This window comes from Podarcis filfolensis, assembly GCF_964270895.1.
Source record: "Podarcis filfolensis genome assembly, chromosome: 6".
In the NCBI taxonomy this organism is placed as follows: Eukaryota; Metazoa; Chordata; class Lepidosauria; order Squamata; family Lacertidae; genus Podarcis; species Podarcis filfolensis.
In genome coordinates, this window is record NC_139609.1 from 87,530,070 (window position 1) to 87,593,986 (window position 63,917).

General features: G+C 42.6%; 2 long non-coding RNA genes across 4 annotated transcripts; one reads left to right on the forward strand and one right to left on the reverse strand.

Moving 5' to 3' along the window:
- Positions 1-18,861: 18,861 nt before the first annotated feature.
- On the reverse strand, positions 18,862-39,373 carry LOC310764839. 2 transcript variants are annotated; one of them, XR_014549257.1, is made up of 4 exons: positions 39,255-39,373; positions 22,563-22,747; positions 22,014-22,148; positions 18,862-19,031 (listed from the first exon to the last, which is right to left on the reverse strand). It is a non-coding gene; the product is annotated as an uncharacterized lncRNA (long non-coding RNA). The 2 variants fall into 2 exon arrangements; XR_014549258.1 differs by having other exon boundaries at positions 39,123-39,373.
- A 13-nt stretch (positions 39,374-39,386) lies between these two features.
- On the forward strand, positions 39,387-46,729 carry LOC310764879. 2 transcript variants are annotated; one of them, XR_014549312.1, is made up of 3 exons: positions 39,387-39,479; positions 40,344-40,466; positions 46,120-46,729. It is a non-coding gene; the product is annotated as an uncharacterized lncRNA (long non-coding RNA). The 2 variants fall into 2 exon arrangements; XR_014549313.1 differs by lacking the exon at positions 46,120-46,729 and adding an exon at positions 41,197-41,582.
- Positions 46,730-63,917: the final 17,188 nt, after the last annotated feature.

Consider the following 63,917-nt stretch of genomic DNA (forward strand, 5'->3'; position numbering starts at 1 on the left):
AATATCTAAAAGAGAGAGGACATTTCCTCAACTTACGGTGAAAATTATTGATTGGAAATGTATGTCATGGAAGAAGATAAAAGCTAGAATGGGGGAAAAATGTTTTGATCCAGTTTCAGTATTTATTTTATTATTAATTAATAATAACTAGCCATTTTGGTAGAGTAGGTTTTGACACCCCCATGTCTTTTTCACACCCAGCCTCACCCTGCTGTGGTGGTACTTTTGCTTCTTTCCATGAACAAATATCGCTGCTCCCCCTGATTCAGGGATCACATGGTAAATGGGAATACATCACCACACTAGTTAGCCAATCAGATTTAGGTATGTCACGAGTCAGCTGGAAGTAACTGAGGGAAATGAAAGGCTATTGATATGAATAAGTGACTATATTTTTTCCAAACAATGCCTGAAAAAGAAGTTCATTGTGGGCCACCCTCGCTATATTTTTAAAGTGGGATTGTATCATTTTAAACAGTTTTGGCTTCCCCCAAAGAATCCCAGGAGCTGCAGTTTGTAGATGGTGCTGGCAGTTGTTGAAAGATCCCTATGCCCCCAAAGAGATACAATTCCCAGAGTTCCCTGGAGAGAAGGATGGGTGGTTAAGAGCCAGTGTGGTGTAGTGGTTAAGAGTGGTAGTCTCATAATCTGGGGAACCGGGTTCGCGTCTCCGCTTCTCCACATGCAGCTGCTGGGTGACATTGGGCCAGTCACACTTCTCTGAAGTCTCTCAGCCCCACTCACCTCACAGAGTGTTTGTTGTGGGGGAGGAAGGGAAAAGAGAATGCTAGCCGCTTTGAGACTCCTTTAAGGGAGTGAAAGGCGGAATATCAAATCCAAACTCTTCTTCTTCTTCTTCTTAAGCCACTGTGAGAATCGTAGCTCTGCAAGGTGAACCCTCCTGTGGTTTTCAGCAACTGATATTCAAAAGCACACTGTTTCCAGCAGTGAAGGTAGAACATTGCTATCATGACTGGTGGCTGTTGACAGTCCTATGTTCCATGCATTTATCTAATCCACTTTTAATACCATCCAAGTTGGTGACCGTCACTGCCTATCCCGGAAAAGAATTCCAAAGTTTAGTGAAGAAGTACGTCAAAGTGCTAGTAGATAAATAGGTACTGCTCCGGCGGGAAGGTAAATGGTGTTTCCATGTGCTGCTCTGGTTCTCTAGAAGCGGCTTAGTCATGCTGGCCACATGACCTGGAAGCTGTACGCCGGCTCCCTCGACCAATAAAGCGAGATGAGCGCCGCAACCCCAGAGTTGATCACGACTGGACCTAATGGCCAGGGGTCCCTTTACCTTTACTTACTTTCTTTTGTCTCTCCTAGATTTTCCACTCTTCAGTAGATGTTCTAAAGCTCTAGTGTTATGAGGGAGGGAGAAACACATTTTTTTCCATAGTCTGATCATTTGGAGGGGGGAGTTTGCTACGCTCTCACTGCCCCAAATAAATTATTTCACAGTATACTCTTACTCATTCCCCTTTTCTCATTACCCCCCATTTTTCCTGGCCATGTCTGTCCTAAGAGTTTTCTATGCATTAAACTGAACTTGCATAATTTCTGTTGCCTGTCCTAAGAATCAGACAGGAATGGAAAGCTGTGAATAGTCTCAACTTTCTTGGCCTTTGGTGAAAATATCTCCACAAAATCTCCATTAGCAGGAAAGTACAGAAAAAGAATAATTCTACAGGTAGAGTTACCAGCATAAATAACCGAGCGAGATGGACCATGCATAATTCAGAGTAATTGAGTTACAGAATTAAAATATCATTTCCCCCCTGCTGTATAATGATATCATTCTCAGGAGATGTCACCTTAGCGAAAGGTGGCAAATCCCTTGGCAATTCTAGGTGAGAACAGATACATTCATTTAACAGAATGAAGGAAGAGGAGAAAAGAGGCAGGGTCAGGTGACATTTATGAAGTTGGGGGTTAAGCAAATGATGAGAGGTGGCCCTGAACAGTATGTTAACATTCAGGATATAATTTTTACTTGAGAACAAGTGAAGGTTAAACTTTGTTTAATAATGACGAATTCCAATCTGCAGAAAATGTCATTTCTACAAGTAAGCCTACATAAGAGAAAGGGATCAGACAGTTTAAAAGATTTGCAATTAGATGCTGAGTATTTTGAAACTGTTTCCCCAGTCAAAAGCATATCTACAGTATTTGGAAGTCTTCTTCTTCTTCTTCTTCTTCTTCTTCTTCTTCTTCTTCGGTGATCACTCATAGCCGAGTAAGACTGTCTTCCATAAACACAGTTTTAACAGAGAGTCTGTAAGTGACTGTGGAGGCCAATTCTGGATCCACATGCCCTTCCACAGTGTAGACATAGGTTTCCAGGCAGGAGTTGATCATGGTGAGGGTTTGCTAAACATGCCTTCCTCTTAGCATGTTTCTCCTTTTCGTCCTGAGTTTGAGTGTCTTCAAACTCCACGACATCTTTGGTAAAGCCTGTTCTCCAACTGGAGCGCTCACAGGCCAGTGTTTCCCTATTGCCGGTGTTTATACTACATTTTTTAAAAGATTTGCCTTGAGAGAGTCTTGAAACCTCTTTTGTTGACCACCAGCATTACACTTTCCATTTTAAAGTTCTGAATAGAGTAGTTGCTTTGGAAGACGATAAGCAGGCATCCGCACAACATGACCAGTCCAAGATTTATTGCAATATAACCACTCAGCCTCGGACGCCTATCTGCATGTCCATGACTTATGAATCAGTTGACCCTTCTGGGGAGTGATTCCAGGTACGGCAGAATATCCAGAACCTATGCCCTTTCTGTTTCCAGCTTTGTTTTCTATCTAAGACCTTTCCCATACATCTGCTCCTTGGATGAATTAACTTCCCTTCCGGTGTCGAACTGCTTTCCCTCCCGCCGTCTGACATTGCCTGTGTCATTTGAGAGAGTTGGTTGCTCTCTAGCACACTCTCTGCATTCCTGTCATTCTCACAGCAAGGGGGAGTTAATAAACTACCATTTGCAGCTGTCTGGGAAGAATGCAAGCCTCTCTCTTGTTGGCTGCTTCCCAACTCCTCTGGAGCTCTTATACCTTGGGCAGAAGTGTTCATGACACTTGGCCAATGGAAACACAGAGAGAGACTAGGTTGGTCGGTGCATATCTTCTGTGTGATATCTTTCTGCTTGGTGAGTGGCAGCTGACTGAGTGAAGAATAGGGATGGGGGAGAGACTTGATTCAGTTTGCATTTAAATGTGAACACCTAACTTTCACTTACTTAAATACTATGTGAACTGAAACACAGCAATCCCTACAAAATTCACACTTCCTGCATTTTGCAATGCAGTTCGCCGAGAAAATAATTTGTACAAAAATGCAAAAACTAAGGTAAAGTCCTCATTACAAAAGAAAAATGCACATATTGTTGAGAATAACATACACAAATTTATTTTGTTAGGGGAAATATAAACATTGGAGAAAATATGATTTGAAAAAATATTTATTTTATTTTATTTCATAAAATTTATACAGCACTCGGTTGTAAAAGAAACTGGTTTACAAAAAGATAAAACTGGAAAATCAAGGGGAAAGTGCAATACTTTACAACATGTGAATGACCTTGCTATGGACCAAATCGGCTGCCGCATTCTGGGCCAGGCAGAAATTTTTCCACTTGGCAAATTGGCACTGCCCATCTGGTTTTCGCCTACCTCATAGCAATAGTCACAACTTTGTAAGCCAGTTAGGCATTGGGTAAGGCTAGGCTTTGAATGGAACCCAACTTTTAGTGTCATTGGCCCATTCCTGTGGAACACCCTGCCAACAGATTCAGCAGGCGACTTCCGTGCCAACTTTTAAATATCCACTGAAAACTCTTCTATTCTGCCAGGCCTATGCAGGCAATTCAGAATACATCTTTTCACAACGATTAATGAATGTCTGTTTTTAACCCTTTTAACTTTTTATGCTTTGTTGGTTTTTTTATGACACAGCAGTATACAAATAGTTTTTAATAAATAAATAAATATTTGTATTGATTTTCAAATTTTAATTGCATGTTTTTTTTTTTATTTTTGCTTTTTTATTCTTTATATTTTACTTCATGGCATTACAATTTGAATCCACAGAATGAATGAAATTCAAATTGCAATACAATAAAGTACAATGTATATAGAAAACGAAGCAATAAAACCACAACTGGAAACCAAACAGCATGTAGCATCGCATATTACAATTGCTACAGCAGGCAAAGAAACGTCATTAAGTTGTCCAGCAATTTTCAAGCAGTTTGTAGGGCGAAAAGTTTGGGTTCCATTAACGTCACCATCTTAATGGTCAAACCATTAAGTTCTGAATCTAAAATCACCCAAATCTGCTTCTGTCAATAGGGAATCTCTGCCAATCTTTGTTCCTTGTTGAGCAGGAGTACTATATAGACAGTGGTTATAGTCACACAACATTTTAAGATGTACCCTTTAAAAATAAATATAATGTGTGAAACGGCTCTGTTAGGGGAAACTGGAGAGAGACCTGCTGGAATGTAATGTAAAAGTGCTGTCTAAAATGTATAAAATATTATTTGAATGGGAGACAAAGGATGAGCAAGTAAAATCCTCAATGATACGTTGGGCAATTGATATTGGTCATAATATAGACATGGAAGCATGGAAACGATTGCGGAATATGGATATAAAATTTACAGCATGTGAAGTGGGTGGCGCTATGGGTTAAACCACAGAGCCTAGGACTTGCCGATCAGAAGGTCGGTGGTTTGAATCCCCACGATGGGGTGAGCTCCCGTTGCTCGGTCCCTGCTCCTGCCTACCTAGCAGTTCGAAAGTGCAAGTAGATAAATAGGTACCGCTCTGGCAGGAAGGTAAATGGCGTTTCCGTGCGCTGCTCTGGTTTGCCAGAAGCGGCTTAGCCATGCTGGCCACATGACCCGGAAGCTGTATGCCGGCTCCCTCGGCCAATAAAGCGAGATGAGCGCCGCAACCCCAGAGTCGGCCACGACTGGACCTAATGGTCAGGGGTCCCTTTACCTTTACCTTTTATGGTCTAAGAGAAAATTATATGAAAATGATATATCGATGGTATCTAACACCGAGTAAATTGGCAAAAATGTATAAATCTAAATCAAATAAGTGTTGGAGGTGTAAAGAGAAAGAAGGTTCTTTTTATCGTATGCGGTGGTCTTGTAGTAAGGTTAAAGCTTAGTGGGAAATGATATATAACGAAATGAAAAGGATGTTTAAAGTAAGTCCCAGCAAAGGAAGAATGGATACAAAAACTTATGGAACATGCAGAAATGGAGAAACTTACTGGAAGAATAAGAAATCAAGATAACAATTTTTTATTTTTTTTATGTAAGAATGGAAATGGTTTATTGACTATTTACAGATAAATTGTAAGATAAAAATATTGGCAGGATTACTGTAATAACCTGCAGTTTCTTAAGAGTATATATTTAAAGAAGATAAATGGGCAGCTTAAGTTAATTTGGATATGCAGAAGATATTAAAAACAAATTTAAGGAACCACAGAAAGAGGGGGAAGGAAGTCAAGTTTTGAAATGTCAAAATGATTGTAAAATTAGTGAAATGTATAAACTTGAAAAGTACAAAATAAAAATACATTTTTTAAAAAAGAAAAGAAACGACTCTGTTAAATCAGACCCAAGGTGGTATTTGTTTGTTGTTGTTTAAAAGACACACACATTTCTGTGTGCATTATTGGGGGGGTGCAGTTTATTCAAAGAAGAAATGCCATCCACCTCATGCCACAAACCAAAACTCCCTTTGCAAATGCAAATATTTGTGGATATTAAACAATTCACAGAAACAACCTGCCACCTTTCGTCTCCATTGAAGGCTGAGGCAAATGAGATTTTCAGCTGGTTGGCGGCATTAATGGAAATGTTAGCTCCTTGTTACGTGTTGCCTAATAGCGGTGGATGTTTTCGTTTCTTTCACAGCCCTGGTACCAAATTCGAGAAATGATGATTTATGGACCACAAAAGGAACCACGGTGTAAGCTTTTCTGATCAGAGAATTCCCTGAGCTTGCCTCATAACTGCTATTCCACACCACCAAAGGATATTGATGGATGGTTTTATGACTCATTTGGCAAGATCTATGAAGGCAATTACTTCATAAGGTGGCATTTTATCACAGTTGCTTTCGACCTGCTGTAGCTGACTCATTGATCGGAGTTAGTCAGGGAGAGCAAACGTTATAGACTTAAAGGTGTAAAACTGCTGATATTTGTATCTAAATTTTGAGCCTCAACGTTTTTGACAATTTGCACCTGATCTTCTCCTCTATGCTTAATTACTCTTTCATTAGGTGAGGATTCGTAACATTTCCTGGCTGTTGACTCTAATATTAATAGAGGCTTCCAAATCTCGTTTACACTTTCAACCCTTTTTAAAGTGCCTGTTTGTCCATGCGTTTGGTTTTGCACATACATAAAATGAGTGGAAGTGAATTTTAAATTGATATAACTCGATGCTCCATTTCAACAGTCTATTCAATCAGAACTCACTGAACCTGTGCATATGTGTGTGTGTGTGTGGTGTCCACAGCTGCAAATAAAACATTTTAAATGTGTTGTGAAGCGCAATGTACAATTGTGGCACTAGATGGCAACAGTGAGCTATGAAAAATTCAGTGTATTTTTCTAAACATTTTTTTTTAAAAAAAAGCATTTCCACAGTTTTTAAAAAATATGTGTGTAGATTCCATCCATGTGTGTACATCGACCTTCCCACCATAAACAGTAAGGCATATATATTTGCCATCTCTCTGTGTGTGTATTTGGAACATTCCTCTTGGAGGCTGGAAGGGAGGAGTTGTTTAAAAGGGATGAACAGCTCTCTCTTCCTGCATTAGCAAGGGTAAGGACCATGCTAAAAAAAACTTCTCCTCTCTTGTAGTTGCATGATCCAAGCTTTGAACAGAGGTTGGAGTTTTCTTCCAATTGTAAAATTCAGTGATTCTTCCATCCCCATAGCATATCACAATTCCCCATGCTATAGTAGACTCCTTACAACAGTGGCCATGTAAGGAAGCTACTCTCTCTTGGTAGAAAACTAAGAAGAAGAATATCTGTTGGGTATATTAAACAAAATATATCACAGCACTGCACAGGGGAGGAAGGCGAGATAGGAAATTTGCATAGAAGCAGAGAATATATTTATGTTGTCAGGGTTCATAATTGCCTGGTTTGGAAAACAAATTTGTTTTCAAGCTTACAATGCTTGGGTGCATCCTATATTTTGATAAATTTTATGCCTACTGGTTTTTAAACTTTGATTTTATCGGTATTTTCATTATGAATCTTTTATGTCGTTTTACCGAAGCTGCTTAGAGGGGTTTCTTTCGTTAATTAAGTGGTATATAAATCTTGGGAAAGAAATGCATAAATAAATCCTGAGTAGAGCATTCTCCCAAAAGGTTTTTATCAGGGTCTGACCCTGCACCACAATTGGATAATTCTGTTCCCTATGGATATTTATTTATGGTAAATGGTAAAGGACCCCTGGATGGTTAAGTCGAGTCAAAGGTGACTATGGGGTTGTGGAGCTCATCTTGCTTTCAGGCCGAGGGAGCCGGTGTTTGTCCATAGACAGCTTTCTGGGTCATGTGGCCAGCATGACTAAGCCGCTTCTGGCGAACCAGAGCAGCGCATGGAAACGCTGTTTACCTTCCCGCCGGAGCGGTACCTATTTATCTACTTGCACTGTGACGTGCTTTTGAACTGCTAGGTTGGCAGAAGCTGGGACAGAGCAATGGGAGCTCACCCCGTCATGTGGATTTGAACTGTCAACATTATTATTATTATTATTATTATTATTATTATTATTATTATTATTATTCAGCCTAAGCTGACAGGAAGCCAAACTACAGCAAACTGCTATGGGTGTTTCCTCCAAGGTCACTGCTCAATGACAGCCTCTTCCAATATTGCCCAATCCCTCATGGACCACCATGGCTTGTCAGTCCCCTGGCCATTCATTGACTTACAACATAGCTCATGCAGCAGGTATATAAATAAAGCAAGTGTGTGATATCCCTGTTCATCGTGAAGGGATACTGCAAGTATTTGATAAAAGAACCAATTTGTCCTTTTCCCCAGTGGGTTTAGATTTGAGTTAACAAAAAGCCACAACAGAAGTAGTTGGTCATACATCAAAGAGTTTAGATCTAACGGGCCTTTGAATAGATAGTGTAAACATGTGGGAATAGAGGTTTAAAGCAGCTATGCTCTTTTGGAACAAGAGTTGCCTTTCATGAGTCTAGGCAGTGTTTAAATTTTAAATTGTTTATAAATCAATACTTTGAATGCAAGCTTCTCTGTTTGTTGATCCTCATTAGCCAGCAGATATACCCGGTGAATTTATATCTGCATGAGGACGGGGTGGTTTAGATCAATGAAAATTCAGCACATTGCAAAAGAAAGTTGGGACTTAAAATACCATCTTCGTGAAAATGCCTGCTGCAAGTCTTCTGCGAACTCCTTTCAACTTTATCCAAGGTAGCTAACTAAAAGTTTTCCGTGGTTAGAACAAGCGAGAAGAATGGATTTCTAAAGGTTCATTTTTCTATCCAGTGAAATAAAATGTCTGAAAGCAGCTTACAATATAATCTGCCATTTTGGAAGTACATTGCAAGAATGAGGGTGCTGTCCGACTTAGGCCCCATCTGCAATATACATTTAAAGCAGCAACAGACCACTTTGAAAACTCATGACTTCCCCGAGGAATGCTGGGTGCTGTAGTTTGCTAAGCGTGCTGAAATCTGTTGTTGTTTAGTCGTTTAGTCATGTTTGACTCTTCGTGACCCCATGGACCAGAGCATGCCAGGCACTCCTGTCTTCCACTGCCTCCCACAGTTTAGTCAAACGCATGCTGGTAGTCAAAACAAAAAAAAAAAATTCCTTCCAGTAGCACCTTAAAGACCAACTAAGTTAGTTCTTGGTATGAGCTTTCGTGTGCATGCACACTTCTTCAGATACTGATACTTCTTCATGCTGGTAGCTTTGAGAACACCATCCAAACAGCTCGTCCTCTGTCGTCCCCTTCTCCTTGTGCCCTCAATCTTTCCCAACACCAGGGTCTTTTCCAGGGAGTCTTCTCTTCTCATGAGGTGGCCAAAGTATTGGAGCCTCAGCTTCATGATGTGTCCTTCCAGTGAGCACTCAGGGTTGATTTACTTCAGAATGGAGAGGTTTGATCTTCTTGCAGTCCATGGGACTCTCAAGAGTCTCCTCCAGCACCATAATTCAAAAGCAACAATTCTTTGGTGATCAGCCTTCTTTAAGGTCCAGCTCTCACTTCCATACATCACTACTGGGAAAACCATAGCTTTAACTATACGGACCTTTGTTGGCAAGGTGATGTCTCTGCTGAAACATGTTAGGAGACCACTATTCCTGTCACAGAACTACATTTCCCTGAGTGCTTTAACAGTCAATCCCTCTTCCCAGGAAACTCTAGGAATTGCAGCTCTGTGGGGAAAATAGGGGTTGCCTAACAACTTTCAGTGCCTTTTTCATGCTACACTTCCCAGGCGTCTTACTGTTTAAAGCAGTAGGATACTGCTTGGAAGATATAGTACAGACAGGGGCAAATCATATTCATAGGGCTGGCCGTAGACATTTGGCAGCCTGAGGTGAAGGGAAACATGGTGCCCCGTTTCAGTTCTTGTACAAAAGCCAACTGGACCAGCAGCTCAATCTTATTCACCTGTGTTTAGAGATCTCATCTTCCACTGCACCTGACCTCAAGTTAGGAAGCGGGCAGGATAGCAAATTGCACAAAGGACTGTCCTCCAAGAGACAGGAATGACTGAGCAGGCTGTGGTGGCATAGTCATGGGGGCTGCTGCTGCTGTTAACTCAAATAATCTGGTACCTAACTTTGCCTAATAGTAGAACAAACTCTCCTTTTAGGCCAACTGAAGTCAGAGGACTTTTGCTAGCCCGATACCACCTACAGCATTGTGGCATCTTAAAGTCAAGCAGATTTATTGAGGCACAAGTGTCTCTAGATTAGAGCTGACTGTATCAGATCCATGAAGTGATATCTGCCTTTGGCATGTAGATGTACCTTACACACAGGTATAGAGAGGAGAAATATAAATCATGGGGCCAAACTGCCATAGAGTGCAAGTCCTGTCTATGCTGGCCTTGCCAACCTATTGCTCTCCAGATATTTTGGACCACAACACCCATCAGCCCCAACCAGCACAGCCAAAACATCTGGAGGGTACCAGACTACTGAGTAATGGCCCAGCTCCAACTCTATGTAAACGCTGTAACAGGAAAAGCAAAGTTACCCTTCATGATAGCACTGCTTGATGATAACCTATTTGTTAATTTGGCTATGTTAATAAACACCTGTTAATTTGGCTATGTTAATAAACACATGTCATGGAACAGGATAATAGTTTCCTTCCAGTCTCACTCCAGCCCTCTTCGGTTAGAATCAGAGAATCGTAGAGTTGGAAGGTACCCAGGGGTCATCTAGTCCAACCCCTGCAATTCAGGAATCTCAACTAAAGCATCCATGACAGATGGCCAGCCAACTTCTGCTTTAAAACCTCCAAGGAAGGAGAGCCTAACACCTCCGGAGGGAGTCCGTTCCACTGTTGAACGGACAGTAGTACTGAGCTCAAAAGGACATAAGGAGAACCCTGTTGGAGTAAATGGACCAGCATCCTGTTCTCACCATGGTCCCCAACCATGTGCCCATGGGAAGCTCTCAAGCAGAACCAGCAACTGGTATTCAGAGGAATACTACCTCAACAGTGGTAGTAGCTATCAATAACATGTAGTGATCAGAGTGCTGGGTTGGGACCTGGGAGACTAGGGGTCAAACCCTACTCAACGATGAAACTCACTGGGTGACCTTGGAACAGTCAATGCCTCTCAGTCAAACCTACTTCACAGTGTTGTGGGGATTAAATGAGGAGGGGGGAGAACAATGTGTGACACCTTGAGCTATACCTGAAGGAGCGTCTCCATCCCCATCATTCAATCCAGACACTAAGGTCCATCGCCGAGGGCCTTCTGGTGGTTCCCTCACTGCGAGAAGCAAAGTTACAGGGAACCAGCAGAGGGCCTTCTCAGTAGTGGCACCCGCCCTGTGGAATGCCCTCCCATCAGATGTCAAAGAAATAAACAACTATCTGACATTTAGAAGACATCTGAAGGCAGGCCTGTTTAGGGACGTTTTTAATGACTGATGTTTTAATGTACTTTTATTCTTTTGTTGGAAGCCGCCCAGAGTGGCTGGGTAAACCCAGCCAGATGGGCGGGGTATAAATAATAAATAAATAAATTATTATTATTATTATTGTTGTTGTTGTTGTTGTTGTTGTTGTTGTTGTTGTTGTTATTGTTATTAAATAAAAGCAGCTCTCTGGAATGGGCTGGATTTACCAATACATGTACCATTCAACATTACATCAGTAGCTTATGTAAACAGAACCCTGGGATATATGGAACTTGCTTCTGGTCAAGCAGGGCTCTTTTGAGTGTCAACTAGGAGAAAATACCTTTTACGTTCTTAAGCAGCAGAGCAGAGGGATGTTTTGTGCCCATTGTCCCGAGAGAACCAGCCCTTTAATTTCCCCATTTATTCGCTTTTATTTCTTTTTGTGCCACCTTTAACAATACTCTCTCCTTTCTGTTTAATGCACTCTGTGGAAGTCTATTTGCATATTGCTTGACTTTCTTGAAATGCATCATACCTGCCTGGCTCTAGAGACGATTAGTCACAGAGAAGGGAAGGAGAAACAGATTACATGCCTGAGTGTAGGGTGGGGAACTTGCTATGCAGAGAGGAAGAAGGGGGTGGGGAACATCATATCTGAGCCCTTTTAAATTACAAACTTTAATTTCAGGGAGCAAATTCAGTGTGAGATATTTTTAAAGTGAAATGCATAATTACACACAATACCTGAACTGACAGGGAGGGTTGAGAATTTGGCTAATGTCATCACAAATTGTTCTTTTCCTTTATATTCCCAATGAGGAGAGTTTTCTGTGCTGGAGTCTTGTGAGCTAAGGGCAGAGTCAGCGAGAAAGAGCTATCTCTATAACCCTGTTCATGTACTCAGAAGACTGCAAGCAGGCATAAAGGTGAATATGGGGAGTGAGCACACTGCTCCTGCCCACAGGGTCTCCATTCCTGACCCCATAGAAGTGGGACCTCTAATGGGTCTGGCTGAATGCACTTCAAAGTCTCCTTGAGGCCAATAACTCCACCTTACTGGGTCCTGGAGGAGGCTGCTGAGTGCAATAATAGAATAATAGAAGCATAGATTTGTAAATGAATTATGGTGCTGGAGGAGACTCTTGAGAGTCCCATGGACTGCAAGAAGATCAAACCTCTCCATTCCGAAGGAAATCAGCCCTGAGTGCTCACTGGAAGGACAGATCCTGAAGCTGAGGCTCCAGTACTTTGGCCACCTCATGAGAAGAGAAGACTCCCTGGAAAAGACCCTGATGTTGGGAAAGATGGAGGGCACAAGGAGAAGGGGACGACAGAGGACGAGATGGTTGGACAGTGTTCTCAAAGCTACCAGCATGAGTTTGACCAAACTGCGGGAGGCAGTGGAAGACAGGAGTGCCTGGCGGGCTCTGGTCCATGGGGTCACGAAGAGTTGGACACGACTAAACGACTAAACAACAACAACAAGATTCGTAATGTTGGAAGGGACCCCACTGGGCATCGAGTCCAACCCCTGCAATCTAGGAATCTCAGCTAAAGCCTCCATGACAGATGGCCAGCCAATCTCTGCTTAAAAGCCTCCAAGGAAGGAGAGTCCACAAGCTCCCGAGGAATACTGTTCCACTGTTGAACAGCTCTTACTGTCAGAAAGAACCAAAAACCAAGATTTGTGCTGGGATGTCAGAGCTAAGGGGTTGTCAGGAACCAGAACAGAGGAGCAAAGTCTACAGGAAAACTAAGAACAAAGAGCCAGGATGTTCATCCTTGCTTAGGCAAAGGCCTAGTCAAAACTGCCAAATTCTTCAAAACTGCAGTTCTGATAGGTTTACCAAATGGGGCAAAAGATCCCTAGATCCATTCCTGATATTCTTCTGATAGTTATTCCCCCCTCTTCTCTGAACAAAAAGCTATATTCATCCCTCTTCTACGCCCAAAGAAGCTATGGGACATTAGTGTGCACACTGATAACAAATAAGGCAAATGAGTTACACCATATATATATGTATGTATATATATATATATATATATATATATATATATATATATATATGGCTGTGTATGAGTTACACTTTGTGTTTAAGTGATCACAGGAGAATGAATACTTCACAGGCATCAAATCCTGGGTTAACAGTAGGGAAGACCAGTGTACAAACAGACCAGATGTGGAACTGTCCAAAAGCTGAAAAATACAATCTTTTTTTTTAAAAAAAAAATCCTAGTGCAGGAATAGACTGTGATCTACTCCCAGTATAAAAAAACTGGCAGTGATCTACCTATTGTCATTGGAGGGAGGAGGAGCATGCATGGGGGGGATGGATTTCCCAGAGTTGTTGAGCTTTTAAGGGGGAGGATTGGACAGAGTTTTTTAGCTTTGCCTCCGTAACTTTTTGTACATGATAAGGATCCCACAATCTACCAGGATCAGCTGGCGATCTACTGTTAGATCATGATCTACTTGTTGGACATCCCTGGGGGATCTTCACACAGAAAAAAAAACATCAGGCTTTAAATAAGTCAGAAATTAAATTGATATAACAAAAGGGGGAAAAAACCACTATGGAAAATCACAAAGGCATATTTTTTTGCTCTCCAGCACCATCTGGTGTTGCATGTTTATAATGCATTCAGTGCACTGTTTTTTGACTGACAGTGGCATTACAATGGCATGTAGGAGTGTGAGCTTATTTTCACAACTGCAAGATAGAGTATACAGTTTGTGTGCATAAAATTCTGCACGTGCCAGTCTAGGTGCATCATTGCACCAGCTGTCTAGCAGGAACACCAAGAACTGCATTTTCTTTAATTGCTGTTCAGTGATGATGCCTTCAAAAAGTCCCTGTTGATTGGTGACAGGCACAAAGCACAGACTGCACCTTCTGCAGATGGTGCCGGTAATAGAAGATATCCTCCAAAGACTTTTCAGTTTACCTCTTTAGGTACCAATGTGACAACGAAACGACCATTTTCCTACTACTTGTTCTAAGTTATTGTTGGGCTGATTCATGAATTTATCTCGCAGGCATCATTTATATTACCAGTTCCTTTTGCAGTAGGCTTGGAAGTGCTGAAGCAGTCCTGCGAACATTTTTAGTTAGTACTTCATATTACAGCTGCAAAGCATGTCATTGCAAACCCTGGGTGGGGTGAGGGGAATCAAAACAAGGATGTAGTAAATAATGACCTGCCTCTGCAGTGAAACATTCACAAGACGGACTCAGCACATGAAAATCCACTGAGTAAATCAGCACCCATTGACTTTTAAATTTCACCAAATGTTTATATAAATCATCCCGGTCACTTTTCAGCAAATCTGTTTATTTCACCGAAGCCCGGCAAATTACTCGACTAACTTTTATTCAAATTATTCACACCACTTTGCTCGGTGAGGCTCCGCGGCCCTCCAGACTTGATCATGTTTGAAATAAAAACCTTTGCAATTTGTAAACTGTCAGGCTTAATATGGGCTCTTGGCATTAATAGGTTTTTATTGACTTCTAGCATCAGCAGAAGAAAAGGCTGATAGAGTGCCGTGAAGGAAATGAAGATACAATACTCATTTTGCTTATGTCTCCAGAGTCATATAAATTTGGTTGTTGAATCTGAAATACTCCAGCTTTATTGGCCTGCTCTTTCCTCCATGTACAGTGAAAAGAAGAAAAGATGGTGAGTGATTTTTACTGAAGCTATTAAACCAGGAGGTTCAAGGCAATTTTTGAGTGTGTAGATAGATTAAAGGTTTGGCGTCCAATTATATGTCTATATAGATATATAGCGATTGATATATATATACAGATATAAATTAAATCTGCAAGAATACACAATACACACCCCACCCTCCATCACTGTACTTCTGCCAGTTTAGACTTCCTCTGTTTCTGCCTACAGCTCCACTTGCCCAGGTGTTTTCTCTCCCTCCAGACAAGTGTTTCCTAAACCTGGGCCTCCAGCTGTTTTGGGACTACAACTCCCATCATCCCTAGCTAGCAGGACCAGTGGTCAGGGATGATGGGAATTGTAGTCCAAAAAGCAGCTGGTGGCCCAAGTTTGGGAAACACTGCTCTAAATGATGGTTGACTGAGAAGAATGAGTCAACAGAGTATTCAAGGAACATATTGAGAGCCAGTGTGGTACAGTGGTTAAGAGCGGTAGTCTCGTAATCTGGTGAACTGGGTTCGCATCTCCGCTCCTCCACATGCAGCTGCTGGGTGACCTTGGGCCAGTCACACTTCTCTGAAGTCTCCCAGCCCCACTCACCTCACAGAGTGTTTGTTGTGGGGGAGGAAGGGAAAGGAGAATGTTAGCCGCTTTGAGACTCCTTAAAGGGAGTGATAAAGCGTGATATCAAATCCAAACTCTTCTTTTTCTACCCTTGCAAACCATTTTTGAAAAACGTTTGCCAAGTAAACAAAAAGAAAACACACACACACACATAGATCACAACTCAAGAGCAGGTGGCTCATGAAGGAAAAGGGGGTTGAGCCCCACCAATAACCTCACAACACCCAATCCCTGGCTTAACCCTAGCTGTCCCTGTTCCATGCCTGTCTGCCTGCTTGGAGTCTACACTGCTGCTACCTGGCCCCATCCCCATAGAGTGAGTGAGGAGGGTGGGAATCAGCTTTCCCCAAGCAATTTCCAATAGAAAAACAATGTCCAGGCAGGGTGACGAGTCCCACTTGACTTCCAAATAGTCTTTCCCCCTTGAGATTGGAAACACCTAGCCCAGCCTTTCTCAACCTTGGGTCTCCAGATGTTGTTGAACTACAACTCCCATCACCCCTAGCTAGCAAGGCCAGAGCTCAGGGATGATGGGAGTTGTAGTCCAACAACATCTGGGGACCCACAGGTTGAGAACCGCTGACCTAGCCAATCAGAGCATGCTGATGTGCTGATGTAGGGTGGTTTGTTCCAGACCACGCACACAGAAACACAGCCTTCTCTGTTCTCCATCCAGACTACCAAGAATCACAATCAGAGCTCAAGGACACATTCAGCCAGGCCAAAACACCCAAGGAGGCAGCAAAACAGGCCCAGTAAGGAGTGTGGTCTTGGGGCTGATGTTCCCCAGCCCTATCATAAAAGGTTAGCAAGAAATAGTAACAATAACTGATCTAGCCCCAGAGAGAAGATTCCAAATAAAAGGCAGCTTGGTTGGATGGTGTAGTCATGTTGTTTACAGCGATCAATGATATTTTTCAGCGAGAGTAAGGGCTTCCCATTAAAGAAATTTTCCACCTGCACTTACAAAGGAGCTGTTTTGTAGTTCACATCATTTTGCAGCAATCAATGAGTGTTTCAGCAAGAGTCAGGGGTTTAAACATTAAAGTACTCTGCTGCATGGGTCTATAAGGCAGCTGACTTAGGGCACTCTGGGCTGCAAATTGCTGACCACGCATGGCCAGGACCAGTGCTTTGTTTGTAGAAAAAGAGGTGCAGGAACTCCCAACTTTTTGGGACGGGCAACCCTAAGTTGAGTTTTTTTTAGGGAGTGCCACATCCACAGGTGCACCATTGCCCTTCAATGCCACAGCAATCACAGCATTGTGCAGATCACAAAGCTATGAGTGCTGTTCCAGCAGCAATGCTACAAAGGTGATGGAACGCGTCAAAGAGGTGCTAGAACTCCGTTCCGGTGAGTCGCGGCTGAAAACCCCCCAACCCTGGACAGAACCTAGTTTTACACTCTCAGTAAGAGAAGTAAGGTAAAGGTAAAGGGACCCCTGACCATTAGGTCCAGTCGTGACCGACTCTGGGGTTGGGGCGCTCATATCGCTTTATTGGCCGAGGGAGCCGGCATACAGCTTCCAGGTCATGTGGCTAGCATGACTAAGCTGCTTCTGGTGAACCAGAGCAGTGCACGGAAACACCATTTACCTTCCCGCTGGAGCGGTACCTATTTATCTACCTGCACTGGCGTGCTTTTGAACTGCTAGGTTGGCAGGAGCAGGGACCGAGCAATGGGAGCTCACCCTGTTGTGGGGATTCGAACCGCTGACCTTCTGATCGGCAAGTCCTAGGCTCTGTGTTCAGGTCACAATATAGCTGAGCAGCATGAGCTGGTGAAAATCACGTGCCAAACTAGGAAATTATGAGCTTTAGTGACATGACTGTATTTGATCTTTCCAAATGGCTTTTGAAAATGTGGCACTTATCCACAGTTTTAGGGTTGATTCCCTGACTTCTTCTTCATCATCATCTTCTTCTTTGGCAATCACTCGTAGCCAAGTAAGAATGTCACTCAGAGGATGACCTCCAAACCATCCTAAATATCTTCACACAAGCTTACAGAAAGGCTCCCTGACACTGTAACAGCTGCAATTTCAATGCTTTTTTTTGCATGTGTGGATTATGGATTACAAAGATTTTGTTTGGCTCACTTTGTGCTGTGTACTGACCTGCTCTGATGTCTCCAAACTTGCTTTTGGACCCGAATGCAGTCAGATTGTGTATTTTTCCATTCCAAAATGTATACACAAAAAAATGCATATTTTACATTAACAATACATGCAAAATGCATATTTTAGTGGGGTAGGGGATACATTGAGAAGCAATGCAAGGCAGTGGAATATGTATTTGGCAGAAAGTGTATGTACAAAATGCATACAAAATGTGTTCAACTTACATGTGAATGTTTTGGATGTTCATCTTGGACATCCACCAGCACAAAATACTTGTGATTGAATGCTAGTTTAACTGGCATGGAACAGGCTTAGGCTGGTATGCCCACCCCCCTAGTGTGAATGAACCAGCACATATTAATCACCACGGACAGCAGAGCATTCAAATGCAATGTTTCACTTGCCCATAATTATGTCCATTTCATTTATGCTTCTCAGTCTTCAGCAACAAATTGTCAAGTGATAATGTGTGTGCGTGCATAAGTGCACTTCTGAGATAGCATCAGATATGGCCCAACACACAACTTCTTAAAATGGCAGCTTGGAGCTACTAAGAAAAATCTATTAGGGTGCAATCCTATACACATAAAGCTGGGTGAGAGACACTGATTGAACTCAATGGGCCTTACTTCTGACTAGACATGTGCAGCTTTCCACTGTCAGAAAATTTTAATGTTCACTGACTTAATCAAACAAGAAAGTTTCCTACAATTAGCCACATTGAATTGTAAAAGTAAAAGGTAAAAGGTAATGGAACCATGGATGGTTAAGTCCAGTCAAAGGCGACTATGGGGTGCGGCGCTCATCTCGCTTTCAGGCTGAGGGAACCAGCGTTCATCCACAGACAGCTTTCCGGGTCATGTGGCCAGCATGACTGAACTGCTTATGGCACAACGGAACACAGTGATGGAAACCAGAGCACATGGAAACACCGTTTACCTTCCCGCCGCAGCGATACCTATTTATTTACTTGCACTGGTATGCTTTCAAATTGCTAGGTTGGCAGGAGCTGGGACAGAGTGACAGGAGCTCACTCCATTGTGTGGATTCGAACTGCCAACCTTCTGACTGGCAAGACCAAGAGGCTAAGTGGTTTAGACCACAGCACCACCCACATCCACTGATTGTAAAAGTACCATTGAAGAGCACCATAGTGCTCTCATAGATATCTAATCATTTCAATTGAGTCATGCAGGATATATTCTCACTGGACTACACCCTTTCAGTACGAGAAAGTTGCTGAAACAAACACGTAAGCACACATCAGTGTCATATTTCAATATCGCATATCGAACAAGCTGCTGCAACTCTGAAGAACTTCAGAAAATGCACATACACACACTTTGCTGACAAGCTGGTTTTTCTCAAGTTCTAACAATAATCGTAATAATAATTTCCCATATTTATGAGACTTCCACTCCTGATCTCCAGTCCTGGTGAAAAGAAAACATATGTTACATAATTCATTAAACCCCAAAGGCTTTTTACATATATTACCATGCGGAAAAAAATGTGTTAACACTCAGGGCAAACGATTTTCAAGATAATTAAGAAAATGAATTGTGGCAACGTTACTGCAAGACTTGAATTACAAAAATACTTTCCAATGATATTTCCTCATATTGGTGTAGGGTGTTTTTCTCTTTCCTGTTTGACTCAGAATTTGTAATAAAGAGCAATGCGATAAAGGAAGCGCTATCAGAACATTAAAACTTTTCCATTTCAATCAAAGCTGTTCCTGGTTACCAAATTATTTAGAGGATACGCTTATTTTATAGCCCATCATAAAACCTTTGCAAATAAATACCATATATGTCTAGATAAAAGAGGTGCAAGAAGATTGTGAATGATGCGTGTGGAACTCCCAGCCCATATCTCATTAAGTTTTTGTGCTTGTAATCGTTTTGTGTGTGTTAAGGTATAAAGTCCACCAGCCAGGTAATATATGAAAATGGCTGCATATTTCATCTTAAAGGTAAAGGTACCCCTGCCCGTACGGGCCAGTCGTGTCCGACTCTAGGGTTGTGCGCTCATCTCACTTAAGAGGCCGGGAGCCAGCGCTGTCCGAAGACACTTCTGGGTCACATGGCCAGCGTGACGAAGCTGCTCTGGTGAGCCAGCACCAGCGCAGCACACGGAGACGCCATTTACCTTCCTGCTATAAAGCGGTACCTATTTATCTACTTGCACTTAGGGGTGCTTTCGAACTGCTAGGTGGGCAGTAGCTGGGACCAAAAGACGGGAGCTCACCCCGCCGTGGGGATTCGAACCGCCGACCATATGATCAGCAAGTCCTAGGCACTGAGGTTTTACCCACAGCGCCACCCGCGTCCCTCATTATTTCATCTTAAAAGTGACTAATTAAATTTATGGGGGGACAGGATCCAGAAAGTGCTACAATGAAGATTTGGAAAGAACCAGGGATAGAATATCTGTAGCTGATAAACAGCTTCCGTGATCAGCCAGTTTTATATAGCTATTGTGGACTTTTCTGGCAGGACTGCAGTGCCTCAAAAATTTAAAGCTTATGCCCTTAGAAACACACCTGGCTTCCTAGCAGTACATGTGAAAAGGATCTAGGGGTCTTGGTGGACCACAAGCATAACCTGAGTGAACAGTGTGATGCAGCCACTAATAATTAATTTTCATTCCCTTTTTTTAAAGGGAAACTGATGTGGACATGTGGAGAGCTGAATTCAAGACTGAAAAAAATGTGAAACCAAGAGAACATGAAATGGACAGATTCACTCATCCCTATACCCTATGTATTAATACATGTACAGTAGCTGACTCTTTTCAAAGAAATCTTTTCTGGCAAAGAAACATGGTTTGTCTTAGTCAAGCTAGAAGAGCTCACTCAGGATAGTTTCTCCAGGGAGTAGTGACATAATACATCAATCCCCTTAGGGTTTGGGGTTTTTGTCATCATCATTATTATTTAATCAGTGCTCATTAAGCAAATCTCATTTGGTCTTGCTGACCTTGGCAGCATTACAGAGTCTCATTTTCACATGGCTGAAATGGTGCTCTTAAAAAAACAAAATGAAATCTCCTCTGTATTAGTAACCAAGAAAATGATTCCATCCAAATTGTGTGCATTCTTCCCACTCTTCATTCTTTACCTGCTTTTATATCTCTTTTTGATATATTCTCCTTTTGATAGAGTTAAAACTTGGTATATTAGGGTGTTGTGGACATAGTGTATCTTGATTTCAGCAAGGCATTTGACAAAGTCCCCCGTAGTATTCTTGCAGAGAAGCTGGTAAAATGTGGACTGGATGAGATAACTGTTATGTGGATTTGTAGCTGGTTGACTGACCGAACCCAAAAAGTACTCATTAATGGTTCCTCCTCATCCTGGAAAAAAGTGACAAGTGGGGTGCCGCAGGTTTGTGTCCTGGGCCTGTGGTTGTTCAACGTCTTTATAAATGACTTGGACAAAAGAATCGAAGGGATGCTCATCAAATTTGTAGATGTCACCAAACCGGGAGAGGTAGCTAAGGTAAAGGTAAAGGGACCCCTGACCATTAGGTCCAGTCGTGACCAACTCTAGGGTTGCGGAGCTCATCTCGTTTTATTGGCCGAGGCAGCCAGCGTACAGCTTCCGGGTCATGTGGCCAGCATGACTAAGCTGCTTCTGACGAACCAGAGCAGCGCATGGAAATGCTGTTCACCTTCCCGCCGGAGTGGTACCTATTTATCTACTTGCACTTTGTGCTTTCGAACTGCTAGGTTGGCAGGAGCAGGGACTGAGCAATGGGAGCTCACCCCGTGGCGGGGATTCGAACCGCCGACCTTCTGATTGGGAAGTCCTAGGCTCTGTGGTTTAACCCACAGCACCACCCGTGTCCCAGGAGAGGTAGCTAATGCCACATAAAAAAGAATCAGCATTCAAAATGACCTTAACAGGTTGGAGACCTGGGCCCCATCTAAAAAAATGAATTTCAATAGGGACAAATGTAAGTTTCTGCATTTAGGCAGGAAGAGCCAGCTGCAGAAATATAAGATGTTGGGCACCTAGCTTGCCAGAAGAGAATGTTGCATAGTTTATTGAAACTCTCTTAGTTCTCTTCTTAGTTCCTTGGGAATTTATCCTGTGATTTCCTCCTGCCAGCTGAAGGCATAACACCTCCAGTTCGTGGGACGAATTAGGCCTCCCCATTTGACCTGTGAGGTCATTTCAGTCTAGTCAGATCCACCTTCCCTACATCTAACATCATAAAATAATGATAGCCTAACAACAGCAACAGCAACAACCAAGTTACTGCTCCCTGTATTGAGTATGGGTGTATTTGGTTTCGCATACAGCTACTGGAACTTTATATCAACTGTCCTGAAACTCTGGAACGAACTGAGTTGTGGAATTTCCCATGGTAAAACTGTACATTTAAAAAGGTTGGTAAAACCAGTCTTACCTGATAAGTCTTCATCCTAAGTGGGTGTAGTTTATTTGCTGAGTTCTGCTTATTGCATTTTCTTCACAGGGTTAGGTTCATATTTTATTTTGTAGCTGTTTCATTTGTTTTACTTCATGTGCTGCACATCTGATGCTGTTGGAAGAGACAGCGAACAAATGATTTTGATAAATACGTAGAAACTCTGGGTTTGTCTCTCTCTAAATATTTGTGCACCAACATGGCCACAACAGCCTGTACTGATTTATTAAGGAGGAGTGGTCTGGACTCTTGAGTTCTAAAGAAGTAAGGACCTCTGGCATGGTGGACTAATTCTTTCCATATGCTTTGAACTGTTTCAGCGAATGTGCCTGCCCCAGACGTTGTCGCATTGCGAGTAAGATCTGAGAGATGCCAGAGTGTGATCTTTTTTGTCAGCCACTTAGCTTTGGGGCCTTCATTTTATTCCAGTGTAACTTTGCTGATGTTACCTGCGTGTCTGAACTCGAGAACGGGCTTTTGCCACTTTAAACGGAAAGAAAGAATGCAAGAGACTATCAGAAAACTTACCGAATGTTTTATTCTCTCTGTAGTAGTCCCAACAGAATCAAAACAAGATCAGACAAATATATCCTTGTACTTTTAAGTGTTTCAAGGTTTGAGTTAGTCAGAGTCTGACGATCGCTGATGGTTGCAAAACTGGAAAGCTATGTTTTCCATGGACCCTCACTCCATTCCAGGCACTGTGACATCATCTGTCAGGGGCCAAAGTTATGGAGGGAAGCAAAAGAAGGAATCATGACCACCAGCTTGAATGGCAGTTGCTGGGAATTTCAGATGAGGAGAGTGATGTTGTTAGACCCTCCAAGTATCCCTATTTTCCAGGGACCATCCCAGTTCCTGATTTGATCCCAGAATGTCCCGCTTTCCCTTAGGACGTCCCTATTTTCATCAGAGAAATGTTGGCGGGTACAGTAGGACGTCCCTATTTTCATCAGAGGATATGGAGTTATGCGGAGCCAAGGAGATAAGTAACTACAGGGGTACCTCGGGTTACATACACTTCAGGTTACATACGCTTCAGGTTACAGACTCTGCTAACCCAGAAATATTACCCCGGGTTAAGAACTTTGCTTCAGGAAGAGAACAGAAATCGTGCAGCGGTGGCACAGTGGCAGCGGGAGGCCCCATTAGCTAAAGTGTTGCTTCAGGTTAAGAACAGTTTCAGGTTAAGAACGGACCTCCAGAATGAATTAAGTTCTTAACCCAAGGTACCACTGTATACAACTTTTAGAAGACATCTGAAGGCAGCTCTGCGTAGGGAAGGTTGTCTTTTTAACAAAAAAATGTTTAGTGGCTTATTATGTTACTATGTTGGAAGCCACTTATAGTCAGATGTAAAGGTAAAGGGAGCCCTGACCATTAGGTCCAGTCGTGGATGACTCTGGGGTTGCGGCGCTCATCTCGCTTTATTGACCGAGGGAACCGGCATACAGCTTCTGGGACATGTGGCCAGCATGACTAAGCCACTTCTGGCGAACCAGAGCAGCACACGGAAGCGCCATTTATCTTCCCGCTGAAGCGGTCCCTATTTATCTACTTGCACTGTGATGTGCTTTTGAACTGCTAGGTTGGCAGGAGCAGGGACCGAGCAACGGGAGCTCACCCTGTCGCCGGGATTCGAACCGCCGACCTTCTGATCGGCAAGCTCTAGGCTCTGTGGTTTAACCCACAGCGCCACCCGCGTCCTGTATAGTCCGATGGGTGTAGTATAAATAATAAAATTATTATTAACGACTAGGACGTCCCTATTTTCATCGGAAAAATGTTGGAGAGTATGTAGTTGTGCTCAGGTTCTGCTTGCAAACACCCCATAGGCATGTATGAGGACAGAGTGTTGGAATAGATGGACCTCTGGTCTGATCTAACCGGCCTCTTTTTATGCTCTTAGGTTTTTAGCTGCTGGGATCCCTCTCATTTACCACACTTAGATGGAAGAGCTGTATTTTCCTTTGCACTTGGACATTCTAAGGTAAGGATACTTAGAGAATTGTGGTACCTGCTAGGGATGGATATTTCCGTTACTTGGGAGCTTCACTGCATTCCATTATAAGTCCATTCCCTCCCATTTTCTGCAGATCACTTTTTAAAGCCACCCAGACACCCACCCACATAATATTTAAATTGTATGCATTTTTATACACTGTTCCCTTTTTTAAAAAAAGTCTTTTGTATTTCCAAGGTCTGGGAACTGTGAATTAGGTCAGTTAGCTTCAAAATATGTTCTGAATGAAATCCTCCTCCATCCCATTCCCGGCTTCTTACGACTATAAACTACACCATTTCAGATGGAAGGAAATCACATTCACCTTTGCAGCTATTTCTTCTTTCATTTTAGCCATGAGACGATAGTGCTCAAATAGAACAAAAGGACACTGGATTGTGGTTGTTTTTCCCCCCCATGCAACACAATTGTTTCAATGGTAATTTCCTGCTGCCCCCTCTAATTAGCTTTCGGTGGTAATTCATTCCACACAATGTGAATTTCTCCTTTTGCAAACTTTTCCTCCTAGCCAATGATGGCAGCAATTCCGAGCAGGTGGGTGTTTTGTGCATCCTGTACATTTGAACTCATGCCTAAGTCTATGTGAATTGCACCAAACATTTGAAGAGTTATTCATCGGAAATAATGTTCAGCGCGTGCACAACTCTTTTATTCCTTCCCCCCAACACCCCCGTGCAAATTCTGCACAGAATCATACTGAGTTTTGCTGATATATCTGTCATTTTTAAGTAGTGGCTATGTACTCTGGCTTAACAGCATTTACAAACATGCTTTGTGTTGCTCAAAGGATATGCTTACTGTATACCTAAGTGGTATTTATACCATTTAAAATAGCAGCCCATTTCACAATGCAAGTCTCGTTGTTCCAGCATCTCAGTTTTAAAGATGTGTAGGAAATCAGCCCTGAGTGCTCACTGACTGGAAAGACAGATCGTGAAGCTGAGGCTCCAATACTTTGGCCACCTCATGAGAAGAGAAGACTCCCTGGAAAAGAACCTGATGTTGGGAAAGATGGAGAGCACAAGGAGAAGGGGATGGCAGAGGACGAGATGGTTGGATAGTGTTCTCGAAACTACCAGCATAAGTTTGACCAAACTGCGGGAGGCAGTGGAAGACAGGAGTGCCTGGCATGCTCTGATCCCTCGGATCACGAAGAGTCGGGCACGACTAAATGACTAAACAACAACAACATAATATGGAATGTCAGAAAGGCTTAAAAGTGCCAGGGCCCTCATATACAGGAATAATTCTCCTCCTGCGAGCTTCAGTGTTTCATCTACTCTAGAAGGGTTTCCTTCTCCCTGCTCTTTTGAGTTTATGAACTGAAATGTCTCCCTCAATGATTAGGAACATTGGAAGCTGCTTGTATCAAAACACGTCTGTGTTGTTTGCACAGACTCACAGGAAGCCTCCAGAATTTCAGGTAGGAGTTTCGCCCAGCTCTACCTGGAAGTCATGAGAATTGCAGCTAGGACCTTCAGCTCCACCACAAAGGGCGGAATTAGGGCAGTGCAAGCGGTGTGATCACACTGGGCAGGCAGCCAAGAAAGGTGCCTTCTCAAAGCCTGACAAGTGCTTGCCCAGTTTCAGGAAGGAGGCATGAGGGCTCTGGCAGGCTCTTAGTATCATCCTCCTACTTCCCAAAGCAAAGCAAACACTTACTGGGATTTGGGAAGGAGGAAGGAGGGTTCTAGGACCCTGCCAGCGCCTCAAGCCTTGAGGGCTGGGAATATGGTATCAAAAAAGCTTTGCAGAGTGGCATATTAGCAGGTCTGCCCCTGGTACCACAGAGCTATGACCCTTCCCCTTATATTTTGAGTCCCTGCTATTGATTTTAAGGAACAGAGTTATAAATTGTACCATGGTTGTTCTTTCACAATACAGTGGCACCTTGGTTTATGAACTTAATCCGTTCCGGAAGTCTGTTCTTAAACCAAAGCGTTCTTAAACCAAGGCGTACTTTCCCATAGCAGCAGGGGACTCAGTTTACAAATGGAACACACACAACAGGAAGTGGAACATTTTCTTATTCCAAGGCAAAGTTCACAAACCAAAACACCTACTTCCTGGTGTTTTGTTCTTCCGGGTGCAGCGGTCTTAATCCAAGTTGTTCATAAACTAAGCGGTTCTTAAACCAAGTTACCACTGTATTGTTTTTTTGATCATATCTGTGAACTGCTCTGAGTAAAAAAATATTTATAGAAAGTTGTGTGTGTGTTTTTAATCAGCAGATCACAGGCCTCCTTGACTGGAGACTGGATTTGGGGATTGAGGCATGCTATGCATGTGAGCTCTTTCTCAATCTCTGACATCAGCACCGCAAAACCAAAGAAAACAACTCATCCTGCTATCTTAAGCAGGTTCTAAATTTCCCTTCCCAAACCCCTTTCAATAGAAAGCTGGCTGGAAGGTTAACAGCTTGATTTCATGAATCTATTGGACTTTACAAGTACTGAAGATTGTGCCACAGAAAGAGGCTGAGTTAGACCAATTCCTGAGGAAAAATGGATTACAAAAAATTTCTCAAGAAAAAAAGACAATGTTGAGTGACAAAATTACAGAACAGGAAGTGGAGGGTGCCATTCAGAATATGCAGTTGGGTAAATCTCCAGGACCAGACGGCTTAACCTCCAAATATTATAGAGTTTTGAAAGATTGGTTAATTCGGCCACTAATGGAGGTGTGCAATGAGATATTAGAGGGGAAAAAGGCGCCGGAGTCGTGGCAGGAAGCCTACATTACACTTATACCGAAAACTGAGTCTGAAAAGACGCAACTTAAGAACTACCGCCCCATATCCCTCCTTAATGTGGATTACAAAATATTTGCTGACATTTTGGCTAATAGGTTAAACAAAGTACTATTGGAAGAGATCCATAAGGACCAAGCTGGCTTCCTCCCGGGTAGACACTTGTCGGACAATACGAGGAACATAATTAACATTTTGGAGAAGTTGCAAGTGAATATAAATACTAAAGCAGTTTTAATTTTCATAGATGCGGAGAAAGCCTTTGACAACATTTCTTGGAGTTTTATGAAGAAAAATCTTCAGGGGATGGGGGTGGGCCAAGGGTTTGAAAATGGTATAAGTGCAATTTACTCAGAACAAAAGGCTAAATTAATTGTTAACAATGTGGTGACAGAGGGATTTAAGATAGAGAAAGGTACACGACAAGGCTGCCCAATTTCCCCATTGTTGTTCATTTCAGTCCTGGAGGTACTATTGAACATGATTAGAAGGGACCGTCTGATTAAAGGCATTCAGGTCGGAGCTAAGCAATATAAATTGAAAGCATTTGCAGACGACCTAGTTTTAACATTACAAGAGCCAGAATCTAGTTCGAAAAGAGTTTTGGAAGTGATTCAAGAATTTGGACAGGTGGCTGGTTTTAAGTTGAACAAGTCAAAAACCAAAGTTCTTGAGAAAAATTTAACACCATTTGAGAAAGAAAGGTTTCAGAAGGAGACAGGTTTAACAATAGTAAAGAAAGTTAAATATTTGGGGGTCAACATGACTGCTAAGAACTTAAATTTATTTAAAGATAATTATGAGAAATGTTGGTCAGAAGTGAAGAAAGATTTAGAGATATGGTCAAACCTGAGGCTTTCCTTGTTGGGCAGAATTGCGGCTATTAAGATGAATGTATTGCCAAAGATGTTATTTTTGTTTCAATCTCTGCAAATTTTGGACAGGATGGACTGCTTCAAGAAGTGGCAGAAAGATATCTCTAGATTTGTCTGGCAGGGCAAGAAGCCCAGAATAAAATTTAAAATACTAACTGATGCTAAAGAAAGAGGTGGATTTGCCCTGCCAGACCTGAAACTTTATTATGAATCGGCCGCATTTTGTTGGCTGAAAGAATGGCTGCTTCTTGAGAACACAGACATTTTGGATTTAGAAGGTTTTAATAACGTTTTTGGGTGGCATGCATATTTGTGGTACGACAAGGTTAAAGCTCATAAAGCATTCAAAAACCATATTGTCAGGAAAGCATTGTTTAATGTCTGGCTAAGATATAAAGACTTACTGGAGAATAAAACCCCAAGGTGGTTGTCACCAATGGAAGCAAAGGCACTGAAAAAGTCCAATATGGAGGCCAAATGGCCGAAATATTGGGAAATATTGGAACAAGAAGGAGATAAATTGAAATTGCAGAGTTTTGAGAAATTAAAAGACAAGGTGCGAGATTGGTTGCACTATTTTCAAATTAGAGAGGCCTATAATTTGGATAAAAAAATAGGTTTCCAGGTGGAAAAATCAAAATAGGAAACTGAATTGTTAGAACCCAAAACTAAAACACTTTCAAGAATGTATAACTTGCTGCTAAAATGGAACACGCAGGATGAAACAGTTAAATCTGCTATGATTAAATGGGCACAAGATGTTGGTCATAACATCATGTTTGCTGACTGGGAACAGTTGTGGACCACAGGTATGAAATTTACGGCATGTAATGCCCTAAGAGAGAATATTATGAAAATGATATACAGGTGGTACATGACACCAGTCAAGCTTGCAAAAATCTATCATTTGCCCGACAATAAATGTTGGAAGTGTAAAGAAAATGAAGGAACATTCTTTCACCTTTGGTGGACGTGCCCAAATATTAAGGCTTTCTGGGAAAAGATTTATAACGAAATGAAAAAAATATTTAAATATACATTCCTTAAGAAGCCAGAGGCCTTTCTCTTGGGCATGGTCGGCCAATTGGTGCCAAAGAAGGACAGAACTTTCTTTATGTATGCAACAACAGCAGCAAGAATCCTCATCGCAAAGTATTGGAAGACACAAGAGCTACCCACCCTGGAAGAGTGGCAGATGAAGCTGATGGACTATATGGAATTGGCGGAAATGACTGGCAGAATCCGAGACCTGGGAGAAGAGTTGGTGGAAGAAGACTGGAAGAAATTTAAAGACTATCTTCAGAAATACTGTAAAATTAATGAATGTTAAAATTATGCTTGGATTGGTAATAAGTGGTAATTAGTGACAAAAGTTAATAAGAGTATGTAAAAAATGTATTGATAAATGGTTGAAAATATCGACGTATAATATGTTATGGTATAAAGTTAAAATATTTGAAAAAGGGTAAGAATTTGCTGAATTAAGTATGTAAATGGGAACACAAAAGGGGGGAGGTGTGAGGAGGTCAAGAACATAAGCACATGAATTTGAGGATACTGGGAAAAATGGATTTGTTTTATTTCTTTTTTCAAACTTCGTTTTTCTTAATTAGCTGTTTTTGTGTGTGTATTTTTTGTGTTTTCTTTTTTGTAATGTCTATTTTTATCTATGGCTTTCTATTCTGTGAATTTTTATTTTTCTCTTTTGTAAAACTCCAATAAAAATTTATTAAAAAAAAAATACAAGTACTGAAGATTGCTTCATTCACATGTTATGCATGCTAGCTGGCACCAATTAAAATGGGATGAAATTGCATTCATCCGTAGGATAGTTGCATGCTTTGGGATACCTGTACATTCCAGTAGCACACTTCACCCTAAGGCAAAGTGCTCTGACTAGGGAAGGTCTGTTCACGTGCCCTTTGGCATGTGGAGAAGCGTGTTGGGTTTGCTTTGCATATTTTGAAATATGCTGCATGATATAAACAACTTCCAGAACCTGACATGTGCACATGGTGCTGATTCTTTCTAGATTGTGACTGTGCATACATCTCCAAATGGATGGTCAGCCTGATGTGGTTTGACAGGACCAGTCACCTGTCTGAACCAGGAGGGGACAGAATCTAGGTCATCTGTTCTCCCTTTCTGCCTCAACATGCATTTTCAAAGCTGGCAGTCATCTGTTTGGCACATGAAGGAACAGAGATGCTCTAGATGGTTAGTTGCATTGTTTTATCTGAAGTTTTTATTTAGGGCATCACTTTATTGATTCTGTTTACATCAATTATATGCTACATTTCCAAAGCAGTTAGTGAAGCAACACACACACACACACACACACACACACACACACAAATATAAATCCAACCCTTTGAAGTGGATGTTGTTGGACTTAAATTCCACCATCCACAGTCAGCATAGCTGGTGGTCAGGGATGAAGAGAGTAAATTTTGGAAGAATGTTGTTGTTGTTGTTTAGTCGTTTAGTCATGTCCAACTCTTCATGACCCCATGGACCAGAGCACGCCAGGCACTCCTGTCTCCCACTGCCTCCCGCAGTTTGGTCAGACTCATGCTGGTAGCTTCGAGAACATTGTCCAACCATCTCGTCCTCTGTTGTCTCCTTCTCCTTGTGCCCTCCATCTTTCCCAACATCAGGGTCTTTTCCAGGGAATCTTCTCTTCTCATGAGGTGGCCAAAGTATTGGAGCCTCGGCTTCATGATCTGTCCTTCCAGTGAGCACTCAGGGCTGATTTCCTTCAGAATGGATACGTTTGATCTTGCAGTCCATGGGACTCTCAAGAGTCTCCTCCAACACCATAATTCAAAAGCATCAATTCTTCGGCGATCAGCCTTCTTTATGGTCCAGCTCTCACTTCCATACATCACTACTGGGAAAACCATAGCTTTAACTATATGGACCTTTGTTGGCAAGGTGATGTCTCTGCTTTTTAAGATGCTGTCTAGGTTTGTCATTGCTTTTCTCCCAAGAAGCAGGCGTCTTTTAATTTTGTGACTGCTGTCACCATCTGCAGTGATCATGGAGCCCACGAAAGTAAAATCTCTCACTGCCTCCATTTCTTCCCCTTCTATTTGCCAGGTGGTGATGGGCCCAGTGGCCATGATCTTCGTTTTTTTGATGTTGTGATTCAAACCATATTTTGTGCTCTCTTCTTTCACCCTCATTAAAAGGTTCTTTAATTCCTCATAAACTCCCTATTTAGACATTCAGAGATATTAGATGTTAAATGGAATCGCTTGCAGAATTAAAATATGAACAGTGGATGGAAAATAAAACATAATAGTAATAGAAGAATTATAGAATTATAGAATAGATAAAAGTAAAATGCTGCATAGAAGACCATGGAAGAAGGATGGGAAGTCAACTTTTAAATTATGCATTAAATTATGTATTTAATTTGATGTTAATTTGCTTAAAAAGAAAGGAAATTCAATAAAAATTAATTGGCAAAAAAGGGGTCTAGCAACAACTGACAGGCTTAAGATTCTCCAACCCTGCTTTAATGCCACTTAAATCATAAAACTAATGCAACTATCAATAGCATAAATAAGATCATTCAACTCTTAAAAGCTTGATGGAAGAGCAATTTTCTTTCTACTTTGCTGTTGGCAATCTTCCAAGTGATAGCATCCCTACTGAAAAGACCCATCTCCTTGAAGCTTCCAATGGAATATCCACGCATGATGGGATCTGGATTGGGGCTTCAGTAAATCTCAAGAACTGAGGGAGGAGGTGGATACAAGGTGACTACTTATTCACCACCCAGAATGGAGGGGGTGGCAAACACAGCACAAATTTGCATACAAAAGTTGCATGTGCTTATATGGGTGAGTGTAGAAATGCAAATTTAGAAATAATTAGTATAATTTAAATAGAAATGTGATGCCTCTCACTGTAATGAGGGAGAATGTGTGCCAGCAGAGCCACACCAGGCTATTTTTGCACCCTAGGCAAGGCTAAATACTTGCACTCCCCTCCTCAAAATAAAAAAAAATGCTAACTTCAATTTTCAAAAACAGGTATCTGGTAGAAAACATGAACAGCCCCACACCTGGAACTGCTAGATTTGTTTTAAATTGCAAGAATAAGTAATACAATCTTTGATTATCTTTCTCAGATTCAGAAGGAAAGGTGCAAGCACCCAAACCATTTTGAATAATCTCACAAATTGCCATTTCAAAATTTAAGTCCCTTAAAAGTTTCACAGCAAAACCTCACTTTGCATGCCTTTTCCTTTGCAAGTTTTGTCCACAATTCCCTCAGGCTGAGGGCTGACGCTAGGGCATGTTCCGCGGCTATAGTTGCCAAATCAACTATGTCTTTCGTGACATTGTAAGTTTTTATATGTTTGAGCTTTGAGAAACTGTGTTAGGGATATGAAATAAAAGTAAAATATTATCGGGAATGTATAAGATATAACTAAAACCAATCTGTTGAAAACCGTGCCCTTCCGAGGTCTGTGCCCTAGGCGGCTGCCAAGTTGGCATAATTGTGAGTTTGCAGGTGCCCAGGCATTCACAGTCCCACATGGATGGTGTACCTGCCCAACCCTGGTCTCTATCATAACACAAAATCATAACACCAGCCCTGTGTGCCAGCTCCATCGACTGCCCAGGTGCTAACTGTTGCTGGACAATCTTAAGGTCCCCAATCTCCCTGGTTATTGTTTATTTTTAGTTACTGAATTTATATACCGCCCTATACCTGGGGGTCTCAGGGTGGTTCACAGAATAAAATCAAGATATAAAACCACAAAATACATAAAACAACAACAACGACCCAATAGCCCCCCCCCAAAAGCATTTTACAAGGGCGTAGGATGTAAATAAGAACAACCAAAGGCCTGGTTAAAAAGGAACGTTTTTGCTTGGTGCCTAAAGGTGTATAATGAAGGCACCAGGCGAACTTCTCTGGGGAGAGCATTCCTCAGACGGGGCAGAGGAGGCCCTGTTTTCATGTTACTACCCTCCAGACCTCACGATGAGGTGGCACATGAAGGAGGGCCTCAGATGATGATCTCAGACCAGATCAGTGACTTATTAAAGGAAGATAAAAAGAGAAATGGGTTCGAAGACAAAAAATCAAAATTCCAAATCGAGTTAATAGACTGTAAAGATAACATTTTATCAAGAATGTATAGCTTATTGCTAGAATGGTATACAAAAGACGAAGAAGTAAAGGAATCAATGATAAAATGGGCAATTGATATTGGGCATAACATTGAATTGGATGCGTGGAAAAGATTATGGAAGGAGGGTTTGAGATTTACAGGATGCGTGGCTTTAAAGGAAAACTTGCTAAAAATGATGTATAGATGGCATTTGACGCCAGTAAAATTAGCTAAAATGTATAGGAAAAAAGATAGAAAATGTTGGAAATGTAAAAAGGCAGATGGCGACTGTTTCCATATGTGGTGGACCTGCGATAAGGTAAAAAAAAATTGGGAATCAATTTATAATGAACTCAAAAAAATATTTAGATATACTTTCCCCAAAAGAGCAGAAGCGTGTCTATTAGGCTTAATAGGAACAGAAATTAAAATAGAAGATCAAAATTTGTTCATGTATGCTACAGCTGCCGCGAGGACCCTTCTGGCGCAAAGATGGAAAGTACAAGATATACCAACTATTCAGGAGTGGCAGGCGAAGTTGACAGAATATGCAGAACTTGCCAAACTGTCAGGGAGGATCCGGGACCAGGGAGATCAAAGATACCAAAATAACTGGAGTAAATTTATTGAATATTTAAAGAAGAATTGTAAAGAGGTCAAGACACTAGCAGGATTGACATAACACCTCCAATGTATAATAGTACTAATATGAGAATGATGTGCGTGATGGAAAGAGGATAAATATACCAGTTGTGGGGAGGGAGGGGGGTCGCGACTCGCCAGAGCCAAAGGGAATGTATGGTGCTATTACAATTTGTTGGAAAAGAATATGTAAGGAAAACAATAAAAATTCACTCAGAACAGATGATGATCTCAGGGTCTGGGTAGGTTCATAAGGAAAGAGGTGGTCCTGGAGGTGTTGTGGTCCTGAGCCATTTATTTTTCTTTATCCTTCAACCAGACCTAGAATGAGTTGCCATTCAAACAACTCACTTCCTCTGGAAAGTAAGGCACATGTCTACCCTAGGAAGACAGGAGGTGATCTCTATAGAAGGGCTGGGGAACCTGCTGTAAAGGGAATTGGGGGTTGCTCGTGCGTAAGGGGGCTGCTGCTCTAGGCAACGTTGTCTGGCTAAACCTTTCCCTGGCTGGACAGCCCTTTCTCCGTGGCTGTGTCAGTCACTGGCAGAATCCGTCAGTGGGTGTTTCCTGAACTTCTTCCAACATAAAAGCTGCTTGACGCCAAGTCTCCGCCTAGCTTCCCTGCGTGGAAGTCTTCTGCGCAGAGTGGGTGTGGCCAGCGGAGGTCCTGGGCTCTCCCCACTGGTCTCTGTGGAAGAGTCTTGGAGCCATCTCTCCGAAGTCCTTCCCTGCTCCCCTTTCTTCCTGGTGTCACGCCGATTTCCTTCCCCTGCTGGTCCCTTCTCCTGCATCGTTGGGGAGCCTTACCTCCACCCTTGGCTCCGATGGCAGTTCCCTGACACCTGTGGACCTCCAGATACTGTTGGACTTCAACTTCTAATATCCTTGACCATTAGCCATGTTGGTTGGGTCTCAATGAAGTTGGCAAGCAACGTCTGGATTCCCCACCCCTGGTCTATGCCATAACGCTAAATCTCTTTCTCTTTCCTCCCTCTTCCTGGCCAACCCTTAGCTGTGAATATATAGTGCCAGCAGAACACCAATTGGCCTCGACCATAATATCAAATACAGCATGCAATATGTAAATACAATTGCCATACTGCTCTTTGAGGCTCTCTCACGTTCAAGGGTGGATTAATATTGCTCATTATTTTATTTTATTTAGTGTTTGTTACAGCTGGAAATGGAGCACAACAAGGTTTTTCACAGTAAGTGCAGTCACAGTGTTAATGAAAGCTTTTATGGCAATGTAACAATGAATTCCAACATTACCAGCAAGTTTAAAAGGGTCAAGTGTCCAACTTCAGATCTTTCCATCATTCACAAAGTTGCAAGATGTATACCCCATTCAGATACCTTATTTCCATTTCAGCTGAATAACATATTGTTGACAGGAATGAGACGACTCAAGCATCTAAATAATCATAATGGAAAACAATTCTACTCAGCCTTGACTCTGATCCATTTTGCAATTGATTGGCTTCAGTTACTCATGATCTCTTTGTTCCACATTTGCTGAAATGTTGAGATCTAAGAAACTAACTTACATTTAGCCACATCAATGGCTGATCTTGCCTAGCATCATAGCTCCGATTTATGGAAGCGACTGATCTGGTGTATCTTGCTGATATTCCATAAAGCTCTACTACCCAAGTTGTTTCTTTAACTAACAACGCAAAAAAATATTGAACTCCAAGCCCTCACAAACTTCACCCCAGCCTTTAATTCATTTCATTTATATCCCAGGATAGGAATTCCACAGCACTCTCCTGCTTGTGATGTCCTGCGACTGGTATTCAGTTGCATGACATCTCCCTGAATCCTGGGAACTGTACTTTGTTGTGGGTGCTGGGAATTGTAGCTTTGTGAGGGGGCTCCTGACAGCTGTCAGCACCCTTAACAAATTACAGTTCTCAGGACTCTTGGCGGAAAGAGGCGGGAATGTGCTTTAATTCTACAGGGTGGAATTTAACACAGCACTAAAGAGATAGTTCCTTCAGTGCAAGCATTTATGCTTGTCAGAAGGAACCATCTCCCCTCTCTTTCCCTTGCACAGATATGGGGAAGGAGGAGAAAGCTCCATTGTGCCAGCAGGCACCCATGTGCTAGCTTCCACTAGTGGAATGGGGTAGCTGAATCTGGCCAATCGTATGTAGGCCGACTTAGTTATGGCTGACTACGGGGCTTTTTTTCAGCCAGAAGTCGCCAGAACTCAGTTCCGGCACCTCTCAGGTGGGCACCACTGGGGGTTTATGGTGAGTTCTGGCACCTCTTTATCTAGAAAAATAACACTGCCTGACTCTATTGGAAAGGTCAGGGGTGGAGCAGGCAGGGCAAACAGATGAACCCTCTACAAACTGTTTTGCTCTCACACATTTGGCTTAATGCCTGAACAGAACTCATGTGAGTGATGCTATTCTGTGTGAATGCTGTCTGGTTTGTGTGGTGCACTAAGACTGTGAGCATAAAAGAAGGATAAAGAATATGAATATAAACATTCCTTTCGTTCAACGTTTCACTGAATTGCAAGTCTCAGGTTAAGATTTACAGTGTTATGCCATCAAACAAGTTTTTGCATCGTAAATACAACTAGACTGATTTTAAGGAGATGTTCCTTCCGCAGGAAGCCTTTTAAATCTACACTTTCCATGATGCAATCCCCTGGGCGTATATGAGAACTTTGATATAAATGGTTTTCTCTGCTAGATTTCCTATGTTAGTTGTACTCTTAAGTGGGGACCTACCTCTCCCTGGTGCTTGATGCTTGTGTTTGTGTGGAGGTTGGAGGTCCCTTATTTCTATTGGCATGTAAAGGGGATGACTTCTCTGAAGTTAGTCAGATGCCCTCTCTCTCATGTGTTGAAAGCATACAGTTGGGGATTGTGGGGGCATGCTGGTAAGCTTTCCCTTCCCACAAAGATGTGCAATGGCCATGCCGCCCTAGCTGTGAGTTTGGCCGCCATGTGAAGGGGCCATGAAGTTGTAGTTCAACAACTCCCATCAGCCCCTGCCAGTGTGGCAAATGATCAGGGATGATGGATGCTTTAGTCCAGCCACACCGGAATTATTATTATTATTATTATTATTATTATTATTATTATTATTATTATTATTATTTATACCCCACCCATCTGGCTGGGCTTCCCCACAAAATATTTTTCTTCCAACAAAATATTAAAATACAGTAATGCATCAATCATTAAAAGCTTCCCTAAACAGGGCTGCCTTTCAAAGATGTCTTCTAAAAGTCTTTTAGTAGTTGTTCTCTTTGACATCTGGTGGGAGGGCATTCCACAGGGCAATTGCCACTACTGAGAAGGCCCTCTGCCTTGTTCCCTGTAACTTGGCTTCTCGCAGTAAGGGAACCGCCAGAAGGCCCTCAGAGCTGGACCTCAGTGTCTGGGTAGAACGATGAGGGTGGAGATGCTCCTTCAGATATACTGGACCGAGGCCATTTAGGACTTTAAAGGTCAGCACCAACACTCTGAATTGTGCTCGGAAATGTACTGCATCATATTGGCAGATGTGGCCAGTGGTGATCTCAGGTTGTGCTTCCCCAGTGCTGCACATCACCGCTGGTTACTGAGAATGAAAGGCAGTGAGGAGCTTGGTGACGTCTGAGTGCAATGGCAGGAGTGTTGGATTGGCACTGTGCTGGCACTGATTCCCCACTGCATCTCCCTCTCAGTAACTGAGAACAAAATGGTGCTGGGAAGCCAAGCAATGCCATTCTGCCTGCACCCCTGTGGCAACCACTGTTGTATATTGCCTACTGGGGCTTTACAAGTACTGGCGTATGACCTTCAGACTCTTTCAGGGAAAGGGGATTCTGAATGGAGAACATTTGTGTACATAGGTATGTGTGTGTGTGTACATACTAGGGACTCTGCCTCATCTCTGCTCTCCAACTCACCTACCCCTTTGGTAATTGCTCTTTCCCATACCAAGATCCCCTCCCTTTCCACCTCGCCCATCCTCTCGCAGCTCACCACTCCCCTCACGGGTCATCCCAAGCCCCTCCACTCACAGCTTGCCCCAACCTCCACCTCCTTTGAAAGACACATTTCATGTGCAAGGTAAGCGCTTCACCCAGCAGCTTGCTAAACTTCTGGGTCAACGGCCTCCCCCATTAAAGCTCATTGCAGGCACATATAGTGGAAGAGGGAGGCACAAAGTACACCCCCCACACACACTTCATTAAACAGGTCGCCTGGGCCAGCCGGCCATTCCCTGTACTGGGAAGCCACACAAACTACTTGGTGACATTTTACTTTTTGTATATAGGAAGATGCATACCGAGCCCCATTACATTGTCCCCAAATTCATGGTTGGCTGGGGTATGACTGGTGGGTGTACTGGTGAGGGAGAAGAATGTTGTCATGGGGAATGGGTCAAATGAGTGCAATCCTACCGCTTCTCCCCAAATGCTTCCAATGTGTGAAGCAGGTTAGGTGAACCCCCACTATTCCCATCATCCCTGAAAAATGTTTCCTGTGGATTCAGCGGCTAGAATTGGGGTATCTTTTTCAAAGCTGGTAAAAAGAAAAAAGGAAAAAAAATCTCTTGTCCCTTCTGGAAACGTTTTTACTTAAAACCCACAAATTCAGTGAACATTAAGCAAAATTATTTTCACAGATTACTATCTTCAGTGGAACCAAATCCATTATCTTTGGGAGACAAGTTGCTTTATGACATGTTTTAACACTCACATTTGTTGCATAATGTCTCAGCACTTTGTAAGTGGGCTCTATAAAATGTTTCTTGAATTATACAGCTGAGCTTTTTATATAAAAAAAACCTTCCTCACTCTGGGCAATGATCTCAAGTAGTTGTTTTAGATAGATACCTAATTCTAAAACAGTGTTTTTGCTAGCTTTTCAGGATTATGAATGGTGCTAGAATTTTTCTTAAGAGATCTATTGAGTAATAAGTACTCCTTTGCACCCTGAGATCTCATAATTTTGGAGATCTAATTCAGAGGCATATTAACACTTTGAACTAGACAAGGGGTGTGGAACCTGCGACCCTCCAGATATTGCTAGACTCCAACACCCACCAATTTTTGCAGTGGGTAGTATCAAAGATACATAAATTGCTACTAGACATTCATATGGAAGTTTGAAAGGATTTGGGAGGAGGGTTTAGCAATCTAAACTGAAAATCAGGTTTGGGGAACAATCTAGGTACAGCCCTGGCTTCGGACTTTTTCAGCTAGGACCAGGGGCGTCTTACCTATAGAGACTAGTGGCGCAGGGTGCCAGGGCACCAGGTTCTGGAGGGCGCCAGGGAAGAGGTGGAAGCTGGACATGGTGCCTCCCAGCATCAGCTTGCTGCCCTCCCCCAGCCTCCACCTCTTCCCTGCCATAGGAGCTGCCCTCCAGCCGCTGCCTGCCTCCTCCAGCCCCACTGGCAGTGTCGTCCTCCCTAAAAAAAACTCTGGGAAATGGGGGGGGTGTGCCGGAGGGAGCTTTGCACCATGGCACCGGATATGCTTAAGACAGCCCTGGCTCGGATATAGGAAGAGGAACTTAAGGCTGTACTGTGATGACATTGGGCCCCAGAGAGATTGTCTAGAATCCCAAAGTCTACCTCTTCTCTTCCAAGTGCTGGAGAGGGTGTGGTAGTAAAAGATCTTTTTTGCCCATGTTGTGGGGATACTCAGTAATACCCTTTGGGCATGGGTAATTAAAGAGATATCCTCCACTACTGGTCAGATACTGGCTCTTGACTCTGGGATGGCATTACAATCCTTTGACTTGCTGGATGGCTCCCTACATTTCTGTACTGGAGGGAGGCTTACCCCTTCCACCAGGTGGGCAGCTGTTGCAGATCCTCATGTCGGGTTGCCATCCTAGGGCAGTAAAAGAAAACAGAATGTACACAGCCGGGTGGTCATTGTGGGAATTCCCCTTGGCTGCCTGGGCAGTTGGCTCGAGTTCCAGTATAGAACAATGTTATTACTGGAGTGGGTGCTGGTGGCACTGTGATCTAAACCACTGAGCCTCTTAGGCTTGCCAATTGGAAGGTCAGTGGTTCGAATCCCCACAACAGAGTGAGCTCCCATTGCTCTGTCCCAGCTCCTGCCAACCTAGCAGTTCAAAAGCACGTCAAAGTGCAAATAGATAAATAGGTACCGCTTGGTGGGAAGCTAAATGGCATTTCCGTGCGCTCTGGTTTCCATCACGGTGTTTGTTGTGCCAGAAGTGGTTTAGTCACGCTGGCCTCGTGACCTGGAAAGCTGCCTGTGAACAAACACTGGCTCCCTTGGCCTGAAAGCGAGATGAGCGACACTACCCCATAGTCCCCTTTGACTGGACTTAACTGTCCAGGGGTCCTTTACTTTTATCTTTTACCTTACTGCTGGTGGCTGCCAGCATATGGAACATGGCTCTTTCTGAAAGCTTTGCACAACATCAGAAAGTGGCCAGAGTTGAATTTTAGCATGACAAATGTGAGGCAACAAAGTTTTGCTTTCTCGGTTTCGTTACCAAAATGACAGGGTCTCATCCACCACCACCAAGCATGGCTCATTCTGCTGTGGCATATGCGTTGAGCTTACCTTTTGGTTCCGGCTGTGTATTCTTTTACCTAGTAGGAACTCATGGTATTGTTTGACAGTTTATGTACTTGGTCCGCGATTGTTTGTTTTTACGTGCTCAGGTGTTTGCATGTTAAAATTTCCATTTCAAATATTTTTTTTTTTTTTTTTGCAGAGGGACACAGAATCATTTGAAGTACTGTAGATGCTTATGACTCGGGGGCAAGTTGGAAATGGGGGGGGGGAGATCCACAACCAGATATTCTAATGAGCAAATGCCGCTTTCCTGGGGCAAAGGAGGCAGTTCAGATTGTGGGCCATGGTGCTGAATAGTTAACCCTTTCCTCCAAGTTATGTTCCCAGCCAGAATCAGCTCTCCAGAGGCAACGGAGACAGAGCTTTGGCACAAGTATCAGTTCAGCTGCAGCCAACCATTTTCCTTATACTGCTACTCAATAACGGCAGCAACCAAAGGTTAGTTGGGAGCTGCTCAGCTCCAGAAGCTTTTCTTCACCCCCTTGCAAGCTACATGATACATATTTGATAAACTCAAGTCATTAGCATGTTAGCAAATATATTTCTCAGCACTCTTCACACAAAGATACCTTTAAAAAGACATGCTGGGTTGACCCTGCTTTGGGCTATTCCTTTGCCTTATGTAAACTTTGTTTATAAAGCCTGGCTTATAAACTTTTCTTTCCCCTGCTCTGTAGCTCATCCACCATGCTTGTCTGCTCATAATTTGGTTTCAAGCAGTGTTTTTCCCCCTAAAAAAAATGTTTAGGGGTACAGTTATACCTCATGTTGCATCCACTTCTTGTTGCGTCTTTTCGCGTTACGCCCCGCAGTAACTCGGAAGTACCGGAACAGGTTGCTTCCGGGTTTTGCCACTCGCACATGTGCAGAATCGCTAAATTGCACTTCACGCATGCACAGAAGTGCCAAATTGTGCCGTGCACCAGTGCAGATATAGCGCTTCAAGTTGCGGACATTTCACGTTACGGACGCGCCTCCGGAACGGATCACTGAAATATTGCCCTTCAGTGAGGCCAAACTTAGATTCACAAAATGTTTAGAGGTATGTGTACCTCTGCGTCTCCCCCCACCCCACCCCACAAAAAAGCACCGGTATAAAGTATATATAAAATTCATCCCTGCTTATCCCTTCCCTCTTCTTCCTGTTGATATTCTCTCTGCTGTTAAGAATACAAAGAAAAGTCTGCCTGGTGCATCAAGACCATCTACCACACATCCTGTTTCTCATGGTGGCCAAACAGACACCCATGGGAAGCCTGCAGACAGGACCAGCACGCCATAGCCCTCTCTCCACTTCTGATTCCCAGCAGTGATTCTCAGAGACACACTCCCTACATCAATGGAGAAAGAACACACCCATCATGGCTGGTACCCACTGATACCCTTTGCCCTCCATTAATCTGCTTAGGCCAGTTTCGAAGTCAGTGGCCAACACAACATCTTGTGGGATATAATTCCACTATGTTTAACTATGTGCTGTTCAAATAACTTCTCCCCCCCCCCCCATCCTGAACTTCCAACATTCTGGGTGGAATTCAGCAACTTTGTTGCATTGCCATGTGAAATAAATTTGGTTGTTTGCATGACTGCTTGATGTCATCACATTACCTACATGATCAGAAGAAGAGTTTGGATTTGATATCCCACTTTATCACTACCCTAAGGAGTCTCAAAGCAGCTCACAATCTCCTTTCCCTCCCTCCCCCCACAACAAGCTGTGAGGTGAGTGAGGCTGAGAGACTTCAAAGAAGGAGGAGGAGGAGGAGTTTGGATCTGATATCCCGCTTTATCACTAGCCTAAGGAGTCTCAAAGCGGCTAACAATCTCCCTTCCCTTCCTCCCCCACAACAAGCACTCTGTTAGGTGAGTGGGGCTGAGAGACTTCAGACTAGCCCAAGTGTGACTAGCCCAAGGTCACCCAGCAGCTGTATATGGAGGAGCGGGGAAGCGAACCCAGTTCACCAGATCATGAGTCCACCGCTCTTAACCACTACACCACACTAGCTCTCGGTAATTGGATGTGACAGGTGTAAGAAAAAGCAGCTACTTGAGGACCACCAATGACTCATTCCTGGCTCAACGGCCATGTTCTATTGGATCCTGCCATTGGTCATTTTCCTGCTCTGTGTATTTCAATGGGAATTTGCTCAAGGGTGCATAGAGGATACCTGGTAGTAGTACATATGGAATTCATTCCCACAAAATGTAGTGATAAGCCTACCAATAACTATTAGCCATGATTGTAATGTTCTATCAGGGACAATATTATTCTGAATGCCAGTTGTTGAGAATCGCATGTAGGATGAGTGCAGGATTCCCATAGGGATCTGGTTGGCCACCATGAAAACAGGATGCTGAACTATATGGCCCAGTGGCCTGATCCATAGCTGACTGCACCCAGTTCTTTTATTGCCTTCTTCTTTCTCTGAAGAGATAACATAGAAAAAGAAAAAGAAAAGAAAAAAGAAAGAATGGCAGCTTAAAACCAACAGATGCGGCTTTTTATTATTATTTTCTCTGAAAAGAAAATAAATGAAAGAGTGGATAGCTCATGCATGGCTGCTGTAAAAGTCCATATGCTCCTCAGCAAGAGTAAATTAATCTTGTACATGAGGGGCCCTCTTTCAGCCATCTATTGCTTTCTAAATTAAACCCCCCCAAAAAATAAAACCCTGCCAAGTGAAGTTTATTGAGGTTTGTCCTCGAGCTATTTACACAGCAAAATTAATTTTGTTGATCAGGTTTCCTCCTTTGGTTGACTCTGTGATCTAATTCCTCCCATGTATGAAAAACCAGATTAATAGGAACCCAAGATGGTTTAATATATTTTGACAGCAAACACTTATCTTTAATCTTCTCCAGTTTGCTGACAGTCATATCACCTTATGTATTCCATGTATTCCCCCCTCCCCCTCCCAGCCTCAGTAATAGGGGCTTCTGTGCTAACAAGTTGCACAATGCCTCTGCGTGTTTGCATTGACTCGAATACATTTGATTTCCTCACTGACTGATAAGCGCATCAGACAGCAGTGCACAGCAGTGGGCTGGGAAAGATGCTTTTGTTCATCCCTGTTCATCTGCATGACAAGAGGGAGCATGAACACTCCCAGAGCTCTTGGGACAATCATGCAGACAATGCAGGAGCCTGGACTATCTTCAAAAGATGCAGCTGTCCCTCAAGCCATGGAAGGAAGCGCCACAGTGATTACTTGCATGAGTGGAGTTTAACAGCCTTCATATTAGAAGAGTAAATACTTCCTAAGGATCCCTTATTGGCAATGCATGGACAAGTCTGTCATTTTCAGATTCTTGCAGTTCCTCATTTTGCTAATCTTACATTCAATTAGCCACATTTTCCACATCAGTTTAAAGCCCTTATGACTATCCCCCAGTATTTTAGCGCACATTCCTTGTAATGGCTTACACACTATTCTAGGTATCTCTCCCCCTGCCCCCCAATGCAACACAGTTTAATTTTCCCTAACATGCATTTTAATGCACATAGTCTCCTAAATACACATTTTTTGGTGGCTGCACAATTAAATCACAATATTCAGAAGAATTGGAAGGATAGCTCTGTTTCGGTATGCATATTTGGTTCAGTAAATGCAATTTAGGAAGATTTGCATTAGAAGAGAAGAAGACTTTGGATTTGATATCCCGCTTTATCACTACCCGAAGGAGTCTCAAAGCGGCTAACAATCTCCTTTCCCTTCCTCCCCCACAATAAACACTCTGTGAGGTGAGTGGGGCTGAGAGATTTCAAAGAAGTGTGACTAGCCCAGGATCACCCAGCAGCTGCATGTGGAGGAGCGAAGATGAGAACCGGGTTCATCAGATTACAAGTCTACTGCTCTTAACCACCACACCACCCTGGCTCTCAGTGTGAATTGAACTAAATTAAAAGGTGAACTGAACTAAATGACCCTCCTATTCCAATTTGCAACACGGCACACATATTGATCACAAATTGGGGGTGGCCATTCATCATAGCAGTAGGAGTCATATATTTGAGCTGAAAAGTACTGATGGGTCACTGTCTGATGTAGACTGATGCAACTGAGATGCAGGCCACAGTGCAAGCCTAACTTCATTCTAGCTTTAAAGCGGAGGGAGAGAGAAATGATGCGCTTCATAGCAAAATAAGTGTTCTCAGCTGTCAATGTGTCTCCTCTCCTCCATGCTTAAGGTGAACTAGCAGTGTCTCATTATTCTTAAAGTACCTTTGCGACTGATTTTTCCAGAATGTACTTACTTAATTTGCAATGAAACCTTGCATACTTGCCACGTATATGGGTCCTTAATTCTTACTAAGAATATCTCCAGGGCTCTCTCCAGGTCTGAGGTGATCTTTGGTAAAGTCCCATCTAGCGATGTACTTCAGGAGGTCTTGGTAAGCTTACCTAGAGGCAAGAACCTGAACCAGTGCTGAGTTTTAATTGTCCACAGTTTAATTTTCCAGGGCCCTGCGGGAAATTAAAACGACAGCACCAAAAACAAGATGCTTTATAAAAGTATGTTTGTGGTGGGGAGAGATCAGATTTCAATGGTGAGCTCTGACAGCTTCCCCTGCATTTAGCTTACTAATACCAGACCTTAAATACCCCTAACTACTGAACTCTGAAATGGCAACCTTCATTGAATGTGCAACCCTAGTCATTGGGTGTGAGTGTGTGTTTATCTGCTATATGTTCTTATATCGCATCCATCAAGGCCAGCCCAAGACATTTTGGCATCTGAGGCCAAACCACAAAATGCCTCCCTCCGTCTGAAAAGAAGGACAAGAGGGGAATCAAGTCAACCTTGCTTAACAGGAGCCCAGGAGACTCCAGAGGGCAAACCTCACCATTTCCTCCCCAGAGGTGGGAGGAGACCATCAGTGCCTCCTGTTCTCCAAGAGGCCACTCTGAAGGTGGGAGGAGGAGGCTGCAAAGGAGACAGCAGATCTGACCTCCAAGAACACACCGCAGCCATCACTGCCATCATGGCAGTGGCAGCAGCGGGTAATGGAGGCCGGATCTATTACTCCTGTGGATCTTGCCACCCAAGGCAGTCGCCTTCCCTTGCCTCATGGGCTGGCCAGCCCTGTTGCCCATCCTCCTGCAGTAGCCCAGAGGAATGACGCCATACTTTGGCTGGCTCAGGGAAAACCAAAGGTGGTAAAAGAGCCACTTTCAGTGCCTTGCCAGGCTCGTACCTGCAAAGTGGAAGTGAGGGTAGAGGAATGATCTTGTGCTCCTCTGTCTTTTTCCTCCCCCCCCCCACCTGCTCTTTTCCTTCCACTATGAACAGAGGAAGTAAAAGACAGTGGTACTTCGGGTTAAGAACTTAATTCATTCTGGAGGTCCATTCTTAACCTGAGGTACCACTTTAGCTAAAGGGGTCTCCTGCTGCTACCGGGCCGCTGGAGCACAATTTCTGTTCTCATCCTGAGGTAAAGTTCTTAACCTGAGGTACTATTTCTGGGTTAGCAGAGTCTGTAACCTGAAGGATCTGTAACTTGAAGCATCTGTAACCCGCAGTACCACTGTAAGTACTTTTAACATTTGGGGAGGCGGGGAAGGTGCCCTTGAGTGTCATCAGAAAAAAAAAATCACTGTACAAGGGAGATATTTGCAACAGCTTTTGAGCTGGTCTAAAACTTTCCCTGGTTTGTAGAGGGTGTTGTCAGGTGGCCGAGAAGGCCTTTTCCTTTACATCCAAGTCCCTTCAGCCCCTGACACACACCCAATTTGCCCTTTGGGTCTTAGTGATGTTTATATGTCCCTGGACATATAAGTAGCCAAGAAAGACAGCAGGGAGAGGGCATGTGACATCAGATGTCCCTCCCTGAGATCCTGAGATCCACCTGCTTGACCTCTGGGAGGGAGATCCTGAGCAACATGTGGCTTCTGAAATGACCTCCTGAGACCCATAGGATTGCAGCCTAATTTTTTCTTTCATTGCTAGTTCTGGACGGCCAGCCTTGAGAATCAACTCCATTCTTGCATCCAGGAGAGCATAATGAGAAATCAATTATGCTTGCAGGAAAACTGTGAGGCTTGACAAGCCTCAGGGTCTTTGATTGTCAGCTGATGTATTTTTTTTACAGACATGTCATCTGAATGGCTAAAATGCGGCAGCACACACTCGACTACTCATCGAGGAAGATGGAGATGATGTCTTTTGATTTTTCAGCAAGGCGTCACTGAAATATGATTTACTAGGCTGTCAGCCTCGTTATTTCTGGCACGTTTCCAAACATGCCACAAAGGTCAGAATTAATTTATATAATAATGAGGTCACATCAAGCTATATATTGGAACATTTAGACAAAGCTGCCTCCAAACCCTTTCGGTCATGCCGTCAATTTTAACTGCATATTACAGCATATTAGCAAGTTCAGAACGTCAATACATTTTCGTGGAAATGGGGATTTACTCTGCCGATCTGCCAGCTTAGAATAATTTCCCTCTCAGTAGGATACCGGGATTGGCTTTCATTCTAAAACAAGTAGGGAAATTGAAGGCTATTTTGTTGCCTTGTCCTCCTCCTTACCTTCTAGAATGAAGGGAGGGGGGAACCACACACACAACTCTGATTAAATATTTTTCCAACCATTTCTCCCCAGAGGTCTCATTTACTACTAAGAAAATTTTAAGATTGCCTTTGAACTGCAGGAAATGGTGACACAAGCAAGATTTTAATGATTACCTGGTTACATTTAACATCCATAAAAATTCTCTTGTTTTGGAAGTTCAATATAATTGAAAATATATTGTTTTTAAATTATGCATGCACTCAGGAATTGGAGCAGAATCAAAACTCAAATCTCTCTCTCTACACACACAGCTTGCTCAGAAAATAAGACTCTTGTACAGCCTAGTTATCAAGCAAAATCTTTAAACAATTCATCTCTGTGTTGCACATGTACATCCATGCACAGAGAGAGAGGAAGAAAGATTTCAGGATAGCCAGCTCGCAGCTGCTGCAAAATACATCTGAATCCTCAGTGCAGAGAGGCCATTTCATTGATTATAGCTCTTTTCTTCTGAGAAGCTAAAAAATAAGTTAAGTCATGTTCTTACATGGCAACTTCTCCCCTTTTCTTTCTACCATACCTTTTGTGGGCACAAGTGATTCTGTGCAGGAGGATGAAGTGTGTCCTAATACACACACATACACAAAAACAATTGGTATAGTTACTAAGTTTTGTGTAATTATATACAGTGCTTTTTTCTAAAAAAAATGTTTAGGGGTACTCTCATTTTGACTCAAGAAAATCACCATTTTATAGTAAATGGACAAAAGTACAAGTATTCACAAAAATGTTTAGGGGTATGTGTACCCCTGCGTACCCCCGGAAAAAAGCACTGATTATACAGTAGTGGGGTGTTATGTACTGAGTTGAATAGGATCCAAAATGCAGCAGTCTGATTGGTCCTAGAACAATGCAGCAGTATGATTGGTCCACAGGAGCCACCCAATCCAGCTCCAGGTGGAAGTGAATCCACAACCTGATTGGCCTACAGGAGAATTCCGGAATTAGCCAATCACGTGCAGCCCATTGTGTAAATAATGTATATAAAGCAGATATTGTGGGGGAACTTCCATTCCTCCTCACCACTATGAGCTGAATAAAGATCATGAAATCCACTCTCGACTCTGAGTATATTTCAGGGGGGAAACAGATAAGGACTCAGCTTAAATGCTTACAGTCCAAAATGCTTGCCACGAGTAAACAAAAAGCAGTGGGAAAGGTGACGAGTGGACAGAGACAATGCGGCAAGAACAGAAAGGGATTGAAATGACATTTCAAGGACTTCCGGAGGCGGCGCCAACGGCAATGGCGGTCTCCTTCTGAGTAGGAGGAGAAGCCCTGTAGAAAGTGGGTCTGTTCCGCTACGGCGAAGCGGGGACCCGATCTGAAATCGCAGGCAGAAAGAGCCTGCGAGCGTGGGACCCAGCAGGCACCTTTTGCGCCCCCCGTTTTTGCGAGGGAGCCCCGAAAGGGGTTCCGGTGTGCAGCGGGAGCGGCGCGGTGCTACGGGTCGATTGCTGCGTCTACAGAGCGAAGCCGCGTAGCTGTTGCCGGAGAGCGCTGACCTTTTTCCTGTGAAATTCGGCTCTAAAAGAGAACACCCGTGAGTAGGGGGACTTAAGAAATTTGGATTTGAGAACAAAAAGAACTGAATTTGGGCTCCGAAGCGGAAAGGTGTAAACAGGAAGTCCGCCTTTCCGCTTTGTAAAAGATCAAAGCAAAGACCTTTCTGTGCTATTACTTTAATGTGGATCGTTCAACTTTAACTCTAAGCACCAAAAGAGAGAACTCCCCTGCAGGGGAAGTTGAGAAAGTGACTGTATTTCTTCTGGGGATCTTCTGGGAATTTTAAAAGACTTTTTATTTGAACTCTCATGGGAACGGTCTGTCAGATTAATGAGGTTTGCTACATTTGAGCTCGCATTGACTGTGGATACAGTAAATATTTGATCTAACTCTGCAAGAAGATACATTTCTGAGTTTTACTGATCTGAATACTTAGTTTCAATTAAAGAGGGGATACGGAAAGCCACAAAAAGATTTGTTTGTCTGGCTATTGAGAATTTTATGGCAGCCACTGTATCCCCCTAGAGGACTATTGAAGTTAATACCTGACTGGAGGAATTTTCCACTGTCAACTTTGGGGACTTTCCACTACAAGGCTTGCCTGTGGGAATTGACCTTGACTGAAGATAAAGGGGAATGACTGAACAAAGAGCAACAAGATCCAAGGTCAAAGTCCAACAATCTACTTCAATCTCCCAGCAACGTAGGGCATCTGTGCCTGGCCTCCCTGTGACTCAGGAGGAAGACCCAGGGCAAATTGAGCCAAAAGGAATGGCCTCAGAAGGGGAATTTACATCTGTGTTGAATAAAATTTACGAAAAATTGGAAGGCCTAAGTAAACAGGTCTCAGATCAGTCAGCTGAAATTAAAGGGAACACAGCCAGTATTAATTCAAATACCAAAGCTATAGAAAAACTGTTGGAGGAATCTGCGACTACTAGGAAAATAGCCGAGGAGGCAAAAGAAAAAGCTGTGGCTGTGGAGGAAGAAATCAAACCAATACGTAAACAGATTGGGGACCACCAGGCCTTATTGTCTATGGTTGAATTGAGAGAGAGACAGACAAACCTGAGGATCAGGGCGGTGCCAGAACTTGAGAGAGATAATTTGAATGACTATCTTTCACAGGAATTTCAGAAATTCTGGAACTTGGAGCTGGATAAAGAATTTAAGATAGTGAGCGCCTTCAGACTTGGAAGAGGAGGGAGGAAAAACAGGGTGAGAGACTGTTTGGTGACCCTCCGATCGAAAGAGGAACGAGACAAAATATTGAGTGCTCACTTCCAGAAGACCCTAGAGATTAATGAGACCAGAGCGGAGATTTTTAAAGATATTCCGAAACACCTTCTGGATTTGAGAACTAACTACGGAGACTTGGTGGCCTTGTTGAGAAAGAATACTATTGTTTTCAGATGGGAGTTCCCCCAGGGACTGTCCTTTACATTTAAGGGGAAAAAGTTCAGAATCAGATCAGTGGAAGATAAGGAAAAATTTCTGAGAGATTTTGAAGAAGATCTACAAAAGGAAGCGACAGATCTGCCAAAAGCCTTGAGACCAGGAGCTGGCATAGCACCACCACCTTTGGAATTTGACAAATCAAAAAAGAAGATACCACCGCAAGAACTTGACGAGCTCTTGGGAGCGGCTGGAGGAAATTAAAATAAACACACCATGTCTCTGCAATTATTAAGCTGGAACATTCACGGCTTTAACTCGCCGGAGAAGAGGAGGAAAGTATTTCATATATTGAAAAAGGACCAATTGGATCTAATTTGTTTGCAGGAAACTCATGTGGTAAGGCTCCACAGGAAAGTTCTCATTAATAAAAGACTGGGTCAAGAATTTATTTCATCGGACAAAGTCAAAAAGAGAGGAGTTGTTATATACGCTAAAGAGAGCCTATCACCGAAATTTGTTTTTAAAGATGAACAAGGAAGGTTTATTGCAATTGAGATTCAACTACAAGGTGAAAAATATTTGATTTTAGGAGTATATGCACCAAATGAGGGGAAATCGGAATTTTTTAAGAAATTGCACGAGACATTGTTGGACTATATGGACTATAATATCATTTTGATGGGAGACATGAATGGAGTGGTATCTACTAACATGGATAAGTCACAAAGACAGGTGGTAACTAAAGATGGAAGACTACCTAAAACTTTCTTTGAATTGACTGACAATATGGATTTGATTGACACTTGGAGAACTAAGAACCCCCTTGGAAGAGAGGGAACATTCTTCTCTGAAGCCAATATGACATGGACAAGAATTGATCAAATATGGATAACTAGAGGACTGGCACCCAAGATTCGAAAAGTGGAAATCTGCCCCAAAACTTGCTCCGACCACAATGCAATAAAGATGGAGATGAAACTAATGCCAATCGGCTCCTTCAGATGGAGGATGAATGACGCCCTGTTTAGAAACCAGGAGGTGATTAAGAAGGCCCAAAAAACATTGAGAGACTATTTTGAGATAAATTTAAACACTACGGTGGAAAAAAGAACAGTCTGGGACGCAAGCAAAGCGGTCATGCGAGGGTTTTTGATTCAACAGAATGCAATAAAGAAGAGAACTCAAAATGAGAAAAAAGATAAAATTTTGGAAAAAATAAAAGAAGGAGAGAAAAGATTAAGAGTGAAACCAAAATCCCAAGAGATTCTGAGAGAAATTAAGTTATATCAAGTACAATATATGAGAATGATAAATCAGGAAGTGGAATGGAAAATCAAACAGATGAGACAAAAGTCCTTTGAATCGGCTAACAAATGTGGGAAACTGCTTGCATGGCAGATGAAGAAAAGACAGGAACTAAACACCATAACAAATTTGGAAGTAAATGGAAAGATTATACAGAACCCATTGGAAATTAGAAACTGCTTCCAGAGATTTTTCAAGCAACTTTATACACAAGGGCCACAGAAAGAGGTCGAATTAGACCAATTTCTGAGGAAAAACGGATTACAAAAAATCTCTCAAGAAAAGAGGATAATGTTGAGTGACAAAATTACAGAACAGGAAGTGGAGGGTGCCATTCGGAACATGCAGTTGGGCAAATCTCCAGGACCAGACGGCTTAACCTCCAAATACTATAGAGTTTTGAAAGATTGGTTAATTCGACCACTAATGGAGGTATGCAATGAGATACTAGAGGGGGAAAAGGCGCCGGAGTCGTGGCAGGAAGCTTATATTACACTTATACCAAAAACTGAGTCTGAAAAGACGCAACTTAAGAACTACCGCCCCATAACCCTTCTTAATGTGGATTACAAAATATTTGCGGACATTTTGGCAAATAGATTAAAGAAAGTACTACTGGAAGAGATTCATAAGGACCAAGCGGGCTTTCTCCCGGGTAGACACTTGTCGGACAATACAAGGAACATAATCAACATCTTGGAGAAGTTGCAAGTGAATATAAACACCAAAGCAGTTTTAATCTTTATAGATGCGGAGAAAGCCTTTGACAACATCTCTTGGAGTTTTATGAAGAAAAATCTTCAGGGGATGGGGGTGGGTCAAGGGTTTGAAAATGGTATAAGTGCAATTTACTCAGAACAAAAGGCTAAATTAATTGTGAATAATATGGTGACAGAGGGATTTAAGATAGAGAAAGGTACACGACAAGGCTGCCCAATTTCCCCGTTGTTATTCATCACAGTCCTGGAGGTATTATTGAACATGATTAGAAGGGACCGTTTGATAAAAGGCATTCAGGTCGGAGCTAAGCAATATAAATTGAAAGCTTTTGCAGATGACTTAGTTTTAACATTACAGGAGCCAGAATCTAGTTCGAAAAGAGTTTTGGAAGTGATCCAAGAATTTGGGCAGATGGCTGGTTTTAAGCTGAATAAATCTAAAACAAAAGTTCTTGAGAAAAATTTAACACCGATTGAGAAAGACAGGTTTCAGAAGGAGACAGGCCTAACAATAGTAAAGAAGGTTAAATATTTGGGGGTTAATATGACTGCTAAGAATTTAAACTTGTTTAAAGATAACTATGAGAAATGTTGGCTAGAAGTGAAGAAAGATCTAGAGATATGGTCAAACTTGAAGCTTTCCTTGTTGGGAAGAATTGCGGCTATAAAGATGAATGTATTGCCAAGGATGTTATTTTTGTTTCAATCTTTGCAAATTGTGGACAAGATGGACTGTTTCAAGAAGTGGCAGAAGGATATTTCTAGATTTGTCTGGCAGGGCAAGAAGCCTAGAATAAAATTTAAAATACTAACCGATGTAAGAGAAAGAGGTAGCTTCGCCCTGCCAGACCTGAAACTCTATTATGAATCGGCCGCATTTTGCTGGCTGAAAGAATGGCTGCTTCTTGAAAACACTGACATTTTGGATTTAGAAGGTTTTAATAATGTCTTTGGGTGGCATGCATATCTGTGGTACGACAAGGTCAAAGCTCATAAAGCATTTAAAAATCATATTGTCAGGAAAGCATTGTTTAATGTCTGGTCAAGATATAAAGACTTATTGGAGAACAAAACCCCAAGGTGGCTGTCACCAATGGAGGCAAAGGCACTTAAAAAGTCCAATATGGAGGCCAAATGGCCGAAATATTGGGAAATACTGGAACAAGAAGGGGATAAATTGAAATTGCAGAGTTTTGAGAAATTAAAAGATAAGGTGCGAGATTGGCTGCACTATTTTCAAATAAGAGAAGCCTATAACATGGATAAAAAAATAGGCTTCCAGGTGGAAAAATCAAAATTGGAAACTGAGTTGTTAGAACCCAAAACTAAAATACTTTCAAGAATGTATAACTTGCTGCTAAAATGGAATACGCAGGATGAAACAGTTAAATCTGCTATGATTAAATGGGCACAAGATGTTGGCCATAACATCATGTTTGCTGACTGGGAACGGTTGTGGACCACAGGTATGAAATTTACGGCATGTAATGCCCTAAGAGAGAATATTATGAAAATGATATACAGGTGGTACATGACACCAGTCAAGCTTGCAAAAATCTACCATTTGCCTGACAATAAATGTTGGAAGTGTAAAGAAAGTGAAGGAACATTCTTTCACCTTTGGTGGACATGCCCAAAGATTAAGGCTTTCTGGGAGATGATATATAACGAAATGAAAAAAATCTTTAGATATACATTCCTTAAGAAGCCAGAGGCCTTTCTCTTGGGCATGGTGGGCCAATTGGTGCCAAAGAAAGATAGAAATTTCTTTATGTACGCAACAACAGCAGCAAGAATTCTCATCGCAAAGTATTGGAAGACACAAGAGCTACCCACCCTGGAAGAATGGCAGATGAAGCTGATAGACTATATGGAATTGGCGGAAATGACTGACAGAATCCGAGACCTGGGAGAAGAGTTGGTGGAAGAAGACTGGAAGAAATTCAAAGACTATCTTCAGAAATATTATAAAATCAATGAGTGTTAAAAATGTGCTTGGATGGGTAATAAGTGGTAATTAGTGATAAAAGTTATTAAGACTATGCAAAAAAGGTATTGATAATTGGTTGAAAAATAGGGATATAGTATATGTTATGGTACAAAGTTCAAACATTTGACAAAGGGTAAGAATTTGCTGAATTAAATATTTGAATGGGAATACAAAAAGGGGAAGGTGCGAGGAGGTCAAGAACATAAGCATATGAAATTGAGGCTATTGGAAAAATGGAATGGTTTTATTTTTTCTTTGTTTAAATGTAATTTTTCTTAATTAGTTGTGCTTTTCTTTCTGTATTTTTTTTCTTTTTTTTCTTTTTTGTGTGTTTCTTTTTTCTGTAATTTATGGTTTTTTATTCTGTGAATTTCTATTTTTCTTTCTTTTGGAAAACTTTAATAAAAATCTTTAAAAAAAAAAAATGAAATGACATTTCAATATGCTATGCCAGAGGTAAGCGAAATATGACCTTCCCAATGTTATTGGACTACAATTCCATCCTCCCTACACTTTGCTGGGGCTGATGGGATTTGGTGTCAAAAAATGTCCGAAAAGCCATAATCAGCCACCCTGTATCCATAGTGCCTCTCTGCATATTACTTTCAACAACAACAACAACCATTTTATTACTAACAACAACAACAATTTTATTATTTGTACCCCACTCATCTGACTGGGTTGGCCTAGCCACTCTGGGCAGCTTCCAACATATTTAAAAACATCACAAAGCATTAAACATTTACGAAAAACCTTCCCTATACAGAGCTGCCTTCAAAAAGTTATATAGTTATTTAGCTCCTTGACATCTACCAAGAAGGTCCTCTGCCTGGTTGCCTGTAACTTCACTTCTTGCAGTGAGGGAACCACCAGAAGGCCCTTGGAGCTGGACCTCAGTGTCCAGGCTGAATAAGAGGGGTGGAGACCCTCCTTCAGGTATGACAATAGAGTCCTCTCCTCATTCCCAAAATCACCCTAGCTGTCTACACTCTGCTGGTGTCCCCAGTTTTCATACACCCTTAAGAACTTTAGAAGGGCTCCGCAGGATCAGGTTGTGCACCAGTCTACATCCCCTTTACCCAGTGGCAGACCTACATTTGAGGGGCCCTGATGCTTGAACTGCCATGAGGGCCCCTTCAGAACCAGCAACAAGGTCTGGGTGACCACCATTATCAGTGGGATTTCAGATCACGGCACCTTAACAACTTATGTTCTCTCAGACTTTGGGATTGTTGAAATATATGTATCAAAAAATCAATCTATGTGGCTTAAACCAATGTGACTCAAATTAGGTCTGCTAGACCCAATTTTTCTTTAAGCAATGTGGGCTAAAGTTGCTTCTGGGGACCTTCTGGGATTAGGGGTCCTTAAGCTTAAGCTTTGTAAGTTTCATGGCAGATTACATGTACCTGTTCCAACCATGACCAATCAGGTGCCCATGGAAAGCCCACAGGCAGGACCTGAGTATGATAGCACTTCACCCAACTTTTGATCCCCAGCAAATGGTATTCAGAGCCACACTGTCTCCAGCCACAGAGGTAGAACATAAGCATGGTGGCTTAAAGCCACTGACTTCTGTCTCTACACATCTCTATGAGTCCTGGGTTCACAGGTCCCTATGATCCACTACTTTTCAACCATTTCTCAATCAATTACAGCTGGTCCTGCATTCATTGCATGCCTTTCTTCCTTCATGAGAATACCTTATCTAAGAAGAGTGTTGCCTACCCTTCCATTGCTCCCTCTGTTTTATCCTCGGTTCTCTTCATGTGTTCCCCAGCTGCTGTCCCCCTGGAAAGCAGTATACCTAGAAATCATCCTGTAAGTTTGGGCCGACCTAAGTGTCCTTACCCCTTCGCTTTCCTTCCACATGAGAAACCACATCCTTTTAATGGAATTGTATTTGCGTGCCTCTTTGAAAATGGGCACAGCATGGCAATATGAATTAGGGGGGAATTCGAGAATCCATATTATCTTACATTTATAAGTCATTTAAGTACAGCTGTTGTGCATTGATCTTGTAAAAAGACCCAGATGAGAACCAAGCAAAGAAACCAACATCGTTCTATAATGCAAAAACACAAAATTAAAGATGGAATAGCTTTCAGATTGGAGTAGTTTTTGTGAGATTTCGGAAGATTGCACAATGCCAACAAAAAGTATAAAATTACAGTCATTGCAAAAGATTGATGAAAAATTCAGACTCAGATGTAGAACAAGGGTGGCTGGGGCATTAATATTTTAGAATGTTATTCTGAAATCCCTGCAGTTGCTGAAATATGGATGTTTATCTGTTTGGGGTGCCAGTTATCCAGACACACAGATCTTCCAGCTGTGAGCCCCAGCAATGCATTGTTAAACTGGGTATGTTTCCTATATGATTTGCCCATCTATGAAGAGAAATCTGCAAACTGAAAGCAGATCCCACCCACAAACAGGAGGATAGAACTAATGATGGGCAAATCCTCCCTCCAGCCTCAAATTAAATTTGAATTTTAATTTGGTTTGCCGAGTCGTCTTCTAAAAAATAAAACAGAACTGGGAAATAATTTACAGAGCAAACCAACGCACCTGTGTGCTGGGCTAGGCAGCAATGGTGGTTTGGGCAGGAATGGCCCAGCCTTTCTGGCCTTCAATGGCGTCCCCAGGTGTGCAGAGTGACGGCAGCATCTGTTGACAGAGAGTCCTCACTTCTGCATGCTAAATGTACATGAAGGCTAAAGTGCCACTGGCAAGATCTCCAGCAGCAGCAGCCAGTGGAAATCCCCCCAAAAGGACTTTCAGAATCAGGGTGGGCTGGGCTCAGCAGACCGAGGATCCATTGAATCCTGAGTGAGCCTTGCCACATGACAACACTGGGCCCAATTTCATACCCTCCCGACATTTCTCCTGTGAAAATAGGGACATCCTATTCCGTACTACTATTACTACTACTAATGTTATTATCTATATCCTGCACATCTGACTGAGTTGCCCCCGCCGCCCTGGGGATCTTCCAACTTATATAAAAACATCACTAAACACTAAACATTTAAAAAGTTCTCCTATACAAGGCTGCCTTCGGATGCCTTCTAATGCATGTATAGTTAGTTGTCTCCTTGGCTCACATAACGCCAACATTTTGTTGTTGTTGTTTAGTCGTTTAGTCGTGTCCGACTCTTCGTGACCCCATGGACCAGAGCACGCCAGGCACTCCTGTCTTCCACTGCCTCCCGTAGTTTGGTCAAACTCATGCTGGTAGCTTCCAGAACACTATCCAACCATCTCGTCCTCTGCCGTCCCCTTCGCCTTGTGCCCTCCATCTTTCCCAACATCAGGGTCTTTTCCAGGGAGTCTTCTCTTCTCATGAGGTGGCCAAAGTATTGGAGTCTCATCTTCAGGATCTGTCCTTCCAGTGAGCACTCAGGGCTGATTTCCTTCAGAATGGATCGGTTTGATCTTCTTGCAGTCCATGGGACTCTCAAGAGTCTCCTCCAGCACCACAATTCAAAAGCATCAATTCTTCGGTGATCAGCCTTCTTTACGGTCCAGCTCTCACTTCCATACATCACTACTGGGGAAACCATAGCTTTAAGTATACGGACCTTTATCCGATTAATAATAATAATAATAATAATAATAATAATAATAATAATAATAATTTATTTGTACCCCGCCCAGCCACTCTGGGTAATGAAACACATAGTAATGAAAATACTGATTTCTTACCATACCCTCCAACATTTCTTTAGTGAAAATAGGGATGTCCTAAAGAAAAGTGGGACATTCCAGGATCAAATCAGATTCTGTAAATCTAGGACTACCCCTGGAAAATAGGGACACTTGGAGGGTCTGTAATTTGGGCCAGATTGCAGCACCAGCTCTGGGCCGACACAGCAATCTGTCTGAGCCTCCCACCTTCCATCCCACAGACAACTGCAGGTACAGTGATGGCCCCACTGCTCTGTCAATCAACACCCACCTGGGAATGGGGAGGACTGAAGATCCATCCCTTAGTTGATTCAACCCCCAGTTTGGCTCCTGTTGCTTTGAGGAAATGTTTCAGTGTGCTATTATTTTTAAAGACTTCGATCCACTGGAAGTTTGTGATACCTACACCCTGTTGAAATAAATCTGGCAAGTTTCCTGCAACACACTTAGAAGTTAGCTACTACTTTTAAAGGCTTAGTTTTGACCAACAGTGCAATTTTATGGAAGTCTGCTCAGAAATGAATGAGTTTGAACCAAAACTTGTTAGTGATCTCTTATAGTGACTAATAAATAATACCTGTTGTGATGATTCGTAAGGAAATGATTACAGGGTTTTTCATGGAAAATGTGTGATTGCCATTTTTAAAAATATAATTCAATGATAAAGATATTGCTGATGTCGTGCAGCAATCTGAGTATTCTTATATTCTTTCTAGTTCCTCGAACCTCCTAAAGTCATGCTCCTTTACCAACCCGGAGAAGAGAAGAAAAAGTCCTGCAAAAGGGCACAAAGGTTCTATTTTAATATTTTATATGGACAAACATAAAAAATTAAAAGCAACACAAGAATGATTCAGGGCTCCTAAACGCCATTCCAGCACCAACATCTGCCATGCCTGACAAACATCACACAGAAACCCCCATTCTATTCAGAAAAATACCTTCACCCTTTCTGCTAAATTAAACTGCACTGTTTGATTGGATGATGGCTTGCAGAATGTCGCATGTCCATAATAGCCTGGGTGGCAAAAATGCTCATGTTTTGTTTATAGGTAGGTCACTTTTAATAGAACTCAATATGCATTATTTATGTTTGCTTTTATTTTATTTTATTTATTTTTAAAAAATCAAATATTTATGCATAAGGATGCATTAAAAAAATTTTTTTGGGGGCGGGAATCATGCAATACATCACGAGCATAGTGAAAACCTTGTTGAAATGGAACAGAAGCTAAGATGGAGCTTGTCATGTATGAAAGTGTTAATTTACAAGAGACTGAAAATTTAAGTGTGACATCTATGCCTTCACCACCATGCCGTTGCAGACTGTGGACCACAGCTTGGACCAAAATGGTCACAACTTTATTGATTATAGATTTAAGTTGGCTTTGGCTTAGGTATGTCTCCTGAATCAGCCAGCCCAACAGTTGACTGATATCTCCATCAAGGTTGAATCTGATAATAAATAACAACAACAGCAACAACAAATAATTTATTATTTATACCCCGCCCATCTGGCTGGGTTTCCCCAGCCACTCTGGGTGGCTTCCAACACAATATTAAAATACAGTAATGCCTCAAACATTAAAAGCTTCCCTAAACAGGGCTGCCTTGAGGTGTCATCTAAGGCTACCCCACTGACACAAATCTAATGGATGGTCCCACCAGGTCGCCATTTTGGGATTTCTGTTCTCCAGTCAGACCCCTGCCTGGGGCTTTGGACAGAACCCAACCTGTGCACCCCTTTACCAGGGTACCCTGAATTTGATCCTCCACCCCGGTTAAGTCTAAGGATCCAACCCAATGCCTCTCCCCCCCAAACTTGTGACAAGAGGACAAACTTCCAGACAGGACCCATTTGTCTGCAGGCAAATTCCTTCCTTACCCCAAATAGGGCACCATAGCAAGTCATACATGTGTGTTGCCCACTTACCACTGGGCAGGTCCATAACATACAGGGTGGGTGGGTTTCACTGCACTGCCTGCAAGCAGCACAGCCATCTGGTATGCCCCACTGGAGGACCCAACCGAAGACTGCCCCTGTCAGGTCCATCACAGGGACATCACCCCCCACAGCAGGACTTCAATTGGCCCGTTCAAATGCAAACATTTTTTGCAGTCAATCCCACCAGCTCTCACAGCCAGCTGAAGCTGCCCATGATGTCTGCCAGCTACCCAGTGGCCACAACTGCTGCCACTGTTTTTTGGGAATACAGCGAGAGGTCTTTTGAGACGTTTGTCTGCAGAGGCAAATATGTGAGTTTCACAAAGCGGATCTGAAATGTTCCTGCCCATTCCATGCACTTCATTTTCTAGGATTATGCATTATGTTCCCCAGTCAAAAGCACAAACTTAAAACCATGGAGAGACCTGGTCTGAATAGAGACATTGGATTCTTATCTCATTATACATGATATAGCTGTTGTTGTCTAGTCGTTTAGTCATGTTCGACTCTTCTTAACCCCATGGACCACAGCACGCCAGGCACTCCTGTCTTCCACTGCCTCCCACAGTTTGGTCAAACTCATGCTGGTAGCTTTGAGAACACTGTCCAACCATCTCATCCTCTGTTGTCCCCTTCTCCTTGTGCCCTCAATCTTTCCCAACATCAGGGTCTTTTCCAGGGAGTCTTCTCTTCTCATGAGGTGGCCAAAGTATTGGAGCCTCAGCTTTAGGATCTGACCTTCCAGTGAGCACTCAGGGCTGATTTCCTTCAGAATGGATAGGTTTTATCTTCTTGCAGTCCATGGGACTCTCAAGAGTCTCCCCCAGCACCATAATTAAAAAGCATCAATTCTTCGGCGATCAGCCTTCTTTATGGTCCAGCTCTCACTTCCATACATCACTACTGAGAAAACCATAGCTTTAACTATACGGACCTTTGTCGGCAAGGTGATGTCTCTGCTTTTTAAGATGCTGTCTATATGATATAGCTTTTTTTGCCATCTCACCCCTTCCTTTTTCCTGTAAGACCAATTGCAGTCGTTAACAGTCGTCAACAGGTTTACCACACTTATCAGCCAATCACCCATTCCCACCACCCTTCTGAGTAATACCCCTCCCCACCCTCTCACTATATATAAGGGTCTGGTGACTTCTGACTCAGTGTAACTGAAGAAGTGTGCATGCACACGAAAGCTCATACCAATAACAAACTTAGCTGGTCTCTAAGGTGCTACTGGAAGGAATTTTATTATTATTATTTTGTTTCGACTACGGCAGACCAACACGGCTACCTACCTGTAATCAAAAGCACAGACAGCAGTATAAATAATTGCAGATCTGAATCATTATGGGCAAGCCCATCTTGCTTAATTGCATAACAGCTTGCTAAGGTTTTTTTGGATTTTTTTTTTTTTTTTGCATTTAAAAAACCCAAAAAACTACCGATCTAACAGCAGCACCTGAAAACTGTGCTGTGGCGCTTATTTGCTACAGTGAAGTATTTACTTTAGGTGAGAAAAATCACAGGTCTTCCTGCAATCAGCAGTGACTGCATGCACTGTTTCTGCATTCTTCTGTATCCTTCTATTGATGCAGGACCAATTTAAGCATCACACTGTGTACTGTATGTACTGGGTGGGGATTACATATTCGGTTCTTCAAAGTGGGGATGGTCAAATCTTTCAATTTCAGTTTCTCTCAGTTTCAAGTCTCCATTTTCCCACATCAGTTTGCAAATCCTTCTTCCTCATGAAAATCCATCAGCATTTGAGTGCAAATTTCTCTTAATATACACACACTTGCATGCATTTTAGCCTGACATAAGCATGTTTGAAAAGAAATTTGCCTAATATAACAAATGTCCATGTGATGTGTTTTCAAATATATGAATTTTTATGTATTCTGATATATGCAGGTATCCTGATGTATGCATTTTTCTCACACATTATGTGACTGGAGAACTACATCGCAAAATTCAGAGAAATGTTTGGGTTGTATATTTGTTCAGAGAGGGCAAATTAGTTTGCCTTCAAAGCCTGATATGGCTTGGATCCTGGCTCACTGAAGGACCCTTCACCCCCCCTCCCCATATGAGTCTCCCAAGGTTTGAGATCTTTTGGGGAGAACTCTCTCTTGGTTCTACCACTTTCACAGGCACATTTGGAAAGGACACAAGAAAGGACCTTGTCAATGGCTGCTCCCAGGCTGTGAATTTCATTCCCTATTGACTTTCTGTTCACCAGCTTTCTTTGCTCAGATAGGCCTACTAACTGGCTGTTGTGGCAGGGATTTCTGGGGGTGGGTGTTGCACTGTGTTTGTTTGTTTTTCTTTGAAATGGTTTTGAGTGTTTTTAGTGCTATTTTTAATAGAGTTGCTTATTTTTTTGGGGGAAAAAATCAATATTTATATTTATTGTATCTTTAGTTGCATCTCTTTTAATTTATACTGTGAGCAAGAATAAATTAAATTAAATTAAATTAAATTAAATGGTGGGAAGTAAGAAGCCCCTCTCCCTGTGTGCTGGAAGTGTTAGCCCCTCCTCATTTCCCTGAATCTTTTCAACTTATTTTGTGTGGTTTAGCTGAAATAATAATAATAATATTTGTACCCCGCCCATCTGGCTGGGTTTCCCCAGCCCCTATGGGCTGCTTCCAACAAAAATTAAAAATACATTAAAATGTCACACATTAAAAACTTCCCTGAACAGGGCTGCCTTCAGATGTCTTCTAAATTGTCAGGTAGTTGTTGTTCCCTTTGACATCTGATGGGAGGGCGTTCCACAGGACGGGCACCACTACCAAGAAGGCCCTCTGCCTGGTTCCCTGTAGCTTTGCTTCTCACAGTGAGGGAACTGCCAGAAGGCCCTCGGTGCTGGACCTCACTGTCTGGACAGAATGTTGGGGGTGAAGAGGCTCCTTCAGGTATACTGGGCCAAGGCCATTTAGGGCTTTAAAGGTCAACACCAACACTTTGATTGTGCTTGGAAACATACTGGGAGCCAATGTAGGTCTTTCAGGACCGGTGTGATATGGTCTAGGCGGCCTCCCCCAGTCACCAGTCCAGCTGCCGTATTCTGAATTAGTTGTAGTTTCCAGGTCACCTTCAAAGGTAGCCCCACATAGAGCACATTGCAGTAGTCCAAGCAGGAGATAACTAGAGCATGCACCACTCTGGTGAGACAGTCCATGGGCAGATAGGGTCTCAGCCTGTGTACCAGATGGAGCTGGTAAACAGCTGCCCTGGACACAGAATTGACCTGCTTCTCCATGGACAGCTGTGAGTCCAAAATGACTCCCAGGCTGCACACCTGGTCCGTCAGGGGCACAGTTACCCCATTCAGGACCAGGGAGTGCTTCACACCAGCCTGCCCCCTGTCCCCCAAGAACAGTACTTCTGTTTTGATTTAAAAGAGAGGTAGAGCTGGGTATCATCCACATATTGATGGACACCCAGCCAAAACCTCCTGATGATCTCTCCCAGCGGCTTCTTGTAGATGTTAAAAAGCATGGGGGAGAGGACTAAACCCTGAGGCACCCCACAAGTGAGTGCCCAGGGCTCTGAACACTCATCCCCCCCCACCACTTTCTGGACACAGCCCAGGAAGAAGGAGCGGAACCACTGTATAACACTGCCCCCAGCTCCCAGCTCCTCTAGACGATCCAGAAGGATATTATAGTTGATTGTATCAAAGGCTGCGGTAACTCAGCTCTGGAGCCGGTTAGAATAGTTTCTGGCAGGATTTGCAAAAATCAAATTCCCAGAGCACCCCAATGTTTCAATGACGGGTTGTTGCATTACCCTGAAAAGCTGGGGAATCATATGTAGCAACACATCAAATGCAAAGGCCTGTGAAACAAAATTAATCACAGGAGCGCACAACGGCCCGTTGACATTCTTCGTGAAGAAGTTAGTGAGCATACCTGAGATTAATCCCCACCTTTCCCTCCTACTCAGGAGAATGCGGCTATTTTAATTTAGAGATTTGGTGGATTTCTCCCTTTCTGAAGTCACGGAACCCTTAAGGAGCTTTTCAGGCAGGGCAGAGCTCACAACAGTTAATGATAGGACAAACTTGCAGAGACAGCCCGCTCCTGGGGAAAGGTGAGCATTCTGTCTCCTAATTTATATGACACCTCAAGGGGAGCTGTAGAGAAACTAGAGAGGCAAATCCCATAATCCTGGGCTCGCATGTATTGCTGCTGATAGAAAAGGACAGGGGCCGATATACTGTCTGATGAAATTTATTGTTTTGCAATGTAACTGGCAGAGAGTGTGAAATCGTGCGGATGTTTGTTTTATTCTCCACTCGCCCAACAGACTGTTAAAAACCAATGGACTCCTTCAAGTGTTCCCTTTTATAACATGATAGGGAAAGTAGATTTGCACAGTTTTGATTCTGAAGTTGAGAAAAAGAAATAGCAACGAAAAACACTCAGATTGTGCACATTTTCAACACCATTACACACAGACACAAACACCACCACTGTTTTAGTGCCGTACTTACCATCCAGAATGTGTGTTCATTTTCCCTAGATTAGTCACAAAAACTGTTCCTACCCTGTCAGAGATCACACAGGAACTGGGATTATGTCACCGCCTGGAGAAGAGAAGACTGAGAGGTGGTATGGCAGCCACCTTCAAATATCTGAAGGGCTGTCACATGGGAGATGGAGCAAGCTTGTTTTCTGCTGCTCCAGAAAACCAGTGGCTTCAAATTACGAGAAAGGAGATTCTGAATAAACACGAGGAAGAACTT